This window comes from Arvicola amphibius, chromosome 3 (genome assembly GCF_903992535.2).
Source record: "Arvicola amphibius chromosome 3, mArvAmp1.2, whole genome shotgun sequence".
Classification (NCBI taxonomy): Eukaryota; Metazoa; Chordata; class Mammalia; order Rodentia; family Cricetidae; genus Arvicola; species Arvicola amphibius.
This window is the reverse complement of record NC_052049.1, coordinates 162,090,977-162,148,578: the sequence shown is the minus strand read 5'-3', so window position 1 is coordinate 162,148,578 and position 57,602 is coordinate 162,090,977. Positions and strand designations below refer to the sequence as shown.

General features: G+C 37.6%; 1 protein-coding gene across 2 annotated transcripts; it reads left to right on the top strand.

Moving 5' to 3' along the window:
• Window positions 1-316: 316 nt before the first annotated feature.
• Window positions 317-48,361, top strand: Trpc1 (transient receptor potential cation channel subfamily C member 1). 2 transcript variants are annotated; one of them, XM_038323183.1, is made up of 13 exons: window positions 332-503; window positions 9,902-10,056; window positions 17,099-17,200; window positions 22,229-22,431; window positions 29,383-29,514; window positions 31,369-31,564; window positions 34,402-34,738; window positions 36,643-36,782; window positions 38,287-38,430; window positions 43,573-43,748; window positions 45,229-45,430; window positions 45,671-45,865; window positions 47,590-48,361. In XM_038323183.1, the coding sequence occupies exons 1-13, from the start codon at window positions 332-334 to the stop codon at window positions 47,815-47,817; spliced, it is 2,382 nt and encodes a 793-aa protein (XP_038179111.1). In that variant the 3' UTR covers window positions 47,818-48,361. The 2 variants fall into 2 exon arrangements, with proteins under 2 accessions (XP_038179112.1, XP_038179111.1); XM_038323184.1 differs by lacking the exon at window positions 17,099-17,200 and having other exon boundaries at window positions 317-503.
• Window positions 48,362-57,602: the final 9,241 nt, after the last annotated feature.

The window sequence follows — 57,602 nt, the reverse complement described above, 5'->3', positions numbered from 1 at the left end:
TGGCACGGCCCCGCGCTCCGCTGCCGCCCTGGCGCGCTCCACTCTGTCGTCCCCGGACGGGCGCGGACCAGCTCGACCGGGGCGTCGGCGGCTGGGCAGAGGGCGCTGGCCCCGGGGTCGCGCTGGCGCGGCCACCAACCTGGGGCTGTCCGTGGACGGCGAGTGCTGGTTCCGGGGCGAGGCGACGCCCTTCGGGGCCAACGGGCCGCATGCAGATGTGGTCGTGGGAACGACTCACCCGTTTTCCAGCTCTGGGGCGGGGCTGGGGTTGGGGTCGGCGCCCATGGGGGCCCAACCTCCGTCTCCTGGCCTACCCCCGTCGTGGGCCGCGATGATGGCGGCCCTGTACCCGAGCACGGACCTCTCGGGCGTCTCCTCCTCCTCCCTGCCTTCCTCCCCATCCTCCTCGTCGCCCAACGAAGTGATGGCGCTGAAGGATGTGCGGGAGGTGAAGGAGGAGAACACCCTGAATGAGAAGCTTTTCTTGCTGGCGTGCGACAAGGGTGAGAGCTAGGCCCCTTTCTCCGCCTCTGGACACCCTAAGACTCACTCCCTGGGTCCTGCCGGTGCCTCAACTTACTCCCGGCACTCCCGCTTTTTCTTGCGCCCAGCGGCTATTCCCTACCTGGGAGGCCGGCAGGACTTCTGCCTGGTTGAGCAGGAGCCAGCAGGCAGGTAGGGCGGGGGCGGTGGACTCCTGCAGGTGGGATGCTAGGTGACTAGTTGGGAGCCTTGATCCCAAAGTTGCCCCACTGCTGCCTCTGACAAACTCCAGGCTGGAGTCCTTTCTTTGGGAGCCAGAGTCTAGTTTTGGACCCTCTAACTCGAAAATTCTGTTTATTTCCCTTACGATTTCTCCAGTTCATGGGCTGTCACCTTGCATTTTTGTTTTGTTTTTTTTTTTAGTCTAAAGACTTCTGTTTTAGCATCAGGCACGGCTGCAGTTGAATGGAATTAGGTATTCCATTATCCTAAGCAGAAATAATAAGAAATCAGGACGAGACAGGAAAAATCCTACCCTAGTTTCCAAAACTTTCCCTAAACTTATGGAACCCCCTTTGAGTTTTGGTATTTAAAAAAAAAATTAGGGAGAAAGGTTTATTGCTTCAGAGAGTTGGTGGAAGGCAAAGGAAATGAAAAATAAGTATAGGCAAAATATGTGCAGTATACTGTTTTTGAATCTAGAAACTGATCACCTTATGGCCACATGAAGAGATAAGCGTGCTTTTCGAGTGATGCGTTGTAATGGAGGAGTGGGAACTTGATCGCTCTCAGACTGCATTTGGCTAACTGGAAAAAAAAGTCCTAAAACATTGTCATCCCTCAATTCAGCAGTTTGTTTGCAAAGGCTGTGTTCGTTTAGGAAAACCTTGTTAGAACCATGTAGACTTCCAAAACCTAATTCTAGAGGCCGCCTTACACTGTGGAAAGTTAGTTACAGAAGTTTTTGGTTTTGTTTACATATGTTTGCTCAAGTCAACAACAGTCTCCCTCGCCTTTTAAAGCTTTTGAAATAGTTTTTCGTTCTTTACACAACTACACTTGATCTTAGCAAGGCAAAAGGCAATTATTTATGCTTTTTTGAAAGCACATTGACATGTAAACAAAGTCCCCTTATATCTGTTGCCAACTCACTTTTATGTTTTACATGGTAATATTAAATAGATAAGCATTTTGTTAAAGTCTACCATAGGCATCTTTGACTACTCTTAGAAATATAAAGAAATACAAAAGTATGTCTGTAATGTCACAAAACTGTGATCTGTAGATTATATAAATTACTTAATTTTCTCCCAAGTGCTTTGCCTGAGTTATTTCCCTCAAAAATTATCTAAAAGGAGAAAGGAAATGATCATGTTGTATTACAGCAGTCAAGATCCACTGTTTTTATTCTAGTGAACAGTGTGATTATTTAACATATGTTAGGAAAAGGAATTTGATATTCTTGTCAAACCGAGAACAGAAAAGTGTTGTAATGGAATATGATTGGAGCAGGTACTTTTGTGATAAATATATTTAGAATGGTTGCGTGAGAATTCTCAAAAGGAGTTTTAATTATAAAAGTTTTATAAACTGCCCATAGTATTTGTTGAAACAGTTTGAGATATCTATATCTGTCTATCTATCTACGGAAACTGGCATCTGATACATACATATATGTTTATAACATAATTAAAAGCCTTGGAGATATGCAGAAGTAGAACAGGGGTTAATGTGCTATGATGAAGAAACTGCATATTTCTTGCATAAAGTTTTAATTTGCATTTGTTTTAAAAACAAGTTGAAGTTAGAGGAACACGTATTTTTGTTTATGTTCATAATCACTAATATTGTTAAAACATTTTAACATCCAAATCAAATATAAAAATGGAAAAATTCTTGAAATAGCTCTAGCTCCCACTTTTACAGTGAAATCTTCATTAGCCCAAATGGCAAACATTTACAAAAGTAGCTTTGGAGTGGAGTGCTCATGCGTTTTGTAAAACATTTCATCTAATGCTCAGAGGGACTGGGGATATAGCTCTGCTATGGTAAAGCACTTGCCTAACATAAACAAGGCTCTAGGTTCAAGCACCAATACTGCTACTTTAAAATAAATATATATTACATATATAATATATATGTATATTCCATGTAATTTAATTCTCACAACTCCATGTATCAGATCTGTTGTTTGTATATGTATATATACACATATATACATGTATGTATGTATACGTGTCAAGTCACTAGTATGTTTTATTGATATGATTATAGTTGAATGTGGATGTACTAGTTGGAAATTAACTCTTATCTGTATGGATAGTTTATAAACTTTGTTTTTTGTGTAAATGTACAAAACAAGCATGAGATCCTTAATAGGGTCAGAAAAATCAACTAGTTACATTTAATAATCCTTTCTATATGAATGAACTATTTGTAGTATAGTCTTCTAAAATAAAGGCTAGAGATTCTTAAAAGAAAATTTGCAAAAATGTGGTGGTTGTATTTTTTAGTGAATGAATGGCGGTTTAAAATAAACAGTGTACAGAGTAAGGAGTAAACAAAAATAGGGAAGAGAGAGATTTTATGGTTTGGAATAGCTAGCTTTTATGTAAATTAGTTCTGTCAATCTATGCAATTGCATATCTAAGTATTAATCAATTAGTAATGGTTCTTGTCATCATCAAAATAGATCAGAATAATCTCAAAGCTAACTCTTGGTTCTTTTTTGTATTAAAAATAATAAGGAAAATTGGATTGAAATTTTCTGTACTATTGATGTACAGCAGGGTTTTATATAAACCTACCAAATTTATGTAAACCTACCAAGTTCTTTTTTTTAGCACCAATTTACATCTTCACCTGTGTTCTATGAGATGTATTCTTGCCAGTATTCAATATAAGAGTGCTTCTAAGCTTCACCAATGTCTATATTGAAGAAGGGTATTTTTATTGTTTTCATTGAACTATACATTTTTCTCTGCTTCCCTCCCTTCCTCCCCCTCTCCATCTACCCTCTTCTGTGACCCCCAAACTCCCAATTTACTCAAAAGATCTTGTCTTTGTCTCCTTTCTATGTAGATCCATGTATGTCTCTCTTAGGGTCCTCTTTGTTGTCTAGGTTGTCTGGGGTTATGGACTGTAGGTTGGGTTTTTTATGTCTAGAAGCCACTTATGAGTGAGTACATATTATATTTGTCTTTCTGGGTCTGGGTTACCTCACTCAATATGTTTTTTTTCTAGATTCATCCATTTGCATACAAATTTCAAGATGTCATTTTTTTTTTTACCACTGAGCAGTAGTACTTCATTGTGTAAATCTACCACATTTTCTTTATCCATTCTTTGGTTGAGGGGCATCTAGGTTGTTTCCAGGTTCTGACTGTTACAAATAATGCTGTTATGAACATAGTCGAGCACATGTCCTTGTGGTATGACTGGGCATCCTTTGGGTATATACCCAACAGTGGTATTGCTGGGTCTTGAGGTACAGCCACTTTGGAAATAAGTATGGCATTTTCTCAGAAAATTAGGAAACTATCTACCTCAAGACCCAAATAAAATTCTTACAAAGTATATGTGAATTTTTTGTAGACAGAGAGGCTTTAATTCAGACAAAAAGCTAACTGAACAAGAGCTGCCAATAAATGTTTTGTGTCATTGATATTAAGTAGACCACCATGTTTTTCTTATTGAGAGTTAGTGTGGTAATTAGCCTGCTTGTTTGTGGGAGCCTCTGGTCTCCCTAAGGCCTCTTGCCTGCTGAAAGGATAAGTAAAGTTTTAGGAAGCACCTAAACTTAAGTGTGTCTTTATTTTTTCTCATTTAAAGTGTTAAGTAGATGGTGTTTTAAAACATATGTGTGAATGTCAGCCTTTTGTTTGTTGATATCATTAATTAGTGCTTATGCTGAGTAGGGAAGAATGAATATTTACTCTCTGCCAGTGCTGCATGTGGAGTATTAGCAGAAAATTTGTATTTTCATTAGTAGTCCCTTCTGAACATTTCACAGTGCAGTTAGAGAAGGCAGGGGGAGGGCAGACTTTCACATGTACCGCTGGAGGCATCCTGGTTTGTGTGCTGTCACCATTGTGGGAGGCTTGCTACACTATAAGGAAAGATACTTTAAGTTTCTATAGAAGCTCTGTGTACCTCGGGGCTCAGGATGCTTTCCTCGAGAATAGTGCCACTGTTGTGTTAACACTTACTTAATGTGTACTTTCTGTTTTTGCTGTTTTGGAAGAGATTTGAAGGGTGTAAGGTTAGAGAGGAGAATGGTTTGGATGATTTAAATGCAGATTCCTGAGTATTGCTGAGAAGTTTTGTGTTGTTAGGCAGCACCTAATAAAAAGATATGTACACTGGAACTGGAGAGATGGCCCAACTGTTAAGAGACTCTTAGCTGTTAGACTGCTCTTCTAGAGGTTCTGAGTTCAATTCCCAGCAACCACACAACCATCTTTAATGGGATCTGGTGCCCTCTTGTGGCCTGAAGGCAGACATTCAGGTAGAATACTGTATACATAATAAATGAAATCTTTTTAAAAAAATGATATGTACAACGAGGAAAATAATTTTCAGAAAGGAGGGATGATAAGAGTATAATTAGCATCAGGAATATTGCGGTTGCTATAGGTATCACTAGTTCCAGATCATATGCATTCTGTACAGGGAATCTTTGTAAATCAACAAAGCTGAGTAATATACTAGTTGAGAAGTGTAGCCATAGGGAGTGGTTCTCAGTGACTTTAATGATCGGTGCCTGAGCAGCTAGCTGCCTTACTGGCCTGTGTAGTGATCTCATGGTACGCTTCTTTTTCCTAATTTTAATTTTCTGCTCATTGCCATGCTATCAAAATATACACATGAAGTTCTTAATTGTGTTAAGGAATTGGACAAAAAGCTGTTATTAATGAGTTACTGACTACGTCAATATTCTTTAGGAATTTTTCTATTATAAAGATGTTTTCTTATGCAGAAGTAAAGAACAGTAGGGTAAAAAAATGTTATAATTGTGTATATAGTAAGTCTCTCTGAGCAAATGTTCAATTTATCTTAAATGGCCCATATGACATTTGGAAGATAGGCTATTCCTAGTACAGAGCACTCTCTCCTGGGAAGTTCAAAACAAACTATCCAAGTGAAACCTCAGTGCATTGTGAGGCTGAAAATTAAATTTGAATGCACCAGCTCTGTTGTAATCTGAGATTCTCTTGCCCCATTAGAGTATTATAAATGTCTTCTTCAGACTAATTCCATCAAAGTTAATGATGTTAAGAAGTCTAAGACTAGGAATAATAGTTTAATATAGGTAATGAAAAATTCAAATACTATTTAGAAGCAATAAATGATAACATTAAAATCCAGAGTGAATAATTTAGACTAAAAGATTCCAATGCCATATCAATTATTTATGAGTTCAGTAAAATTTCTTAGGATTCCAAAGCTTTTTCCTCTTAGTCTGTTTTAAATATTAATTGGGATTTTTTTCTTTTGAGACAGAGTTTCTCTGTGTAGCCCTGGCTGCCTTGAAACTTGCTCTGTAGACCAGATTGGCCTCAAATTCAGAGATCTTCTTGCCTTTGCCTCCGTCTGCTGAGATTAAAGGCATGTACCACCACTGCCTGCCTTAATTAGGAATATTTTAAGTAAATTGTTATAATTTCAGGTCCAAAGGTTTTTGTAGAAAGTTTGGTTTGAAAAGATTTGTAAATTTTTGACACAAAAGTTCCCCACACTTTACAACTAGCTTCAAGTTCTGTTTGGTTAATATAAAGTTTAAAAACTGGTCAACATTTTTGGTGGAGTTGGGGGAGCTGGGATTTTTTAGACAGAATCTTAGTGTCTAGCCCAGTTTGTCCTGGAATTTGCTGTGTTAAGTAGCCTAGGCTGGCCTCAGACTTGCACCAGTCCTACTTCTGTCTTCTGGTTCTGCAGTGGTAGACGTGAGCCCCCACATGTGATAAAACTGCCCAGCGTTAATGCTGCCATCAGTAAGGATGACATTTATCTTCATATATTGGAAAGTCATATGAGAAGCCAGTGAGAAAATAGAGAATCATTTTTATAAAGAATATTGTACATTTCTCTACTCTACTTCTCTCAGCATATATAAGAGTTGGGCAGAGTAAATTTATTGCTGAGGGTCTATGGGATCATCTTGAATTTTTTTATACTATTCATTTGCTGGCCCAGTTTCCAGTGGGCTTCCTAGAATTCAGTAAACACTGTGTCCTTTGAGGATGTTAGAAAAATCGTAAGATTGATATGCTTTGAATTTTACAGAACGGACTGACGAGGTAGGGCTAGACCATGGGTGACCAACTGATTCATAAACTAAGTCCAACTATTTTTCTAAAGTCTGTGAGTTCAGACTGGCTTTTACATTTTATATTTCAAATACTTAAAAATATTTCTAATTAAAAGAATGGTATTTTAAAACATAAAAATTCTGTAAAATTCAAAAAGCCGTATTGGGGCTCATCCTCGGTTGTTTTACGTGGTCCGTGCCTGCTTCAGTGCAGACGGGTCTGGGTAATTGTGACTGAGATGTCATGTCCACAAAACCTAGCATATTTTACTGCTTGGCCCCTTTTCAGAACAATTTTGTTGACCCCCGTGACAAAATGTAAAGCACTGTATGAGTGATGATACAGGAAGAGCCCATTGTGAGCTGAATCCACGTTCAATTTGTACAGAGGCAGTTAGTTTAGAGGGCTAGAGAAGAGCAAGTGGGGGTTCCATAGAGTCAGGGGATGGAAAAATTATGAAACAGCAAGGGAAAATGTATAAAAAGTGGATGGTTTTGAAAAAGTGGGTGGATTTATGTGAAACCAGTGTGTATTTGTTACCTGGCACTAAAGTTAACAGATGGCTGTCTTTTCACGTGGACCAGGAAATGGGTTCTGTCTTCAATGTTTAAATGAACCAACAGCCATGAGTTTCCTCAGGTGTGTATTTGCAGAGGATCATGCTAGCGATGCATCGTGGAGCTATTAGTAAGTAGGCTAAAGGAAGTCTTATGGGCTATGGAAGCTTCATATGGGAAAAAGGACCATTAGCTTGCTTAGGATTTAGTCCAAGAGAACATCTTCAGTGGTTCTATCAGTTAGGAGGCTGTTTCACTGTCCAAAAGGATTGATAATAGTTTGGATGCGGTTAGCTGTGTTCACAGGGACAGGTGAATGAGTGTGGGAGGTGCTTAGAGGTCGCACTGAGGTGACTTGCTGTTGCATTGGTGCACCACCTATGGAGTACACTGAAAAATACTTTGTTTTCTTTGTCGAACAAAGACAACTAGGGACTGGAGGTGGCAGATAAAGTGTGCCTGCTCTGCAGACATGAAGACTGAGTTTGGATCTCCAGCCTTCATGTAAAAAGCAGAGTGTATTGATGTTAAGTCTGTAGCCCTGAGCAAATCTATCCCTGGAGCTTGGTGGCAGCCAGTCTAAGCCAGTCAGTGAACTCTGAACTCGGGGAGAGATCCTGTCTGGGGCTGAGGGTGGGGATAGAGAGCAGTAGAGGAAGATACTCAATCCTCTAGCTTCCACATTCAATACGCACACACGCACACATACACACACACACACGCACACATACACACACACACACCAGACACACAATTAAAAATAAATTTAAAAAAGCTAACTATACCATCAAAAGAGTAAGCAAATTGTATTGCTTTTCCAAAGGCAAGAGATATGACTTGCAAGCACCTTCACTATGAAAGGAAAACATCATCTGGTATAGCAGGCATTTTGAGTGTCTGGGCTGTTAGCCTGCTTCCTTGTTAAGTTTTCTAACCTCTTTTCATATATGCATTCATCCTCAAAGTTAATAACTGCTCTAGTCTTTATGGCATATCACTTGCAGATATAAACTTTAGTAGCCAAAGTGACATTTAAGAAGTAGTGGCTGAAAATATTGCAAGATTAATGAAGCACAATGACCTTAGGTGTGGAAAGTCTATTGAGTTCCAAGAAGGTGAATTTAAATGAGTGACCTCACCTAGATGTACCAGGATAGCAAAGCGGAGTTTTATGGGTAGTGTTTTCTTAACCCTATGCTTAAAAACTGATTTGTCTGAAATAGTTTTAAATGTTATTTTTTAGCAATAGTGATGTTATTTGGCACAGCTCAAGACTAAGAACATTGCTTCTTCAGTGGAATTTAAATGTTAATTAGTGCTATGGGGAAATTATTTCATGACTAGTTTTTTATTTTTGAGACCTAAGGAGACGTATTATTAAGAAAACTATTATTCCGTTTCTTTTTTAAAATATAAGCAGGTATTTAAAATATTAGGAAGTCTGAATTTTTCACAAATAAAATCTGTTACCTTAGCTGCAATATTGTTTTTCTTATTCATTTAGTCTAATGTTTTCTCTCTGTGTACCATGAAAGTATTTCTTTTCTCTTTCCAGTTTCCACTCTGATTATTCTTTCCCTGTTTCTTACTCACAGACATCTAAGGAATAACTATGTAAAATCGTTTATTCATTTTGTATTTAAAAAGTAAAATGAAACAAGTATCCCCTTGCTTTCTATCCTCTAATGAACATTTCCCTTTGGATTTTTATTTCTCTTTTTTTCCTGCACAGTCTCAGCAGGCAAATAAACTGCGCCTTTGGTGACAGTATTTCCCATTGTCCTCATATGGACTGACAGTTCTGTGGTCACCTCAGTCAGGGAGAAGATAGCCTGCGTGCTCCTGATAGGCCAAGCGTCATTCTAGCCCCAACTTAGCCTTTTGTGAGCTGGATGGTCCCTGTTTATTAACAGTACACCTCACCTTCCTTAACAAGATGGGATGTGCACGCACATGCGTGTGTGTGTGTGTGTGTGTGTATGTGTGTGTGTATGAGAGAGAGGGGGGAGGGAGTAAGAATAAGAATTTAGGTGCCCTGTCTATATATACTGTCAAATTCATGCTACTTTTTAAATGTATGCTTTTCCCCTGTTTCTAATATCCTCTCTCCTGGTCTTCATTTAACCAATATGATGCATAAGTAAATGTGTGTATGAGATCCAAAACTAATTCCAAGTTTCATTTTATTTTTTATAAGAGCTGTCTGACTGTATTTTGGGTTATTCTTTATGAAACTGTCCTACATATCTTCTATAAGTTTTTCTCCTTATAACATCAGGTTAAGAATTTTAAGCAAGAAATTTTTATAACATGATACACATTTATTTTTTTCTGCTAGTGTTTTATATTTGCTGCTTATATGTGTATTATTTTATCAAGATATACTTTTTTTCCAGGAAATGTTCACATTTTCTGTGCACATGTCCACATGCAAAGCAAAATTGAGTTTAGGTATTTTTAATCTTTTAATTCAGCAGGATAAAAATTTTCTTATACTCATTCTTGTTTAATGTCTTAAATATTAAAGTATGTTTGTATATTGTTATTTAGGTGACTATTATATGGTTAAAAAGATTTTGGAGGAGAACAGTTCAGGTGACTTGAACATAAATTGCGTAGATGTGCTTGGGAGAAATGCTGTTACCATAACTATTGAAAACGAAAGCTTGGATATACTACAGCTGCTTTTGGACTACGGTTGTCAGGTACAAGGCTAGATGATTTTATCCAGTAGCGTCTAAGAAATGTTAGCTATGCCTGCTTTCCTCTTTCCTCCTAGCTTACTTTCTTCTTCTTTCCTTTGTTTACTCTCTCTTCCTTTGCCTTCCACCTTCTATTTGGTTTTAAGCCACTAAAGAATTTACAAAACAACCCCAAATAAGCTATTTTAAAATGTAATATTTTACATTTATTTGTGTTTTTCTTCCTGTTTCCTTTCCCTACATCAGGCAAAAGTAAACGATCATGAATTATTAAAGATTACATTATTTTTATTACTGATAGGATAACTATTTGTATTAATACTAAAAATAGTGCAAGTGTTATAGAAGTGCCAAGGGACAGGGTTTTCTGTGGCCCGTGTTATTTATAGACACATGAACAAAATGTTCCTCACAAAACAACTTACAGTTTGATTTAGTTTCTCCGGTTTTATTATGTTTTCTCTTTGTTTGAAATGTAGAGTTTGCTTTCATCTAAAGATGAATGATAGAACCTGCCCTTTGTCTTCATGTCCCTTAAGGTAGAGCAGGCGTGTGTGCACACCTTGAAGGATAAGTTAATAGCATTACGTCCTCTCCCTTTGGGTCACTCATGGTGAACAGAGCACAGAGCTCTGGCTCGTCTTCTGCAGCTGTAATGAGGCGTGGTGTTTGCACTGACATCAGGAAGTGCAGCAATTGCTCTTCGTGTGAGAGGCAGGTTTAGCTACATCTCTATGATGTATCATAATGTGAACTTGTGAGTGATTTATATGTATATATGTCTATATTTAAGTCTACAAACACACACACACACACACACACACACACACACACACACACACACACACTTGGGTAGAAAGGGAAATTGGGTACCTAGCCACTTTAGCTACCTAGAGTACAACAAGAAACTAAGTAAGAAGGGTCTCTGAGCTGCCGTTGTAATTTTCCTGAGGTTTCTGGATTTCGTTCAGGTATAGAGCACTTCTCCTTTCTCTTTCACAGCCTGCTTTTTCTCATTTTAGATTTCATTTTAACAAACTTAAAATTTTAGATTTCTGATCTGAAGAGAATCAAGAAAGGCCATAAAAGGGAGCATAGAGCTGCAACTGAGCAAAATAAAGCATGGGACCACTCACATTGTTTAATTAGAGATTTTTAGCACTGAGTGTCTGCCTGGTGGTTAAACTTTATAACAGTGGTTTAGCATCAATAAGGAAAAGTTAAATTATATTCACTACCTAAAACCTTAGATGGAAGAACATATATGTTTATGTATGTATATATGTATATGTATCTTTTAAAAGCAGAAAACTTTCATCAAAATTATTTAAAATTTAATTTAAACACTTAAAGGCATAAGCTTCAGTTACCTAGAAAATAAAGTTATAAAGAAATTCAGTCCTTGATGATTTTTGGATAAGAAATGTTATAGTAACTGCATTTACACATATGGTTTTATATACATATTAATTTTCCAGTAACATGATTCTTTTACATTCTTGATTATATTTGAACATCACAACCAGACTATCCAGTTGCTGTATCTTAGAGATCGTAAAACTGAGGCTCACAGACTTTAATGGATTGCCCAGAGTTGTAAAATTAGTAAAGGCAAGCTAATATTTGAATTTAACCTTTTGGCTGCAAACCCCATGCTCTTTCCAGTTCTCTGTATTCTGTCCAAGTAACCTGTGCCTCATTCTGTCAGCCAGCAAATGTCCAAGACCTTAGCTGGGTGTGATGGTGGAAATGAATACGGAAAATATGACTTATTCACCAGTGGTATTAAAATGAATTGGCAGCTAAAGCACCTCTGGATTACAAGGGAATTTAAATGTAAGACTGTATTTAATAAGTGCTGAGTGGTAAGAATGCTTGATGATTGTATATTGTGTTACAGTTACAAAATACTTCTTGTTTTATCTTGGGTTACAGCAGTGGTCCTCAAAAAAAACAACTTTGTCTGTACCAAAGGATATTTGGCAATATCTGGAGACATTTTAGCTTCATAGTTGATGAACAGATTACTATTGGTGTCTAGTGTGTAGATGCTGTAGATGTTACTAAACACACAGGAAAGGTACTGCAATAACACCAAAACCCATATGGTTTTGACCCACTTATTGACCCAAATGTCAATAGAGCTGCTTTTGAGAAGCCCTATTTTATACTTAAACTTTTTGCAATTCAAACATAAATATTTTAGCAATATAATAAGACCATTATGGTTTGGAGCTATCAAGAAAACTAGGTTTCTTCCTAGCATGTGTAAGTCTCTGTCTTTGATCCCTAGCACTGAAGAGGTGGAGGGGACTTTTTTTTTAATGTATTGAAACTGGAGAGATGATTAAATGGTAAAGAGTACTTGCTGCTCTTGCAGAAGACTCCAATTCTGTTCTTAGTACCTACATCAAATAACTCATAACTCCAGCTGCAGGAGGCACTGATACCTTTGGCTTCCACAGGCACCTGCATTCATATGCAAATATTGCTCACCATTCATATAATTAAAATGTGTCTTGTTTGTTTACTTTGAGACAGGGTTTCTCTGTGTAGCCCTGGCTGTCCTGGAACTTGTCCTATAGACCAGACTGGCTTCCTGCCTCTGCCTCCCAAGTGCTGGGATTAAAAGGATGCACCACCACCACCCAGCCTAAAAATATATCTTTTAAAAGTTTTAAGAGAGATTTCACTGAAGAGTGTATTGAGCTCGGCCTTGAAATATTAATATTCGGCTGGAGAGATGGCTCAGTGGTTAGGGGCACCTGTTGCTCTTGCAGAGGACTTTGGTTCAATTCCTGACGCCCACATGGTGACTCACAACCATCTGTGTGCAACTCTAGTTCCAGGGGACCCAACACCCCTTTCTGGCCTCTTCAGGCACAAGACACACTTGTGGTGCACAGACATATGTGCAGACAAAACACTCATATACATAAAATAAAATTTAAAAATCAAAAAAGAAGAAATATTACCATTGCTAACATTTATATTGCCCTGCTTTGTGCCAGTGGACTTGACTTCCTGATCTTCAGAAAGATTAAATAACTTGCCTGTAAATGGCAAACTTGGGGTCTGCGCTTAGGTTCTGGCTCTCGAGTCCATGTTTTTCCTGTTATCCAAGACTACCCAAGAACTTAGAAGTAGTTAAGGGACAGGGGATGCAGGAAAGAATGTAAGGCAGATATATGAAGTGTGTTTTTTGAGACAGTGAGTTCACAGCCTTTAGAATAAAGCACTGGGCTTGTGATGTAATGGAAATACTCAGGAAAAACAACTAAAACAAAACTGGTGAAAAAGGCCTTGAATGGGAGGCTGAGGATCTGTGTTTTATATAATAGATAGTTAGGTATCATTCAATACATTTTGATAGAAAATATGATATGTGTCTTGTGTTATTTTAGATAGATGAATATGGTGTTCAAGTTTAGGCAAGACTGGGAAGGAAGGGAAGGTTATAGTCTATGTGGGCAGTTTTTGTAGTAGTTCAGGTATGAATATTAAGGCCTGAACTGAAGACTGCCTATAAGAGCGACAGTGGCTGTAAGAAGAGGGGAGGAGGCCAGGCGGTGGTGGCGCACGCCTTTAATCCCAGCACTCGGGAGGCAGAGGCAGGCGGATCTCTGTGAGTTCGAGGCCAGCCTGGTCTACAAGAGCTAGTTCCAGGACAGGCTCCAAAGCCACAGAGAAACCCTGTCTCGAAAAATAAAAAAATAAAAAAAAAAAAAGAAGAGGGGAGGAGCTGGGGTGTAGCTTCTGATAAAACCCTTAAACCCTTGTCTTGCACGCCTGAGGCCCTGTGTGCGAGGAGTATGAGGAGATACAAAGCTGTCAAGAAAGGGAACTGAGTCCTAGGGTTTTATCAATCTTAAATATGAGTGACTAGGAGAGAGGGGCGAAAATTAGCAAGCTCAGAGAAGTTAGACTTAAATAAGAAAGCAATGCAATTTCCAGGTTTTAGCTTCATTAATTTGGGGATTGTCTGATAATGACCAAGATAATTTAGGTATCATAAGCAAGAAGATGACCCTATATATCTTCACAAGGGCAGAAATCACAGAGCATAGAGCTAGCACAGATTTTTTTCTTAGGGAGTTTTTATATTTAATAAAGGGCGCTGGGAGGAAAGAGTTGCATTTTAAAAGATCAAATGCATTATTTGCAATTTTTGGTTCAGTTAGAATGGTGGTGTGAAAGCCAAAGGGGAATTTTAGTTTAATTTCTGCTTAGAAGTAAAGGTACAAGAGGAGAGAGGAAAAGCCATTGGATTTTGAAATTATGGTGCTGAAATATTTAGGGAACATGATATACCTTAATTTGAGAATTTTAACCGTGAAATAAAAAAGAAAACATTTAGTGACAATAGAAAGATAAGATCAAGTAAAATCAACAAAGGGAGAACAATTTCAAGTTGTGGGATGTGGGACTAATATTCTTCTGGATGAAGGACTAAGCTCTTATAGAATACTCCAGAGCATTAATATATACGATCAGTGTAAATCAGGTATAGAAAGGAAATATAAGTCTTCTCACACTGAGGGTAGACGGTTCAGGAGTTGTTGGACAAGTTCTGAGGTGAGAAGGAAAGAGTGGCTTCAAATACAGTGAGTTTATGCACTGAATATGTTTTAGTGGGAATGGTCAGTTTGCTTAGAAACTGGGAAGTAAAAATGAGTGAGAATGTTTTGTATGCTTGCAAGTATTTAAGAATACTTTAAACTGAGCATGGTGGCACACACCTGTGATCCCAGTGCTTTGGAGGCTGGGGCAAGAGGAACACAAGTTCAAGGCCAGTCTGGTTTTAAGGCTGTGTCTCAAATAAATTTATTTTTTTTAAATTAAAGTATTTTTCTTCAGAACTGTCATTTAGTTATCAGGTAACATACTATTTGTATAGAATGAATCAATGGCCACTCTTAAATTACGTTTTTAATATAAGTACTTTTCATAGCTGAAGCTTATCCTTTTAAGCATTGAATATTAGCATACCTCTTTACCCTTTACTGAGTAGTGTGCCTGAATATAATTTAACTTTGCCATCATTAGTTGGAGTTGAGAATGTAATCATTTTACATTGCTTCATGAGGTCCAAAATTATTTTTTAATTGTTTTTATTGAGCTATACATTTTTCTCCACTCTCCTCCCTTCTTCCCTTCTCCCCTTCTACCCTTTCCTGTAGAGGTCTAAAAATTATTAATAATTTGTTCTAGCATTAAAGTCTGCAGACTTCTGTGTTCTGACAGTGATTTTGTTCTACTGGTATTTTATTCTTTCTGTGGTCAACTTTTAGTTTTTCTATTCCCCATTTTTGTTGGTTTTATTCTAGCTCTTCTGAGGAATGCTTGGGAAAAGCATTATCCATCACTTATGGACAAATCTTGAGTCAAAGTGCTTAGGCCTATCTCTTTCAGGAAATAATATCTATGATGTTACTCTGTGACTTGGGTTGTTGTTAGTTTTTTTTTTTTTTTGGTGATGTTGTTTTGAGTTGTAAATAAATTCATGGCTATATTTTAGATTATTGGAATTGCATGGTGTTTGAGAGCAGTGGCATTACTATAGTTAGCTTTATTGATTAAATTTAAAACTGTAGGTACTATATCTAGTAATAATGGATCCTGGGTCCTTGCTTTTAAAAGTTTGTTTGCTTCAACTGATTTAATATGCTAAAACTGAAGGGAAACATGAAGCTGAAAAAAGAGAAAAACAGTCCTTGCACTTTTTAGGACTATATCTGACGAACTCTAAAATTCCCAAGGGATTAAATTTCTCATCTGTCAAGGAAACTTTCCCTACAGGAAAGCATTAGTGATCCCTAGAGTTTAAAAAGAACTCCAGCCCCTGTTTTGGGGTTGTCAAATGCTATTTTTAAACATCCCACTAAAGCTTGCCATTTTTAGTCTTATTTTTGACATTCAAATAAGACAGTGAAAGCTTTATTTTATGCAGCTCTAGAGAATGTTACAGATCCGCCATAGTTTCACTCCAGGGCAAGAGTGCTGACGTTATGGCATTTCTAAGATTAAATCATTATTCATTACCTCATTTTTCCTTCTGCTATTATAGTTTTTCTTAAAAAAGACAAAAAGCGGGGCTGGAGAGATAGCTCGGAGGTTAAGAGCATTGCTGCTCTAATAAAGGTCCTGAGTTCAAATCCCAGCAACCATGATGACTCACAACCATCTGTAATGGGGTCTGGTGCCCAATACTGGCCTGCAGGCATACACACAGACAGAAAATTGTATACATAATAAATAAATAAATATTTGAAAAAAAACGCCCTCATTTAAAAAAAAAAAGACAAAAAGCAAGGGATCCAAAACTTGGTGTTATGGTTGCCAGTAGCACATCGGCTTTGTTAGAGGGAAGCGCAGAGCCCCTGAGTCCTGAGTCTAATATTAGGTTCACCTCTTCTCAGAAGTAGGTCTCCACAGTAGGCTGGGACTGGAACTGTAAACTCTTTCATGACTCTAACAACTTTGGTAACTGGATTCTTTGTGGTTTCTACTTGATGAGTGCTGACAATGTCAAATTGTACCGTTTCCATCGGCCGTGTATGTTTTGAAGATGAGACTAGAGGGCTTTTGTATATTTTCGTATTCTCCCCTCTTCTCAGAATTGCACTGATGATGTTATCCAACATATTTCTTTACTTAATAGTTCCTGGTAATTTCTTTAATAAATTTAGAATCCTAGGAAATTTTTGGTCCATAGTTCAAGATAAAACATCTTGAAGGGTTTTTGTTTTTGTTTTTGTTTTTAGCTTTAAACATTGCATGGAATAGCACTGTTCCATACAGAGTCCCTTATAGTCATTATTTTATCAGATTGTGCATTGGAACCGGAACAAAAATGGTACGTTGTGGTACATAGAAGTACTACTGATTTGGAAAGCAAATGTACTATGTGGACAATATAAATTTTTTAAAATCCAATATTGCTGTATATAATACAGTGTGAAGAATTTTAAAATGACCATGAATTAGTTAAAGTACTTTTACATTTTTATCTTCCATTTTCATTTTAACTTTCATTTTTTTAAAGTCCGCAGATGCACTTTTGGTGGCCATCGACTCTGAAGTAGTGGGAGCTGTCGATATACTACTTAATCACCGACCAAAACGATCACCAAGACCAACTATAGTAGTCAGTACTCTTAAATACTTATTAATTTGGATTTTTAAGCCAAAGTAGATCTCCTGCCCCATTGCCATCTTTTCTCCCCCTCCCCAGTTTATTTTGTTTTTAAAAGTATTGATATTTTTACTTTGTAAAATATTACTTTGAAGTAAGTAGAGACAATAATCATTAATTTTGCTTTCTGGAAACCTTTTTAAAATTAGTTAATATTATGTCAGTGTGAACCAGTATTTCATTGAAAATACAGATTAGTTTCTAGATAGATTTAAGATGTACAAGTGGTGAAACCATAAAAAAGGAAGACAAAGTAGATAGTATTTAAGTAGTTGGTGTGGAAGAACTGCTTTAGCTTAAAAACAGTAGGTGAAAATTGCATTGGCACACATTCTCATTGTTACAGAAGTTACGTCTCAGTTTCGGGCATTGGGCAAATATAGAACTATGGATACTGGGAAACAGGCTTCCAGTAAGTATCTCAAATTAATAATAGATCTGGGCCTGGCAGTACACACTTAATGCCAGCACTTGGGAGGCAGAGTAAAGAGGATCTCTGTATGTTTGAGGCCAGGCTGGTCTATATAGCAAGTGTCCAGGCCAGCTAGGGCTACATAGAGAAACCCTATCTTAATGAATAAATACTTACATACATTATTATTATTATTAGTAGTAGTAGTAGTAGAAGAAGAAGAAGAAAGTGATAGAAAGCACCAAAATCTATTAGGAAAGAACATTTAGAAATTTTCATAAAATAAAGCATAAAAATTTAAAGTATAATTGCTAATCAAGTAAGTTACCGAATTTTGCTTATTTTTGACCAAATTAAGAAAAGTGGCCATGGTTGTGTACTATTGCAGAATCAGGTGTTTTGGAAAATATTTTACAAGGTATATCATAAGCAAGAAAGATACTTGTGTTCTTTAGCCTAGTGCTGTCTCCTCTGTTGTAGGAGAGAGCAGGTCTGCTTTTCATCCTGCCCAGCTAGCTTACACCTGAAACAATCACACAGAAACTGTATTCATTTAAACACTGCCCGGCCCATTATCTCTAGCCTCTTATTGGCTAACTCTCACATATTAGTTTAACCCATCTCCATTAATGTGTATCGCCACTTGACTGTGGCTTACGGCGTGAGTCTAACCAGCGTCTGTCTTGGGCAAGAGAACCATGGCGTCTGCCACTCTGCCCATCTTCCCAGAATTCTGTTCTGTCTTTCCCGCCTACCCGAGTTCCGCCCTATCAACTAGGCAAAGGCAGTTTCTTTAATGACCAATGAAAGCAACACAAATACAGAAGGACCTCCTACACCACTCCTCTAGAAATCTGAGAAGGAAATAAGCAAATCATTGATTTTTATTTTATTTGTAGCAGTTTGAACACTGTTTGGCATATCCTAAATGTCCAAATGGTATCTCAGTGGTAGAGCACTTACCTAGCATGCCCTTGACTACCTTCCTAGTACAAGAGGAAAAAAATGATAAATATTCTAAAAGACAAGACAGGAAATATAAATAGTTGTGTATATAAACTTTGGAATATAAGACAATAATTAAAATGACTTTCAAATATTTTGAGTTAGGCTTTCATGTATCCCAGACTGCCCTAAACTCCCTAAATAACCTAGGACGATCTTGAACTCCTGAACCTCCTACCCTACCTAAATCCCTGTCATTAAAGTGCTGGGGTTATAAGTGTTAGCCACCACACCCAGCTAAAGATAATAATCTTAAATTAAGTTTTAGGAATAAAAAATATTAAATGAGATAAAATGAGGATACTGAACTATACTTATAATTAACTGATGGTTAAAAGTATACATAGAAAAGGGACTGGAGAGATGCGCAGTGGTTCAGAGCACTTGCTATTATTGCAAAAGACCTGGGTTCCATTCCCAGCACCCACATGGTAGCTCACAACCATCTACAACTCCAATTCTAGGGTACCTATCACCTTCATCTGGCCTCTGGGTACTTACTGCATGGACATTGTTTCCAGACATATGTACTTGTGAAATAATCATACACATAAAATAAATAATATTTTTTAAATCCTTAAAAATGCACACAGAAAAAAGCTATATAAATATAACCAAATGCCACTTTATAGTAGTCATTTCTTATTGATTGACCTAATTAGGGATTTAAAAAATATTTCATTGGTTTTCTCAGTAGCAAGATAGTCATTGATAATGTTACTTTAAAATGAGATTTTTTGTACATTGAATTTAAAAAGTTTTAACATTTATTGTTGTTGAAGTTATATTAATCAGTTAATATTTTTAAATAGTTTCTGGGATTATCATCTAACTGTAATCAGAATAAAAATATTTTTAAGAACTAAACAAATTTTACTTTCATTTGGACCACTAAAAAAGACTGATGTTATAAATAGTATAAGGTGTTTGTCTATCATGCAGCCTTTAGTAACACACATAGACACACACACACACATACAATTTAAAAACTAGCAACAACAGGCCAGGTGGTGGTGGCACACGCCTTTAATTCCAGCACTTGGGAGGCAGAAGCAGGTGATCTCTGTGAGATCAAAGCTAGCCTGGTCTACAGAACAAGTTCCAGGCTAGGCCCCCAAACTACAGAGAAACCCTGTCTCGAAAAACAAACAAACAAACAAAAATCTAGCAACATCAACAACAAAATGTGACTCTCCTAGAATACTGTTTAGTTCAGAAGTTGGAAAGAAACCAATAAGAATGACATAAAAGGGGGTAGCTAAAAGGAGGTCCTTTCACTAACAGACCAAAGACAATAGCTCCATTCAATGTCTGGCATTCATCCTGCAGTTTCTGCTATATTTTTATATTCCTGCTCCACCTTCTAGCCTGGGAACACATTTCTGTCTTTGGAGCAAGGTGGAGTGCTCTTTGCCTTTAGAACAGTGGCAAGTATTAGCTCATCGCCACTGTTCTCAGCAGCTGAGAGCTGGTTGGTGAAGAAAGCATTTGCTGCTCTGTCTCTGACAAGGTCATTTGTTCAGTCTTTATCTGAATACTTACAACAGCTCTAAAATCACCTTTTAACAACTTTTTTGTTTCTAATGAGACACAAATATTTTAATATATTTTTCTTTTACTACTTCAGTGAATTCATCCTATAGCCTTGATGTATTGAATTATCTTTTCACTATTAACTCTAAAATATGGGCTATTTACTTGAAAATATGTAGGTTATACTATCAGCAGTGAAATTATAAGCTTTAATCTTTTAACATCTCATAGTGGTTTTCCAGGTATAAAATGCTTCATAGGAAACACAGGACCTCTTTTCAGTTAGGACCTTAAGCCTGGGAGTAAATATAACTCTTTTCAACCAATACAATGAGAAAAAAGTGCCAATTTTAGGCTTTTATGTAACTGTTACATAAATTCATGAATATGAATCTCCAAGAAATAATTGAAAATTATACGAACAAACTTCATAAAAGAAGAAAAGCATATCAGAAAATATCAAAACTTATCAGTATTTAAAAGAAAATAAATTAAAATTTTGTTTTTCACCCATATTAATAGTGCCAGTCCCCTTTTCTGTGAGTAGAACAATAGTATGGAATGGATGCATCCCTATGTCGAGACTATAAACCATTGAAAAGACTTTCACATTATGTATCAAGAACTTCTAATTTTTCCTGGCCTTTTGGCCTATACGTCTACTTTTGGGGGAGGATCTATGCTAATGAGGTAGTCCTAAATTTCTAAGAGGCTATTTTCATAGCCTTTCATAATGTCATTTACATTGCAGAGTATCTTGAACACAGAGTCTGAGTTTCCTTAAAGTGCATGCAAATTTCTGTGCATGATTTTGTCCCTTGAAGATCCTGGGCTCTAGAGCAATGAGATTTTTTTCTTTTGATCTTTGAACTATTAAGAACTATTGCTTTTATCAAGAACTATTGTTTTTAATCACTGGTGCTTAGCACACTAGGATTTATGCAAAGTGTATCCTTCAAAGGGGGTGAAGTAAAGAAAGGACTAGAAGGAAATATTGTACTGTAAAATGTTATTTGAGTAGAAGGAATATGGGTATTTTTATTCTTCTTTCTGCTTTTCTGTATTTTTCAGATATTTTATAATGAGTGTACACTACTTTTACAGTGTTAATAAAGGTTACCAAAATGTGAACTTGATGAGCTTACCCTGGACTCAAACAGCTCTCAGGGGAACCTCTGCAAAAAAGTGAGAAGCATTAGAAAGAATATGCAATAGTCATAAAATAGTCAACCTTGTTCTTTAATCTTGATTCTTGGATTACTAATGTTTTTGGTTTTTTTTTTTCTCATTTCATACCATTGTAGGCAAAAGGGTTGTTGTAGTGGGAGGAGCTCAGGGTCCTGAGTAACACAGACCTGGATGTGATTGGCACCTGTGTTAGTGATGGTTCAGGCACATTAACTTCTCTGAGCCTCAGTTCTTCATGGTCACTAATTATACTCAGCCTAATAGTTCACCGTGGGAATGAAATTGGAGGACAGATGACTAACAGTTGCAGTTCTCATTAGTTATTGACTGTGATTGGAGTGATCTGCACATTTGTGATGGGTTGTAGACTATACAGGGATTGGACTGTATAAAAAAGTAGCTTCATTACCAAGGCTGGCCACACAGGTAGAAATTTTAGTTTTTCTCATGCATTTATACTATTGCTGTTTTTAACATTCTATTTTTCCATTTTATTCTTTTCCTAAAATTCTTGTTCTTTCTCCTTATCATGCATGTTCCTATTAGTTTTTTTAAAAATTAATAATTTTTCTTAAAGTATTTCTTTATATACCCTTGCTTTTTTAGGAAAATGTAACTGTACTTTAGGAATGTTGCCTATTGAAGATTATGTTATATTATATAGCATTTGTTAATTAGAATTGAAATTTTAAAATTTCAAAAAATGAGTTGAAATAAAATATATTATTCTTAAAACAATTCTAAAGTTCCTTATATGATATTATTTTTATTCCATCCTTTAGATAAGTATATTTTTAGGTCACAGATAATAACCTTAGGACATTTATATGAATATTTTTCAGAAACTTATGGAACGAATTCAGAATCCTGAGTATTCAACAACGATGGATGTTGCCCCTGTCATTTTAGCTGCTCATCGTAACAACTATGAAATCCTTACCATGCTTTTAAAACAGGACGTGTCTTTGCCCAAGCCCCATGCAGTTGGCTGTGAATGCACGCTGTGTTCTGCAAAAAACAAAAAGGACAGCCTCAGACATTCCAGGTTAGAAAATGAGGGTTTGATAAGTAGAAGAGTGATGTGCCAAGGTACATGTCAATGATGATATTCTCTCAAATATTCTCTCAGTACAATTTCTGAGAAATGTGCTTGGGAGCCTTAGGAAAGTCAGATTTCTAGCTCCTTTGCTCATGAGGTGAATTCTGAAATTTTCAGAAATGTTTACCAAATGCTAAATAGGAAAATCCTTCAAGTTGTATATGAAGTTCATCTCATACTCTTTCTGGTGAAGCTTTTTAGAGGAATAGTTTATTAGTTCAAGAGTAGTTCCAGGTAGCAAAATTAGAAGGGCACCACATGCTACCTTATAAAGAAAACAAAACTACTACTATATCATCATCACCACCACATCACCACCACCACCACCACCATGATGATGATGACCATCATGTTAGCTTTTTGAGACAGTCCTGTCGTATAGCACTAGCTAGTGGAACTCATCTTGTAGACTGTAAAGCTAACCTTCAAGATGCCTCTCTGTTTCTTGAGTACTTGTGGATTGTAGGTGTGTACCACTATTCCTGGTAGAAATCAACTTTAAAACATTTATTTAAATATTTTTAGTTTATGGATATGAGTGTTTTGCATGCATATATATATATGTGTGTGTATATATATATATATATATATATATATGTATGTATGTATGTATTTGTTTACAGTGAAGGCCAGGTCTTCTGGAACTTGAGTTACAGTCACTTGTATAGGGAGCCTAGGAAACACTGAGTGAGTGAAGTCCTGAATGAATGTGTATTGTTGACATGAGGATAGCCATGTTGAGAACTTCAATGGCGTCACCCTCCAGGTGGTAAAGCCTTACCCAGGTGAGGCTCAAGAGGGGTGACACATATCTTACCAGGTGCTCATGTATGAGTGTTTATGAAAGATTTTTTAACATATGCTATACATATTAATGTGCTGAGAGGTTCCAGAGGTAGTAAAACCCCACCTGATCCCAGATTTACTGCGTGTGTGTGTGTGTGTGTGTGTGTGTGTCTGTGTCTATGTAGTTTGTCCTTTCCTTATTCCTTCTTCCTTCTCACAGTTAGTTAAGGCTCCAGAACCCAAGCTTCACAGGTCGTGTTATACTTGTTTCCCATTGTGTGGATGCCAGTAATTGAACCTAGATCCTCTGCAGAACAAGAAGTGGTCTTAACCACTGAAATATCTTTCCAGTCCACAGACTTAATTTCTCACTAAATATTTTAGCTACTCATGCCTCTTGTTTTCCCTCTTAGACCATATTTATCCTTACTTCTTTACTATTTATCATCTTTTCCCATCCCCCAGTTGAAATGTTAAGATCAAGAAAGCACCTGCTTTCTATAGGTCTAACAAGATCACCCCATGGACAATTTTATTACTGTGGTAGTCGGCTGATTGAGAAGTCAGTCTGAAGAGAATAAGCCTTTTCTCTGCTTTAATATGGTTTTGATTCTCATGTGGCCGTGTTGTGATATGGCCAGTCTTAGACATGGTAGCACACATCTATAACCTCATCACCTAGAGTACTGAGGCAGGAGAATCATAAATTTGAGGCCAGCAGAGGGTATTTAGAGAAGTAAAATTACTTGGTCTTAGGTATTATTATACATAGTATCAAAAGATGTTTGTATTGTAATGAAGCAACCTCTTTGGTCATTGATTTCCTTGTCTGTAAAATAGAGCTAAGTATTTAATAAATATTTACGTAATAAATACTAACTAGAAAAAGTGTGATGTTCAGTTTTTATTGGATTTATATAACTTTTAGCACTTTCAAAGTAGGAAAGCTTAGAAATAGTTGTAAGTTGAACCTTCCAAGTTGAGGAGCATCAGTATAGTGTTTGTCCCTCTTGATGGCTCAGGCATCAACATGGGTAAGGAGGGATATTATATTTTCTCTTACTGTAAACAGGTGAAGCTTTCATATCCTGATCACACAGTCCCAAATAATTACAAACTGATTGGCCTATTCAGGCTTATTACTAACTGGCTCTTAACATTTAAATTTATCTATTTCTGTTAATTTATGTATTGTCCTTTGGCCGTGGCTTTTACTGGTCACTGGCATTTTGTTCCTTGGTGCTTGTGTCTCTCTCAACTCTGCCCTTCCTCATCTGAGTCCTCAGTTTGGCTGTTCTGCCCAGCCCTATCCTGCCTGGCTATTGGTCAAACAGCTTTTATTATTAGCCAATGGAAACAATACATATTTTTAGTGTACAGAAGCATTCCGTAGCATTTCCCCTTTCCTATAAAAAGGAAGATTTTAACTTTAATATAATAAAATTACATATAATAAAATAGTTATTAAGAATTACAATAGCTAGTCTGTATTTGACAAAATTAGAAAAATATTCTATTATCTATCTTATCTTGGTGAGTCTAAAGTTTTATATATAATTTATCTTTTTATCATAACTAAGAAAATCTATAATTATAACTGTCTATCCTTCAACTCCATCAAAGACCTGAGTAGGAAGTAATATTGCTTGAGTAAGTAGGAAGTACAAGTGACTTCCAAAAATGTAAGAAATGACAGAAGCAGCTGGCTGCCTGAACAGTCACCCAAGTTTCCTCTCTAATGTTGGGGCATCTAACTTTGGCCTACAGGCCTAGCATATCTGACAGACTTTCCTATGAAGCAGGGAACTTTGAAGGACTGTCTTACCTTGCCTTGGCAAAACTTGGCAGTCACCTTTCTTAGTGTCCTGCTGGTCCAGTTTGAACAGTAACTGTTAGCAATTGAGACAAGGACATTTCTTTGCCCTCATGGCTAGCTTTTCCCACAAAGAGAACAAACTTCACACAGAGTTTATTTGATGCCCACCATCTTCTCTGGAGTGCATTGTTGCTGCCAGGAGTAGATGTGTCTCACTGTCATGAAAAGTCTAAATTATTAAAACATTTTAAATGCCATATACTGTAGGTCTTTGAAATATTTGAAGAATATCTATCTGAAATATATCTTTGTATATCTAGAAAACCTAACTAACATGACTATAGGTTTGACTGTTATAGATGAATAACACTATTTTTATAAATCCGTATTTCTTAATTATGTACTGCATTTTTAATTAAGCCGTATAAACACAATATCTTAAGCAAGAGTAGAAATATACATACAGTATAACAAAATTAAGCTTAAATTTATATCAATAACTAAAATCTATACCAATGTAAAATATTTTGAGATTAGTGTTTCTTTTTTGGATTATAGTAGATTCAATAATCTATCTTTTTCTCCATCATTTCTATATCATATCCCCCTTTCTTCTTTTAGAAAGAGATTAACTATGACCAATGACAGTTTATAACCAACCCTCCTTAAATGAAAACAAACATTCATAAGCAATATTTTGAGAATTTGGGCATAGTTCTCTAGACAACTTCCTGCTGATTGCTGGATGCTGGTAATCTTTGAGGAACCCTGAGAAAATAGAGAATTATGGTTACATCTTGCCTGTAGTAGTCTGTGAGACTACATCTTCTCAGCCAGTTACCTTGAAGCTGTTCTGGATGTTGAATCGCCTGGGTTATTGTTCCCATCAGAGACCTTCCTAGATCTAACCATATTAGCCTGGAAGGAATCCACAGCTTCTCATCTTCTGTGGAAACAAAAGCAGAACCTCTTTTCCAAAGCAACATATCCTTTAACCCAAATTTCGAAGTTAAGATATTTTTAAAATATAAAATTTATGATTTAAAATATATGTTGGTTTAACTTAGCAGTCCCCACAGTTAGCTCATTAACAACCAAAAAAATCCAAAGAAAACACAATAATATATATAATCCAGACTCTGTGTATTTTCCATCTTTATGTAGCTTAATTATATATTTTTAATTTCTCTATTACTTATTAATTATGGAAAGATTATTTCTCCTACAACTAAGATATTCAGAAGTAAAGGAATATTCAGTTTAAAATAGTGAATTTTTGTTTCCTTGAAGCATGGTGCTTTTCAGCCTTAATATAGTTAAGCAACGGAAAAATTTAACAGGAAATATTTATCTGATTATCCTCTCTTTCTCAAGCCTATGTACATTTGAAACATACTGTGACCCATTTAGAGGCTTTTTTTTTTGTCTGAATCTGTCTTTATTGTGTTTTTCTGACCTTTTTTATTTATATGAGTAAAGTGGCCTGGCACTCATAGCTCAAGTTCAAATAGCTCAGTTAGTAGAGCATGAGACTTTAATTGCATGGTCATCGATTCAAGCCCCACATTGGGTGCCAGATAAAGAGGAATGGATCTCTGGGAGTAAGTCAGATTTGTGCAGGTGCAGAATATAAAGTACACTCATAATACAGAATGAGGCTCTAACACTGCTGATGTTTTAGCTGCTGATCCTCATTCCCAAGGGCGATTTGGGAGTTACAGGAAGGTCACCAAGCTGCTGGAGAGTGCCTGACCGTCACCCTCCATTTTTACCCAGTTGTGTATTCCCAGAAAAGACTATGCCCATATGGTCTGACAGACCAAATTCCCACAACATCTTAGTGTGTGACTTGTCCACTCATTCTCTTGACCTGTGAATTATTTTTAAATGTGTTGTGTTTTATATACATTTATACAAACGATTCCCAGATTTCTTTCTATTGGTAACTTCTCCCTTAATTCTGAGGGATTAGAGAGTATAATTCTTTTCTAATATACTATTAAGTAACAAACTAAGTTCACTCTTTTAAAATGTAAAATTCCGATAATGTAAGTGTAAAATTTAGGCTATGTGGTGGTTTGAAAGAAAATGGCCACCCGGTGGTGGTGGCACACACCTTTAATCCCAGCACTCGGTGGCAGCGGCAGATGGATCTCTGTGAGTTCGAGGCCAGCCTGGACTACAAAGCAATTGCCAGGACAGGTTCCAAAGCTACAGAGAAACCCTGTCTCGAAAAACCAAAAAAGTAGCAGTCATTTCAATGTAGGTTTTAAATTAGACCACTAAAGTATTTATGTTCACATTTTCCAGACTAACTAAAATATTAGGTGATAGAAATTATGGACAGATTATTTCTCCTACAACTAAGATATTCAGAAGTAAAGGAATATTCAGTTTAAAATAGTGAATTTTTGTTTCCTTGAAGCATGGTGCTTTCCAGTCTTAATATAGTTAAGCAACAGAAAAATTTAACAGGAAATATTTATCTGAAGAGAAACAAAAATAGTGTTCTAAACAGTCATAAATACAATTAAATTATGGGTTCTTTTTTCTTTTTCTTTTCCTTTTTTTTGAGAACTTCCTTCGTGTGCTCTATCTGTATACTCCCACACCTCCCTTCCCCCTTGAGCCCTTGCTGTGCTCCCCCTCCCAAAGCCATGGTCTCTTAATTATTATCGTTGCCTATATGTGATATGACTCTGCAAGAGGGACCTTGGTGGTTAGCATCCAGGCGTATCTGGCCCTGCCCCTTGAGGACCTAACAGTGTCACCTCTACATTCATGGAAGACAGTATTCTGTCTCTCCTCTCTGCTATTCCTTTTCCCAGAAACCAGTCTTCCCCTTCCCTTCCCCCCTTTCTCTTAGTAAAACTTACCCCATAAGCTCTGTCTGCCTGGTCTGTCTCTCACCTGTGCCAGGGGGACCTTGGTGAGTGAGAGCCCAGGCAGTGGTGAGAGACAGACAGGTCATGCAGACAGAGCTTGAGTGGGGAGTTTTATTGAGATAAAGGGAGGGGGAAAGAGGGTGACAGAGAAGCAAAGACCTACTTGCAGGAATGGGCAGAACTTGTCTTTTAAAGGGACCTTTTGAACCTGTGTACAAACTTTGTAGTGAAGCAGCCATAGGACCCTGGGCTGTCCAGGGTACTGCCTGAGTGCATCCTGCCAGGTGACAGGCCAGCATAATGACTGAATCCTAGCAATATATGCAATCTACTGAGTCCATTTAATTCTGCTTATATGTACATGTGTCCAGGACTGACCATTTGGGATTGGACATCCTATACAGAATGTACTCCTGGAGGAAATTAATTCTCTCAACAGGCATTGACCACCTGCAGCTTTTTATCTATGAATGGGACCATATGATATTTCTACTCTCTATATTGGCACATGAGCTTGTGTTGCTGTTATGCTGGTTTTGTTCAGGCAGCCATATTGTTGAGCTAGTGGTGGTGCACACTTTTAATCCAGGATTTGGGAGGCAGAGGCAGAGGCAGAGGCAGAGGCAGACAGATCTTTGTGAGTTCTAAGACAGCCTTGTTTACAGAGTGAGTTCCAGGACAATCAAGGCTACACACAGAGGAACCCTGTCTCAAACCAAAGAAGAAAAAAATATTGAGATTTCATGGGGCATTTTTACTGTCATGCCTAGAGGACAGTCTGTAGCCATGGAGTCTGGGCCTCTGACTCTTAGTCTTTCTGCCCACCTTGTCCTGTGTTTTTCCTCCAAACCTGAGGTATAGTGATTGCCTTGTAGATATATAAAAATTGAACACCCAACAGCTCCTGATCTGCATTTTGATCAGTTGTGGGTTTCTGAAAGAGTTTAGTCTTTTGGAAAAAGAAGCTTCTCTAATGAGACGCACGAGATGCACTCATCTGTAGGTATGAAGGCAAGTATTTCTAAATGATTTTGGTTCAGGAAATGACAGCAGTACTTCTCTTGGTCTATGACCCCTCCAGGTATGAGTAGCTCTTGCTGTGTATCCTATGTTGACCTGAAACCTACTTTGTAACCTTCAAGCTTCCAATCCTATCTCAGCTGCTTGAGAGCTGAAATTACAGCTATATCAAGGCAGCCAAAATTCTGAATATTTGAAAAGAGATGGTAACTTAGAGCAGTGGACAACATTTTCCAGTATTTGTTTTTCAAAATATTTAAGTTTTAGGTGTTATGGAAATTATCTTGAAATAAGCATATTTTAATGTTTTGTACTTTATAAGTTTATAAACATTGCATATTAAAACTAACAAGGGCATTTTTTATGTTGTGTAATCTAATTTTATCACAGGTTTCGTCTTGATATCTATAGATGTCTGGCCAGCCCAGCTCTAATAATGTTAACAGAGGAGGATCCAATCCTGAGAGCATTTGAACTTAGTGCTGACTTAAAAGAACTCAGCCTTGTGGAGGTGGAATTCAGGTGAGGAAGAATGGATGTTGTTATGTCTTTTGTTGTAGAATCTTCTGCTTCAATCTGTTTATAGGCTGCATGATAATTTGCATTTATTTACAGTTAACCTAAGATGAGTAATGTTGTTGCCATTTGGAATTTTCTTTCTCTGTCAAAGTAACATGTTGGTGCTGATTAGTTGACTCCTCCTCTGTGCTTTGCCCTTCTGTAACCACATAGTCCCCAGCCAAACCTTGCAGTCCTCCTATGGTGAGTATTTCTAGTACCCTCTTACCAGCTCCCATTTTCAAAGTGCCAACAGGAACTGTACACGAACTCACTTTCCTGTCACAGTTGCCTATGTTGCCCCATCTTGAAAGTCAACAAAGTTCATTCACACTTGCAGAGCAGGATCAGAAAGTACAGGGTTTTTTTTTAGCCTTAATACAAGCATTCATAGTGTGTTACTGAAAGTTCTGAGTCCAGAGACTTACGAAAGACTACATGTAAGTTTTCAAGTTTAGAACTACTATTCTTTAAGTACATTGCATTAAAAAAAAAACTCAATATGACATCTATATACTTTGGTGAACTCATAAAACGAGGATAGGGTGTGGCGGCACACACCTTGAATCCCAGCTCTTGGGAGGCAGATCTTGTGAGTTCCGAGGCCAGCCTTGTCTACCTAGTTATTCCAGGCAGCCAGAGCTACAAAGTGAGACCCTGTCTTTAAAAACAAAAACAAAACAAAACAAAATGGGACAAAATCCTCATGAAGTTATATTTAAGGAACAATATCTTTGTTCATCACTATACAGCCACTTAATTGTCCTGTAATCTATTAGAGATTAAACAGTTTAATAAATTATATATTTTGTTCTAGCAGTCTATTAAATATTCATTTAAAAATGAGATGTCTTTGCAATAACACCTTTGATGCATGTTTCCATCTGCATTTATATTCCTAAACCAAAAGGCATGTAATATAATAAATACTTCATTTGCTGAAGAACTAATTGTTGAACAACTAATTGTTCACAGGTTATGGAGTAATGCAAAGAATGAGAAAAATGTTGCCTCTAAGGAAAAGTTGTGAGTTTTAAATCTAGCTACAATAGCCAGTTCACAGGAATTTTTGCCATGTGCAAAGACTAAGCACCCTTCCTGTTCTCCTGGCTTTTTACATGAGGGGAAAAGCTAAATAAAATTATTTTCTAAAGTCCAGCCTCTGATTCATGACTCATAGTTGTTTGTAATATACTTATTTTTGTTTAGCTGAGTTATAAATTTAATGTAATTGATATTTAATAAATAACTATGTACTAAAACGTCTTCATTTCTCATAAATTATGTTAAGTACAGTTTTTATAAGTAAGTCAAAGACAGCGGTAGGGTTTGGAAACTAGGACTTCTGAAGAGAGTTCCTTGGGATATGCCATTGTGAATGTCACTCAAGTGAACACTTTACATGAGTTTTAGAAGTAGTGTGTACATTGTGGATTATTGAAGTTACCATAGGTAAAAATCATCTAATAATATCAAAAATACTGTTTATATGAATAATGTCAAGGGAAATTTTAGCCATCTTACAGAGAACGAGAGAAGTGAGTTAGGTGAAAAATTGACCAAGTTTTATAAGCATTTCTCAGGGTATCAATATAGTAAGTATACTGTGTTCATCTGAAACCGTCAAAGTGGGCACAGGAAGCATAATTCTCCACAGCTGTGGAGAATTTCTGCCCTGATAAGCTCCTGTGACTGTCGCAGGAAACAAGCAGACCTGTGGCCCTGTCAGAATTTAAAGATTACTGAGTAATTTCTAGTGGTGTAATCTCACTGGGAAGAGGGAATGACATTCCTAATAGCAGACTATGCATTTTATAGGAATGATTATGAAGAGCTAGCCCGTCAGTGCAAAATGTTTGCTAAAGATTTGCTTGCACAAGCCCGGAATTCACGTGAACTGGAAGTTATCTTAAACCATACATCTAGTGATGAGCCTCTTGACAAACGGGGACTACTAGAAGAAAGAATGAATTTAAGTCGTCTAAAACTTGCTATCAAATATAACCAAAAGGAGGTATGAAGCTTTCTGTGATATATCTAAATTATTTTCTTTACCTTTATTTTATTTATTGTTTGGTTCTCAAATAAAATAAAAAGTTGTAATAATATAGAACGCATTCATAACTCAACAGTGTATATACAACTTGAAGGAAGGGCCATGCTAGCATCTGGTCCCTCAGAACTCTGGGGTCTGACCATTAGCCGGGACCATGAATAGCGTGGTCTCAGATGGGTGCTCAGATGGATGAGTCCACAGAAAGTGGAGCTTCTGAGAACTCAAAACTGAAACCTGGGAAGAGCACGGTAATTACAGCAGGCAGTGAGGCCATGGGCCAAGAAGCAGCTTAGGGCTGACTGGTGTGTTTTCGTGTGTCTGTGTTTCTTGAGCTTTTTACAACTTGGTGGCTTTGGGGTGGAGGACCTTTTTACAGGGCAACTCCTAACTCTAAAAGTCAGGGTTGTTGTTTTTGTTTTTTGTTTTTTTTTGTAAAGATTTTTTGTTTTGTTTTTCTTTTCCTTCTTTCCTTTCTTTTTTTTTTTTTTAAAAAAAAGATTTATTTATTTATTTATTATGTATACAGTGTTCTGTCTGCATGCCTGCCTGCAGGTCAGAAGGGGGCACCAGATCTTATTACAGATAGTTACGAGCCACCATGTGATTTCTGGGAATTGAACTCAGGACCTCTGCAAAAACAGCCAGTGCTCTTAACCTCTAAGCTCCTAAAAGTCAGTATTTATATGAAGAAGGTGAAAGAAGGCTTTCAGAGGTCATATTATGTCCCTTCTGCTAGAATGTAGTCTCTTCTGCTGACTATAGTAATCACAGGTTACTGAATTAGACAGATGGCAACAGTGATTTCCTCCTCTCTCCACCTCTTGATGACAGGAATATTAGAGAATCTGTGTCCATGCCTCACACCACTGTAGACTTAGCACATTTGTAGTTGAAATTTTGTTATTCTAGATACTACTTAATATAATTCCTAATTAAGGGTTGTCAAGTATAGTGTTAGGGTTGAGTTTTCTTTGATATTTATGGAAAGGTGACATCCCCTACGTTCTGGTTGCTGCTAAAAGTGGTTTGGGAAGAAAAATTTTCATTCCCAGGTATCTCACTGGTATCAAACAGAAAAATGGGGAATAAAGGAAGGGGCTGCAGGGATGGCTGAGTGGTTAGGAACATAGCCTAGCGGACCTAGGTTCATCTTCCAGCACCCAAAAGGCTTCTCACAACTGTCTATAACTCCAGTTTCAGGGTGTCCAATGCTCTCTTCTGGTCTCTGTGGGCACCAAGCACACACTGGTACATAGACATATGTGCAAACAAAGTGTTTATAGACATAAAAAGTTGAAGAATGACATAAATCATTGCTAAAATGAGTATAGTTATATTAGAAAAATTTTTGATAAGCATGATAGGATACTGTGCAGTTGTTTTTTTTTTTATTGCAGGCTAAAATACTGTGAATTAGATTCCTGAACTATCAAGATAAATCTTTTTTTTTGTTTGTTTTTGCTTTTCAAGACAGGGTTTCTCTGTATATCTCTTACTGTCCTGGAACTTGTTCTGTAGACCAAGCTGACCTTGAAATTCAGAGATTCACCTGCCTCTGTCTCCTGAGTGCTAGAATTAAAGGCGTGTGCCACCAAAATCTTTTAAAAATATAATATTCACAAAATGCTGTTTTACATTACTTGAATAATACAATTATACTTTAGTAATATGAACTCTGATTACATTATATTAGAAAATATTGCCATTTAAATTTGTAAGCTAAGAAACTCTGTGTAACTTGTACAAATTAACTTCTGTACTTGAACTAGAATTTTGCTATTATTTGAGATTTTCTTCTCATGTGAAATTCACCATTAGCCAAGTTTAAGAGTATCTTATTTTTAAGGGGCTGGAGTAGTGGCTCAGTGATTTAGAGCACTTGTTGCTGAGGACCCTGGTTCAATTCCCAGCTCACAAACATTTGATGCATTGTTCTTACCTCTGTGAATACCATGTATATAATGGTGCACATACATATGTGTAGGTAAAACATACATACACATAAATAAAGCTTAAAAATAATTTTCAAGAGAATATTTTTAATGGCTCAGGCCTGTAATCCCAACTGCTGAGGCAGGAAGATCACAAGTCAAGAGCCAGCCTGGTCTGAGGACACAGCTGCAGCTGAGTGGTAGAGCACTTGTCTACCATGTGCAAGGCCTAGCACTACAGTCAGAGACACTGATGTAGTTTAAGTTCCTCCCAGGACTTCATGAAGTGTGCAGAGATCTAATACATGGACCACTTCTTGTCATGCCATCTGAGTTTCTCACAACCCAGAAGCTAAAGCCAGCACTTTCTCAAAGATTAGTTAGTGCTGTCTCTATGGAATGCATATTAACATATACATACTCTTTGTCTTTGTATTGGTTTATAAAGGCTCTTGATAGTCTTTAAATGTGATCAGCTCAGTGCAGTAGGCTGCTAATATTTTTGATCCCTAAAATGGCATTGCGCTGTGAATAAGGTGGTATACTAAGAATTTGATGCTTAATCTTTACTAGTTTATGAGGAGTTACTATTGCTATTCAGATATTAGAGATGAGGACTGGGAAGCTTAGAGAGGTTGAAAATTATTCATAGTTATCTAGTCTGTGCTAGAGTCTGGATTCGAACTGTGTAATCGGGCTCCATAGTCTATGCTCTGAGCCTCTACACTCTCAGTTATAAAAGCAAAAAGATTTTATAGTATGTAAGGTATTTTCATCTAATGTTAAGACTGAATATCATCCAGTTACTATTTAAAGGTTTTATTTCCCTTTTTTGTTTTTTATGTTTCTGTATGTCCTTTTCAGTTTGTCTCCCAGTCAAATTGCCAGCAGTTCCTGAACACCGTTTGGTTTGGACAGATGTCGGGTTACCGCCGTAAGCCCACCTGTAAGAAGATAATGACTGTTTTGACAGTTGGCATCTTCTGGCCAGTTTTGTCTCTATGTTATTTAATAGCTCCCAAATCTCAATTTGGCAGAATCATTCACACACCTTTTATGAAATTTATTATTCATGGAGCATCATATTTCACATTCTTGCTGTTACTAAATCTGTACTCACTTGTCTACAATGAAGACAAGAAAAATACAATGGGGCCAGCCCTTGAGAGAATAGACTACCTTCTCATACTGTGGATTATTGGTAAGTGTCAAGTGACTTTGAAAGATTTGCCTTTGTTATTTAATATTCCTTGCTTGGTGACATTATGAACATGGAGTACAATTTGCAATTTTGTCTTTGTCACGGCTAAAATATGAACATTTATTTATTTCATGATCATTTATGTAATACTTTTTCTTTTTCAAGACAGGGTTTCTCTGTAGCTTTGGAGCCTGTCCTGGAACTAGCTCTTGTAGACAAGGCTGGCCTTGAACTCACAGAGATCCACCTGCCTCTGCCTCCCGAGTGCTGGGATTAAAGGTGTGTGCCACCACCGCCCAGTTTATCTCATACTTTTATAAAGGTTAATGTATCTGATTTTATAACTTTGTATTACTTAAGTGCATGAAATTTAAAACTATTTGGATTTGTTTACTTTCCTGCTTAAGAAGCTTCTTTACTGGATGGAATTTTTCAATTTCCTCTTACACAGTAGTGTACATGTGTAAATAGAGGCTAGCAATAAACCTCGGGTGTTATTCCTTAGGAATATCCACCTTATTTCTCACTGAGGGGTGGGACTTGGTGATTAGACCGTGCTGGCTGGTCAGCAGGCTCTTGTGATCCTCCTGTTTCTGCTGTTGGTATTACATGTGTATGCTGTCATGTGTGTGTGCGTGTGTATGAGTGCTAGGACTCTAACTCAAATCCTCATGCTTACACATAACTGAGCTTTGCAGCTTGTAGGTTAAAAGTTTATTTTTAAAAATTGTATTTATGTTTACATGTGTGCATGTACATGCACAGGTGCCAAAAGTCAAAGTTGGATGAATGTGTTGCTCAGTTGTTCTCCACCTTGTTTTTTGAGATAGGCCGCTTACAGAACCTGGATTTCACCAATGTGGACAGGCTGGCTGGCTCTAGGGATCTGCCTGTCTTGGCCTCCACAGCACTAGGGTTACTGATGTACGCTGATGCACTTGGCTTTTTATGTCCATACTGGCGATCTGAACTCACTTCCTCAATCTTGCATGGCTAGCAATTTGCCAACTGATCCATCTCCTTAGCCCTAAAAATCATTTATTATTGGACTATGTTTTTAATGATTATTAAGCAGAAAGTATAATTTTTAATGAATAAATGCTCTTTTGTATATGGCATTTTTTTTAGGTATCTTAAAACTTAAATTTCAGACTTTCAGACATCTTAACAACTATTTTGTTTCATTTTATCAGTGGTTTTATTACTAAGAATTTACCAAGTTTTGTAGTTATAACTCACTTTATATTATAAAGATGTTATTTGCATTGAGATTTAAAGAGCTCCCCTGTGACTCAGTCTGTAGGTCAGTTCTTTGTCATGGAAATATAAGCTCTGAAGAAATGATAAGAGTTAGCCTGGTGTGGTGCATGGCCTTTAATCCCATCACTCGGGAGGCAGAGGCAGGCAGATCCCATGAGTTTGAGGCCAGCCTGGTCTACAAAGTGAGTTGCAGAGCAATCTCTAAAAGCGGCAGAGAAAGCCTGTCTTGAAAAACAAACAAACAAACAAAAAAAACCAACAAAAAAGGAAATGATAAGAGTTTGAAATAATAAAATGTTTTTATTTTCTAAAAAACATTTTATGAGTCTTACATGGATAATAAATGTTTACATGACATTCTTCAGGGATTAACTGTCCTGGACCTTGTTGTTTTGGTGGAAAAGGAAGGGATTGTGTAGAATCTCATTGCTTATTTATGGTCTTTTAGAGAATTCCTTTATTTTCTCTTTTTCTTTCAAATTTTAAAAGCTTTTCACTAAAAGGCTCTTCTTTCCCCTCCTGCTCTCCAGCCCAAATGCCTTTGTAATACAACTATAGTTAACCTAAGTGCTATAAACACTGTCTCTTCAAGTATTATTTAGTTTATTATTGAATTAACGAATCTGCTATTTTGACTGTTTTAGGGATGATCTGGTCGGACATTAAGAGACTCTGGTATGAAGGGCTGGAAGACTTTTTAGAAGAGTCGCGTAATCAGCTCAGCTTTGTCATGAATTCACTCTACTTGGCAACCTTTGCTCTCAAAGTGGTGGCTCACAACAAGGTGACTGTTCACTGTCAAAGATACAGACATTTATTTAAAGGACTAATATACTTAGCTATGTAACTCAGAGTTACTGGAAACCCAAATCTGTGTCTGGTGTGTTTTTATTTTAAAGTAATCTGTGTGGATCTAGTTGCTCACTTTCTCAGTAGTTTGAGTGGTTTACCTTTTCAGTGATGGTTACCTGCCATATGTTGGGTCCCATGATGGTGTTAGATGTACTGCATTTAATTTAATCCTCACAATTGATTGATGGTTACCGACTATATGCTAGATTCTGTGGTCAATATTAGATATACTGTATCTAATTACATTCTCACAGGAATTCTTTAAGATTCTCCTTATCCTCATTTTGCAAATAAGAAAATGACTTAGAGATATTAGGCAGCATACCTAAGATTATGGTGTTTTTTAAAAGGTGATTTAAATACAGATGCCAGGTGTTTGCTTACTACCAAGTGTCTTATTTCTTCATTTAGCTCATTTACCATATATACTTAAGACCTCTTCTAATTTTACACTCATTAATATTTATGGTATCTCAGAGCCAGAAAATGTAATAAGCTCTGTGTTAGCTATGGGTTGTCACATTTAAGGGACTAAGATATATAAAATTACATGATTTTTTGTGGCTATTTATAGATTATAGAAAGAGCAAGGTGATTCTTATCGGTTTATTTATCATCTGTTTCCTAACATGTTGGTCAGAGAGAGAGTCGATGACTGAAGTGAGAAGTTACTAAAAAAATCAAAGTTGGTCATATGTAGATGAATGGCCTGGTAGTTGGGTCACATTGATTTTCCAGACTAAGTTCTTTAGTTCTAGAAGTAGTTTTCTAATCCAAACAGGACACATCGAGAGTGGAAGGATGTGTGGCTAACAGTCCCACAGAGCAGCTGGGACAGGGAGATGCCCCATGTCTAGCTACAAAAATGCATTTTTCTACTTGAAAAAGGGGCAACTTTTGTGGTTTGCTCTAAATTCCTGGGTCAAATGTCTAGGTTTAGTATGGCATGTGATTAACTGACAGCATCCTTTCTCACAATTTGTGTTATAGAATTTAAGGAAACCCGCCAATACTTCACTAATAAAAAGTATAATAATAAGTGTTTTTTGTTTTGCTTTTTAAAAAGATTTTTTATGTGCTTTATCTGCAGTGTGCCTTTTTGCCAGAAGAGGGCATTAGATTCCACTATAGATGATTGTGTTGTTGCTGGAAATTGAATTCAGGACTCTGGAAGAGCAGCCAGTGCTCTTAACCACTGAGCTATATATCTCTAGCCCCTAATGATAAGTTTTATAACTTGTTTTTTTTTAAACCAAAGAATTTCTGGTAAATTTCTGCATATAAAGTGCTATTTCCTAGTATACATGGAAAGCTTTTGTTTGGCTAAAACATTATTTAAGTCTCCCACAAGAAGACAATTATGATAGTTTTCTTTCAGACATTTCATAAGTCTCTTCATTTTCCTGATTGACTTTGGCTTCTCTTTCTGCCTCCAGTTTCATGACTTTGCTGACCGGAAGGACTGGGATGCATTCCACCCTACACTTATAGCAGAAGGCCTTTTTGCATTTGCAAACGTTTTGAGTTACCTTCGGCTCTTTTTTATGTATACAACCAGCTCGATTTTGGGTCCACTGCAGGTAAATAAAGGTCTTAAACAATGTTTGTTACATGTCACTACTATTGTATCTGATTATTCACTTCAACACTGTTCTCATGATGTTAAAACTACACTTGGGATTTGAAAATGACTAGCAAGTACTTTGCTTTTGGCTCATAAGTAATTTTCTTTCAAGAATTGAAACTTTTATCAAGCTGTGGTCCAATGGCCTTTGGTTCAATCAAGCTGTGGTCCTTCCTTCATTTTCTGGCCATAGATATGCTTAAAATAATTGCATGCTTTCCAGAAAGGAGTAACAAGTTGGGTGATGATGGCATATGCCTTTAATCTCAGCAGTCACAGAGGCAAAGGTGGGCAGATTTCTGTGAGTTCAAGGTTCCAGGACAGCTTGGGCTGTTACACAAAGAAACCCTGTCTCAACCCACAACCCCCCCAAAAAAGGAGTATCAAAAAAGTCTGTTTTTTTTTTTTTACCAAAATAAAGTTCATATTTTAACTTTGAAAGATAGTTAACTTTTAATAAAAATACTATCTATATGATTTTAACACGTAGATATGTACATGTGAAATTAATGACAATATGAACATAAAGACCAGGCTGGGAAAAATGGAAATCCACTATTGTAAGGCTTTCTTTCAACTGTATACAAAGTGATATGATATCACTTAAAACTAAGCTGTGGTAAGATGGGTGTCATAAACCCTAAGGCAGTCTATGAAATAAAGCAGTTATAGTTAATAAACCAACAGAGGACATGAAGTGACATTTAAAATCATCAAAATAAGACTGTAACAGAGAAAAAGGCAGATGAACTGAAGAGGAAGAGATAACATGATAGGTGTAAATAGTTCAGCTGCTGCCGCAGTCAGGTGAGTCACAGCTGTGCCCATGCCGAGTACCAATTTCTGTCTTAGTGAAGGTTTGTTGTTCTTTGGGGTTTTTTCTTTCTCTCTCTCTGATAAACACCATGACCAAAAGGAACTTGTAAAGGAAAGGGAATATTTAAGCTTAAAGTTCTACATCAAGGTCCATCATTGAAGAAAGTCAAAGCAGGAAGTCAAGGCAGAAACTTCAGAGCAGGAACTGAAGCAGAAGCCATTGGGAGTGTTAGTTCCTGATTTGTTCCTCATGGCTCGCTCAGCTTTGATGTTTTTCTGTCAGTTAAGTGGCTTCACATGAATCTACTGATATTTTAATTACCGTCTGCCACCCCATAGCCCCTCAGTCAGGGCCCTGCTGGCCACATTGGCCAAGGCCTGGTGGGGCCCTGATATGTAGGTTTAAATTAAGTCTCTATTGTTCTAGTTATTAATAAGACTCAGAAGTCAAAGGTTGGGATGAAAACCTGCTAACTCAGAGAGGCTGAGTAGCAACTAGCTGACCTTGCTCTTTGGCCAGAGACGTAGCAAGAGACATGTCTCTTTCCTCATTCCAGAACCAAGAGAGCTCAAACTCTAGTCCTTGCCCCTTTCTTCCTTTGTGTCTTGTTATTATCCATATTGCTGATAGATTTATAACCATTGTAAAAATTGAATCAATAATAAAAATCTCTTAACAAGGATCAGATGACTTCAGTGAAAAACTATGAAATGTTTTCTAAAATTTAATACAAATCCATTGTGAAGGATTTGGAAAATGTTTCAATTCATTTTATGAGGCCAACGATAAAAATATCATTTATATCACCCTAATGCCAACTGCAGACAAAGACTATAAGAAAAGAATGCTATAGCCTTAAATATCCCTGCAATGAACATATAAAATGCTTTACCAAAATAAGGGCCAGTAAGATGGCTCAGCAGATAAAGGCACGTGCTGCCTGGTCAGACAACTAGAGTTAGGTCTGTAGAACTCACATGCAATGGAACATGCATATATATGGTGACCTGAATAAAAATAGCACCCATAGTCTTATATATTTGAATTCTTAGCCACTGCGAGTGGAACTGCTTGAATGGATTAGAAAGTATGGCCTTGTTGGAGGTTTATCACTGGGAGTGGGCTTTGAGCCCACTGTCTCTCTGTCTCTGTCTCTGTCTCTGTGCCTTGTCTTTCTCCCTCTCCACCTCCTCAAAGCCTTCTCCCTCCCTGTCCCTACTGCCTGTAGATCAAAATGTAAAGCTCTCAGCTCCAGGGTCATGTCTACTTGTGTGTTGTCATGTTCCCCACTATGTTGATAATGGGCTAATCCTCTGAAACTGTAAGCAAGCCCCTAATTAAATGTTTTCTTTGTTGCCTTGGTCATGGTGTCTCTTTACAACAATAAACATTGACTAAGACAGTACACATACACCAAAATATTAAAAAAAACAAATGTAATAAAGTTATAAAAGAAAAAAGTCTTTACCCAAATACTATCAAAACAAACTCAATAGTACACGAAAAAAGCACATACATGTCCCAACTAGGATTGTATCTTTGAGATACAAAAAAATAATTTAATCATTACATCATCAAATTAATAAAAAGAAGAAAATAGTTATATAATTGGGTCAATAAACCCAGAAAAAGCATATGACAAATTTCAATTCCCTTTTTATGACAAAAAAGCCCATTCTCAACAAAAACAGAAGGAAATTACCAGAACACAATAAATGCCATATATGAAAGCCCATAGCTAACATAATCGGTAGTGGGAAACCTGCCTTCTTTATTCACATCAGGATCAGTCAAAGACTTCTCTTTACATGTCTGTCTACACAGTACTGAAAGCTACACTCAAAATAATTAACAAGGGGGAAAAGTATCCACATTGGAAAAAGTGAAACTGTCCCTCTTTGAATATGACATGATCCTCTGTGAAGAGAAAGTGACAAACACCCCACAACTGTTAGAACTAAGAACCAGAAATTAATCTGGAAACATTTCAGCATGCAAGATGAACAGGCAACAGTTGCGTTTTTATGTACTAGTAACACAATATCTGAAAAGGGTTAAATATTATGATAGCAAATCTCTATAACAACATGAAAAAAAATGAGGCAGGATGGACCTAACCCTGAAGTAGAAGACCTACACACTGAAAACTCTGAAATACTGACAAAGAGACAGAAGAAGACACAGACAGATGTTCATGACTGGGAGGATAATTCTATTAAAATTTCCCATGTTACCAAAATACTTGCAGATTTGGTACAAAATCAAAATCCCAATAATATGCTTATATATATATACATACAGACATTATAAAATTTGCATGACATCAAAAAAGACAATCTTGAGAACAAAGCTAAACATAGCATACTTTCCAATTTCAACATATATTATACAACTAAAGTAATTAAAGTGGTATTGAACTATAGTAAAGACTGGTGTTTAGACCAATGGTAAAAATAAAGACCTTAAAAATAAATGTAAAAATAAATAAACTTCTCTTCAATAACAGTACCAGGAAAACACAATAAGGAAATGTTAGTCTCTTCAACAATGTTGGAAAAAAATACAGCAAAATTGAACCTTTATCTTACATCATACAAATCTTACACCACATACACACACACAAATCAACTCAATTGAACCTTTATCTTACATCATACAAATCTTACACCACACACACACACAGAGAGAGAGAGAGAGAGAGAGAGAGAGAGAGAGAGAGAGAGAGAGAGAGAGGGAGAGGGAGAGGGAGAGAGAGAGAAGAGGAGAGAGAGGGAGAGGGAGAGGGAGAGAGGAGAGAGAGAGAGAGAGAGAGAGAGAGAGAGAGAGAGAGAGAGAGAAATCAACTCAAAGTGGAAAAGATAATTTAAAAATAAGGCCTGAAACTATAAATCTTAGAATAAAAATTACATGTTCAGGGCTGTACTGGGCTAGTTTTCTGTCAAGTTGACACAAGATAGAGTCATCTGGGAAGAAGGAAACTCATCCGAGGAAATGCCCCCCAACAAAATGGCATGTGGGGTATTTTCTTAATTCATGATTGATGTATAAATGTCAAGCTTACTGTGGGTGGTGCCTCTCTTGGGCTTGTGGTCTTGGATGCTATAAGAAAGCAGGCTGTGTTGTGGGATATTTTGATCAGATTCTTAACACTCCCGAGACTGCCCAATAAAGTTATCCCTTGAATCGGGGCAGAGTCAGTGACTAGATGCCTGGAATTGGCCATAGAGAAGTCAGCAATATGGATAATAACAAGACACACAGGAAGAAAGGAGCAAGGACTAGAGTTTGAGCTCTCTTGGTTCTGGAATGAGGAAAGAGACATGTCTCTTGCTACGTCTCTGGCCAAAGAGCAAGGTCAGCTAGTTGCTACTCAGCCTCTCTGAGTTAGCAGGTTTTCATCCCAACCTTTGACTTCTGAGTCTTATTAATAACTAGAACAATAGAGACTTAATTTAAACCTACATATCAGGGCCCCACCAGGTCTTGGCCAATGTGGCCAGCAGGGCCCTGACTGAGGGGCTATGGGGTGGCAGACGGTAATTAAAATATCAGTAGATTCATGTGAAGCCACTTAACTGACAGAAAAACATCAAAGCTGAGCGAGCCATGAGGAACAAATCAGGAACTAACACTCCCAATGGCTTCTGCTTCAGTTCCTGCTCTGAAGTTTCTGCCTTGACTTCCTGCTTTGACTTTCTTCAATGATGCACAGCCTTTGCCAGACAAGGTCTTCAAAGGTTATTATTGCTGTGGAGGGAGGCACAGAGATCTTCACTTACTTGTATTATTATTGCTGAGACACAGACTACCCCATGATCGGTCTTGCCATAGGACTCACAAACCTCCTGCCTCAGTTCCCCACATGCTAGGATCATGCAAGCATCACCATTGCTGGTAATACAGAGATTGTTTAAAAGTCAGTTGGTAGGGGTTAAAAAAAAAACCCTGAAAAATCTCAAGGAAAATCAGTGCTTATATTTTTGTGAGTCCCAATAATAATCTTTGAAGACCTCGGCTTCAAAGGGCTGTGCATCTAACACTCACAGTGCCGGTCTGGTTCGAATGGCCTTTTGGTAGATAGCTGGGTTTGTTGGTTTTGTTTTGTTTTGTTTTCCTATAGTTGGAGTTTTGATGTTCTTAACATACTAAAATATTTCATCCAGGTGAAATAATGGATATGACTTGTGGCTCGTGTGTTAGTCTTCCTTTTGATCCTGGGTAATTTTATATTAAATAAAGTTTCCCAACAGTTTTAATGTGCACCTTGTGATGTGTCTACAGATTTCGATGGGACAGATGTTACAAGATTTTGGGAAATTTCTGGGGATGTTCCTTCTTGTTCTATTTTCCTTCACAATTGGACTGACACAACTCTATGACAAGGGGTACACTCCCAAAGAGCAGAAGGACTGTGTTGGCATCTTCTGTGAACAACAAAGCAACGACACCTTTCACTCGTGAGTAGCTTCAGATCTTACTGGATGGACTAGTAAGATTTCTGCTGCTGAGTTCTGTCTGGGTTAGTCATTACATGAATAGAGCTTAAATTGATCTTTTTTTTTTCCTTTCTTCTGAGACAGGATTTCTTTGTAGCTTTGGAGCCTGTCCTGGAACTAGGTTTTGTAGACCAGACTGGACTCGAACTCACAGATCTGCCTGCTTCTGTCTCCTGAGTGCTGGGATTAAAGGCATGCGCCACCAATGCCTGGCTACTTAAATTGATCTTTAAAAAAATCCTTTTTAAATGTCTGTAACTATTTAACAAATGCTCATTTTTCATCATCTTTACCTATAGGACCTTCAGTAGTAAATCCAAGTCATTGCATGTGTCTTCTCTACTGAAGTTTGTCTGAGCAGAACTCTTGACAAATTTATACTCTTAGCACTTTGAGAAATTTCTTTTATTCATCTCATATATTAGAATGCTCAGCATCTCCACCCCGAAACTATTAAATACCTGTAGAAGCTGTTGGTTGCTGTTACAGCCCAGAGCATTCATGTTTTCAACACTTCATGAGAGGTCACTAGAATTCAGAATCCTTAGAACTTAAGGGCCAGTTCCCCAGTTGATCATAAAGAATGGTACAGCCACTATAAAGTAAACAGAATACTTCCCCTCAGGTTCCTTTTCCAGTACTGGGGATCCAAGCCAGGGTTCTGTATGTGCTAAGCAGGTGCTAACCACCAGAGAGCTACATCCCCAGTCTTACTCTCCTCAGCATTAAATAAAACACGGATGAGCATGTACTGCATATCTATTGTGTTCTTATTATGTGCCACAGTTCTTTAGGTACTTTGTATGTCCTCTCATTTGAAGAAAAACATTTCTGGGCTAACCAGGATAAACAGGTAATAAGGATGATCATATAGGACCTTACTGTCTGATTTGGGGCTATTGTGATAGAGTCATCTGAAGGTTGAAGCAAAGGACTGGCAGAATCTAACTAGATAACCTATGAACTGCTGTGTTGAGACTAGAAAGACAGCATAAATAAACAAACAAACAAATAAACAAATAAAATAGAAATAATATTTTTGAGTGTTTTCTCATTTAAAATAAGACTTTAGGGGCTGGAAAGATGACTCAGTGGTTAAGAGCACTTACTATTGTTGCAGAGGACCTGGGCTTTGTTTCCAGCACCTACCTGATGGCTCACAACTGTAACTTCAGTTCCAGGGGATCTGGTGCCTCTTCTGCCCTCTGTGACATCATGCATGCATGTGATGCACATACATGCACTCAGGCACACACACACAACAGAAATAACATTTAAAATATGACTATATGTATTGTGGAAGTAAAAATAACACAATAAAATTATTTTATAATGCATTATGCAAAATTATTAATGGTTCATATGTATAATTTTGATATAAATGCATTATCTGCTCTTGCTAATTCATTCCTTTTTAAACAGACTGTACCTGCCCTTACAGGTTCATTGGCACCTGCTTTGCTTTGTTCTGGTACATTTTCTCCTTAGCACATGTGGCCATCTTTGTCACGAGGTTTAGCTATGGAGAAGAACTGCAGTCTTTCGTTGGAGCTGTGATTGTTGGAACTTACAACGTCGTGGTTGTGATTGTGCTCACGAAGCTGCTGGTGGCCATGCTTCATAAGAGCTTTCAGTTGATAGCAGTAAGTGCTCTCTCCAGACCTCATGAGCTGCATGAGATCAAATCACTGAAGATTATAGAACTAAGGAATTAAATATAGATTTTAAAATATAATGTCTAATAATTGCACACCTTTGGCCATTTTCTAATCTGTAAGGTGTGGTGACATTTAGACAGTTTTAATCAGTATTTTCCTCACCTGTCCATATGGCTCATGTCTGTGTTTGTGTCTTTTTCTGTCCTGCTCTTTCCTGCCTCACAGAATCATGAGGATAAAGAATGGAAGTTTGCTCGAGCAAAGCTATGGCTTAGCTACTTTGATGACAAATGTACACTTCCGCCACCTTTCAACATTATTCCTTCACCAAAGACTATCTGCTATATGATCAGTAACCTCAGTAAGTGGGTTTGCTCGCACACATCCAAAGGCAGGGTCAAGCGGCAAAACAGTTTAAAGGTGAGAAATAGAAGCTTGAATTGCACCACAGTTTTACAACTGCTAAGTTCACTTTTATTTTTTCTTTGTTTTGTTTTTTTGAGATGTAGTCTTACTGGCTATATAGCCATGCTGACAGGGAACTTGCTATGTAAATCAGGCTGGCTCCAGATTTGCAGCAGTCCTCCTGTCTGCCCACTATAGGCTTGGATAATGGGTATGTGCCACCATGCCCAGTTCAGGTGTTTGTTACAGGATACTTCATCACACCGTGACCCCGAGAAATTGCCTTATTTACTGGAAAAACCTATTTCTAATTGTGGTATGGCTCAGACCTGGCACAAACCTTTAATCCAAGAGCGTTTTGTTTAAATATTGTAAACAGGATTAAATAGTTAACTATAGATCAAGAGGCTGAGCCCGTTGACAAGAAGTGAACATAGGATTATTAAAAAAAGACTATAGAGAGTAAAGAGGAAGTCAGGATGATAGATAGACAGACACACAGGAAGTAGAAGGGAGGAACATCCAGTTTGAGAAATCTTGTTTGAGACAGAGGAGGAGAAGGTAGGAAGCCTTCTGGGATGTCAGCTGAGAAGGAAGGAAGGTCATCTGAGTACTTTCTCTGCCTCTCTGAGCTAGCAGGTTTTCACCCCAGCATCTGGCTCCTGAGTCTTCTTTCTTTGGTAAAATCAAACAATTGATATTTTGTTGAAAAACAACTAAAACACAAATATGAAAGTTTGATAAGGGTTATCCTCACGTGTTTTCCACTGTATCCCTAATGGATGCTGTGTCTAATATAGAGATTCAATAAATAATTGAGAATAAGAAATAAAACTAAAGATTTTTGGGTTGGTTTGGTTCTTTTCTTAGTTTTCAAATTTCCCTAACACATGAACTCTTATCCCATGGTCTTTCACTATGGATTTAAAGAATAACTATTGGTTCATACCATTTTTAGGTCTTGAAAGTTACTCAGTGTATTTCTTATCTAATGCATGCTGCTTGTAAACCAAGGGTTGGTAAGTTTCCTAAAGGACCAGAGAGTAAATATTTCACACTTTGCAAGCCAAGCAAAACAAAAACACCATCTAAGAAGTTATGTAAGAGAATTTTTTCCAAAAAACCTACAGATGAAATAAAAATATAACAGCTAAGTAGCAGTCGCTGGAATAAGTTACTAGGGAAAACAGATTTCTCTGTGGTAGGGATAAACTTTTGCTTATTTCAAGTTAAAAATTGAGTTGTCCACTATAAAATCGATTGCAGAATTCATCTTTAAAACCGTTCTTGGCTCAGAAGGAAAGAAAGACAGGAAGTGGGCTATTGACTTAGGGTGGTAGTTTGTGAATCTCTGTTGTAGGCTGAGCATTACTGAGACTAAATTCTTTTCAATGAAATTGGACTAAAGGAGAGTGAATGGGACCGATACATAGGCTATATTGTTTTAAATGTGCACTAATTATGATTTTTACCAAAGTAAAATATCTTCTAAATGTGTTGAAAATGTGTATCTGTGAATATATTTAAAGTTTATCTCATTTAAATATTGTCTCTGGGGCTGGAGAATGGCTTGATTGTAGACATTTGCCTAGCATGCGTGTAGCCCTGAACTCAGTCCTCAATTCTGCAAATACATATGTATATATGAATGTGTATACATATTTTCTTACATATATATGAATGTACTTACACATACTTTGTTATGCAGTCATTGTACCATGTGATTACTTGTTTTGAAGGAGTGGAGAAACTTGAAGCAAAAGAGAGATGAGAACTACCAGAAAGTGATGTGCTGCCTAGTGCATCGTTACCTGACATCTATGCGACAGAAGATGCAGAGCACAGACCAGGCCACTGTGGAGAACCTCAATGAACTGCGCCAAGATCTGTCAAAATTCCGAAATGAAATAAGGGATTTGCTTGGCTTTCGGACTTCTAAATATGCTATGTTTTATCCAAGAAATTAATCATTTTCTAAATCTTGTAGAAATAATTTTCAATAACAAATCTGAAAGACTGTATTTGCATACCTTACAACTAAACTAATAAGCTATATATGGACATAAACAATTACACAAAAGCCATTCTTTAAATATTTATAGCATAAATATATGTCATGTAAAATATGTATATAGAGTTAGTTTTTTAAAACCTGTCTGTGGCTTTTTGTAGAAGCAAAACACAGTAAGTAAATGGTTTTGTTAGCATGCTATTGGATTTTCTTAGTTTGTCAGTGCTTAAAATTTGTAATGTCTGAGGGGCAGCTATCAGTGTACACATTGCCCACTTCCTTTTATAAAATGAATATCAGCAAATGCAGCTACCTTAAGAGACACTTGAAATGTAGAGTTCACAATGTTTAAAATCTCCTGTTTTAGGAGTTCACACAGAATTCAGTATTTATTGTTTAAGAGTATAGTTTTGTCTAAAATACCACATTTTTTCTTTCGCTATAACCTTAAGCAACAAAGAAAAGTCTCTAATGAATATCTGAATTTAAGTCGGGTATGGTGGCGCACACCTTTAATCCCAGCACTCGGGAGGCAGAAGTAGGCAGATCTTGGAGTTCAAGGCCAGCCTGGTCTACAGAGTAAGTTCCAGGACAACTGGGGCTGTACAGAAAAAATCCTGTCTCAAAAAACAAACAAAAAATTAATTTTTTTAGTTCAATCAATCTAAATTCACCTTGTTTTTTATTGTTTTGTTGTATGTTTACTTTTACATGGTTACAATAATTTTATATTTTTAATTTTGTTTCTTGACTTAATATTTTATATATAGTTCTCTGTATTGAGGTAGTTCATATATTTAAATATTTATAGAATTCTGTGATTTTTGAAAAATAGTAGACATCTTTTAGCCATAGAATATTTGTTCATATTTATGCATTTGCAAAGTTACTTCTCTAGGCATTTGGTTAGTTTTAACTTTTCCTTCAAACGGCTTGAGTAAGTTACAAAGTATAAGCTGCTTGTCTTCATGTGTGGTCACAATGGGCATGATTGGAGAGCATCTGGGCCTTGAAAAAAGCTGCTTCAAGTTCAGATGAAGGTTCTTGGGCTCTCTTCCGAAGTGTTGACCACAGAGTTTAACACAGCTTTTAGAAAAGTGACTTCATGCTTGCTGCTTGAGCTGTAAAGTATTGTTTTTTCAATTTGAAAATAAAAAGTGTATCTGACCTCTTTTCAGTGTTCATATGAGGGTGTGGCTGGAGGGTCTCCCAGCTGTTGCACAGACACTCCCTCAGCACGGCCAGTGAGGAATGCGCCTTTGCTTTCTTAGCTGAGGGTGCACAGGTGCATGCAGCCCTTGGCCTACCAGGGGGCGTCTGAGTAATCTAGTGTTTGGGTTCATCTTGCTTTACATTTGTTTTTAATGTTCAAGTTTAAGTGTTCCCTCTTTTGGGCAAATTCTTATAAAAATGTTTATTGTAAAATTATATATTTTGTCTACAATGGAATTATGCACTTCCCTATTGGGATTTTATATCAGGATTTTTAGTCATTCTAAAAAAGTACCTAATTATTAAAAAATTTATAGAGTGCCTACTGTGTGCATGAATTACTGATGAGGTATATTTTGAATGACGGCATATTGTAAGAAAAAAGGTGAATAAAATTTGACATTAGATTATAAATTGATAGAGCATTAGCATTTTACTTATTATTGCTTGCTTTTTATTTTTTAGTTACTCTATTTTAAATATGTGAATATTTTGCCTGTGTTTGTATATTTGTTTACCATGCATGTGCTTGGTATTTACAGAAACCAGAAGAAAGTGTTGGATCCCTTGTAACTAGAGTAACAGACAGTTGTGAGTTGCCATGTGGCTGCTGGGAACTGAACTTAGGTCCTTTGGAAGAATGGCCAGTGCTCTTAACCAATGAGACATCTCTCTAACCTCTCATCTGCTTTTTAAGTTTGAGATATAGGGATAGCAAGTCAGCTCAGTGGGGAAAGATGCTTACCTGATGCTTGCCTGATGACCGAGTTCAACCCCCGCCCCCCACATAGAGGAGAGGCTCCTACAAGTTGTCTCCTTACATCCACATGCGTCTGTGTCACACAGCATACACACTCATACATACACATAAGAAAAATCTTTAATTGAGATATAATTTATATATATATCTATAAAATTTAGTACTTTTTAAACTTATGGCCACAAAGGTCTAAAATGCAAAATACCAATATTAGACACTTGGCAACACTTCCCACTTCCATAGCTATTACACTTAACTGTTAGCTTCTTAGTCCTTTCCTAGTATAGCATATTTTAAATTAATATATCCACATCACAAAAATCTGCATGTGACCTCATTCAAGAGAACTTTCTTCATTGTTCCAAACTGAAAACAACTAAAAGCCTTTCAACTAGTGAATGGGTAACTAAAGTGTATATTTACATAGTATAAATCTAGAATTAAAAGAATGTTCAGGCAGAGAAACAAAGCTGCTAGGATAGTTACAAGCATGTATGTCGTGTGTATGCACACACACATATTTGCGTATCTGGGTCTGACATTGCACTCGTTGGATTGCTGGCCAGGTTCTGTTGTCTTTGTGTCCTGTGTTGAAGGCCCTGAGGTAGCAGCTCAGAAGGAAAGGCAGACACAAAGAGAGCAAAGACACGCTGGCACCCATGAAGATGCCTGCAGCCGCATGCTGTCATATCCTGTGGCAGTGCCCTTGCCTTTTGTCACTTGCCTTTGGAAGTGTGTTGATAACACATATTTGACTCAGGAATTATAGATGGCTGAAGGAGGAGCAAAGAAAGGTGCTGCTGCCTCACATCATGGCGATGAATGAATCCGCACACCACGTGAGTTAGAAAAGTCCTGGCAGAAAGAACAAAAGAACTGCTGGGTCACTCTTAGGGGAATTCTGGAAAAGGAAATCAGTCCTAGGCAAGTTAACACATAAAGCCATCACAGATAGACTCGGGATACTTGGAATAACATGGCTGAATCTTAAAAAGTGAACAAAGCTAGTTGAAAAGACTGTAGACAGCACACTCCACCATGGAGCATCAGACAAGAGAAAACGTTAGAAACTGACATCAAAGCAGTGGCTCCCAGGAGCTGCAAAAGAAAATCGACCGCACAACTCAGCAAAGTACACTTTCACTTAAAATGGTAAATTCTAAGCTGTACCTGGTGGCACAGACCTATAATCCTAATGGTCAGGATGATGAGGCAGGAGGATTTTAGGGTTCTAAGCCAGCCTTGACAGCAGAGCGTACAGCAGACTAGCCACAACAGCATGGAGAACCCCTGCTTTGCACTGTCAATTGTAGTGTGTTAGGATTATCCTTGTGTCCACCTGATGAAAAATAAATAATGCTGTAGTGGATTAAAAGAGTTAAGAAAACAGCAGAATCTTACAGTTGGCTTCTGCAGGAGAACTAATCTGCTGTGGAGCAGGAAAGACTTGCTGTTTGGATCCAGCGGCACAGCGGCGAAGAGCACACAGATAATCGCCACATGCGCAGTACTGTTCAAAACGAATTTTACTATTAGGTGCTCTGCCTTTTCACAAAAGCTGGAATGGTCAATTTCTGAACAAAAACCAAGGTGACGTTCTGATTGGAATTACCTTAAATCTAGACTAACTTGGAAAAAGTTTGCATCTTAGCAGTCTTTCAGGCCACACACCTGTGTATTTATTCAGGTCTTCTTAGCGATAGTTAGTGATTTCTAGCATTAGAATCCAGTGGGATTGCATTTTAATAGCCATGAAGATCTATTGTCCATGTATTTGGGGGAATTGTGTCTCTTGGGGAGCACTAAGCAGGGCCTCCTGTCCTACAGTTCCAACGACAAACCAGTTTGGCTCCTTCAAGTTCACCCTGGGAAAACTGAGTTTATTAGGCTTACTGACAGAACAATGGATGGGGGTTACAGGCAGGAACATGAATGACCTCAAAGCATCCTTACTGGAAACTCTGCACTCAACATGGATGATGACTTCCCTATGATTGTATAGATGGAGCCCTTTTCCCTAGTCTTCCCAGCCTGTATACCCTAGCCCTTCCCAGAGATCCTGAGGCCAAATGCTGTAAGGGTAGAAGTGCATGAATCTGATTAGGAGTGGCTGGACCCTCAGATGAGAGTGGCCCTCTCCAGCCCCTCCTATGAGGGAATGTCAACAAACCCAGTGTCTGTAACAGTGCTGCTCCCATGAAGATCTGTGCCTTGATCATAATTAGTAATTGGTTCAAATTTCTCTCAGGTTACTATTATTCCTAAAAGTAAAGGTTGTAATTATTGATCAGTAGAGGACACATATAACCAATTACTAATTATTGTTAGTCTGATAAAAAGGTAAAACTGGAATTTTTTTTGTCTCATCTCTAATGGATACATACTATCTCTTCCTAGTCATGGGAATTTTTGAGTCCTAAGACTTTTGTGTGTTTGTTTGTTTTGAGATGGATTTTCTCTGTGTAGTCCTATCCCTTCTGGAACTCACTTTGTAGACCTCTGCCTCATGCGTGCTGGGATTAAAGGTACGCACCACAATGCCTGGGGATTCCTAAGACTTACAAATTTTTGTTTTCCCCAGTATATTTTTAAAATTCAAAATAGAGATCATGAGTCTTGAGAAGTAAACCCACTAGGCCTAATTCAGAATTAAACTAACAAGGGCCGAGGAAATGGCTCAGTTGGTGAAGTGCTTGCTGCGTAAGCCTGAGGTCCTGAGTTCAATCCTCAGCATCCACCCATGGTTCAGTGATAGGCATAGACAGGCGTAGACATAGGCTTGCTGCCCAACTAGTCTTGTTGAATGAGTGAGGATCATGTTCAGGTTTCTCAAGTTAGAGGACTTGGAAGATGGTTCAGTGGGTACAGAGCTTGCTATGTACCCACTGAACTTGGGTACAGAGCTTGCTATGCAAACAGGAGGACCTGACTTCAGATCCCCAGCACCCAGATAAAAACCAGACATGGTAGTGTAAACCTGTAACCCCAGCATGTAGGGATTGAAGAATGTGGATCTCAGGGGTTCACTGGCCAGTCAGTCTGGCTAAAGTAGCAGGCCAGGCTCAATAAGAGAGCCTGTCTCAGAAAATAAGGTAGAGAGTAATAGAGGAAGGTACCATGCGTTGACTTCTGTCTGCCTTCCACGCATGCATGATCAGGAAAATGAGACAACAACACACACACACACACGTGTTGATACACATATACACACATATACACTATATACTAATATGTATACATATATGCATATAATATGCATATTGTAATATATTATATGTGTGTTGGTATATATTGTTATATATGCTAACGTATGCTATTAATTTATATCTATATATTAGTGTATATATACTAATATACACACACATATATAATATATATGTATTAGCAAGTGAATACACCTAATGTCAACCTCTGGCCTCTATATACATATGCAAACATGAACACATACACAAAGAGAAAAATTACACTAAAAATATTAGGGAGCACGGTTGCTCTGAATTTCTCGCTGGTAAGTCAATGCTTGCTCTCTGGCATCACACTCTCCCACCATGTGTAAACATGCTGTTTCTAGAGGACATTCTTAGAAAGTTTTCTCTTTCATTTGATAATTTCACATTATTTATTCTGTTTTTAATCTGTATTTGAAGATGAACACCAATCACACCAAACAAAAATTGGGAAATGTTTTCTGTTCTCTTTGTATACTTTAAAATTGTCATTTTCAGGAGACATGGTTTCCAATGCATATTAAATTATAGGAACACAGGAAGTAAAACAGCAGGCTTATTTATAAGGATGTAAACATTCTTTTATAAAAAGTGTCCTAGGCAATCAAAATTATGGACAAGCTCCATTCTCTTCATCCTGCAATTAGCAAACAATTCATTCTCTGCCTTCCTCCATCAGGAGTGTTTTTTAAAGGACCCATGAGATGGCTCAGCAGGCAAAAACACTTGCTGACTTGTTGACTTGAGTCAGATCCCAGAATCCACATAAAAGCTGGACCCAGCCGCAGTGGTCTGTGTCTGTAATCCCAGCATTCTTATGGTAAAATGGGAGAGGAGAGACAGGGGACTTCCCCAGAAGCACGCTCAGGCTGGTTAGAGAAGAGGGACCCCGCTTCATCAGCGTTTCTTTCCTGTACTGGGCTCTGCAAGCTACAATGACGATCTGCCAGGAAAGATCTAACAAAGGCAAGACTATGGAGTAACCTTGGTCACCAGCTGCAGTGGGTAGTGATTAATGCAGAGATGCAGTACTATTTAAAGTTGAGTGTAAGCAACTGCATGCTCAGCCATAAATGCGACATTATCAGTTCCCAGCCCCCCATACAGGGCTCAGAGAATATTGTGGAAAGGAAGGCAGAAAGAATGTAAGATCCTAAGGACGGGGAAGCGTTCTGGAAATGCTCTCCTCTGGACATGACACGGCTGTTCACACGTGAACGCCGTTCACATGTGAACGCAAAGCAGCTGTGGGTACCTACATGAGGACCTGCACAAGATCAAGACAGTTGAAAATTCCAGCATGGAGTGGGAATGGCTCATGGGGTCCCACCCTACCTGAGGAACTATTGGACTGACGGCAGCCGGAGCTGGAAGCTCCCGCTACACCAGTGGGTGGCCCCACGACTGCGCATATAAACAGCACCACGCAGACTCACTGGGCTAAGAATACACACAAATTATAAAAGGAGGATGTGAAGTTGGGAGGGAGGTGTGAGGAGAGTTTCTTGCTTGATGTGGATGTAATAATATGGACACATTTCAAGACCATAAAGGATGTCAGAAAGGATTCTCCTTGCTTTTCTCATTCTACATACACTGCAGTTCTGGCCATACGCTGTGCATGGGAATCCAAGTAATTTCCCTTCTCATCTAGGAGGCTCTTCCTTGCATTATGTTACCACTGACATTATTTTTTTTAGATGAGTCAGATGTATAAAGCCTTATCTTGTAAATGATCCTAATAGGTTTTTATTCCTAAAAGCTCTGTCTCCGAAATCTAATTAAGTCTCACTATCAGGATACCATAGACATCCTTCAAGCAAAAGACATTATTTCTAGTTTATATTTAATCAATCAAATGTTAGCCTTTTAAAGTTACTTTGCTTTTGAAAGGAAAAATAAACAACAAAGGAAAAAACTCAAGAATTTTAGTTATAGCATTAAAATGTCTCTGTAAACATTTCTGCACTGGATCTCAGGCAAAAGACATACAAGGGATTAATTTCTGTGTCTGATCCGGAACTCCTCTGACTACAACACAGGCTGACTACAGCTCTGAATACCTGTGAATGCATCCATGCGGATGCAGTTGTAGGTTCCACCGACAAGGCATGGTGACATGTGCATGCAGTCTCGGCACCGAGAAGGCCGAAGTCAAAGATCTGGGGTTTAAGTCCAACCTAAGCTACCTAGCAAGTTGCAGGCCAGCCTGGGCTACATAGTCAGACCCGATGTTAAAACAGAACAAGAAGTTTTAAGTGTGAATGCTACTTAATTCAAAACTTTTAATGATAAAAAGTACAATATATTCAGTATTTTGTCCTGAAGTTAGAGCCTATTTTTTATATCTAAGACAAACCTGTAAAACTCTTATTTTAAACTGCATTTTAAAATTATTTAGTTTAGACACATGTACACATGTGTGTTTGTGTATGATAGGCGTACATGCTGCAGTATGCGTGTAGAGGCCGGAGGACAATTTGCAGGAGTCAGTTCTCTCTTTCCATTGTGCGAGTTTTAGAGATCAGACTCTTGTGGCTCATTTGGTGGTGTCTTTTCCTGCTGAGCCATCTCGCCAGCTCTCCCTTTTATGATAAAACAACTCCTTATTTTCCCGCAAGTTTCTTCAGCAGAGTTTTTTATTTGGATAACATATCATTTTTGTGTTACACTGACCTTATTCCTTCCTTTCCAATTGTTGCACCTTACCTTCCATTTCTTCCCTCCCTACACAGTCTAGATCCTCCAGTAAATTTTTAATAGAAATGGTCATTTTATACAAAAGTGTATAAAATAATCATTTGATCATTAATTTTAAATGCTTTTAGTAGTTAGTCATGAAGTTTGCCAAAGGGTTCCCTGTGACATTAATGACATTTTCTTCTATTCACAGGTTACTCAAGGTTTATTTCTGACATGAAAAAAATTGTGGAATCATATTGATCCTTTTCTGCGTTATTAACAGGAGCTGGGATTGCAGCTGTGCACCACACGCAGCTGGTTTATGCTGGAGACACACGCCGAGGCTTTGTGCCAGTCAACCTCTTGACCAGTGGTACTACATCCCCAGTTGCTAGGCAACCCCTCGACCAGTGGCACTGCATTCCCAGTTTCATCTAATTTGTTACCTAGCAATTTGATAATGTGGCATGTCAACTCTGTTGCTAGGCAAATTTGCTTATGGTTAAAAGCCTAAGCTCTGATTGGCAAACTACATCTGGACTAGGAGGGCCCATAGCAAACTGGGAATATCTAGCAAAGAACCAGAGCTCTGGGCTTACTCAAGCATCTAAGGGCCTGGCATCCGTGAACCGTCTGGAGGCTGTGCCCCTTGCACTGTGGGATGGAACTTTTCTGAAGATAAATCTTTTGAGTGATATTTCTACACCACCCACCTGATGTGATTGCTGTCTCCTTGTACCTGACACATCAGCTAGGAAAACCAAAGAAAGATAGCAGAGGATAGCTATAGAAACTTGTATTTTAGGACTATGTAGGTATTATATAGAATCATATATATTATATATAATATAAGTAAACTATATATATTTTATATATATATATATATAATGATCTTGGTATATATATCTCATCTGAGAAGAATGGTACCAAAAGAAGCCTGTAGAGCTCTTAAGATTCTGAGTGTTTAGTTGCACCAAACTCTTAGTGCACTGGAGTATACCCACTGACTTTTCACCTGTTGAATGCATTCCTAGGCTACGCCCTACTTGATCTCCATCTATTTGTTCGATGGATTTTGTTTGGTAAGTTTTTTTTTTTTTTTGAGCTTTTGCACCTATGTTCCTAAATGAAATGAGACTGGATATTTCCCTGGCACCTACTGTCTGCTAAACTTCTAGAATTAAGGTTATTAACCTTGCAGAAAGTACCCCGGGTCCTATCCTTGCATACACTCTGGGATATCTTGTGTTAGGTGCACATTTCTTGTCCCTTAGATGCCTGATAAACTTTACAAATAAATCTAATTGAGTTTGGAGTTTCTTTGAAGGACAATCGATCTTAAAATACTTACCGGATGTCTTTTTCTACTTAAGTCTGTGTTGCTAGGCGCCCCTCCCTGCATCTCAGGAATTACATTTCTCCTTACTTCATACTTGTTTCCCAGCCTGTGGCATACAGAGCTCATAATGCCATCTAAGTATGAGCACTTTGCTGGGGGGGGGGAGGGGATAGAGAGAGACAGGTAGTGAGGAAGTGTGTCAGTTTTACTATTTGGCCTCTCTTTCTTGGCTGAAGTGATGCTCCTTGCTTCAGCCTTTATGGGTACTGACATTACAGGTGAGCACCACTGTGCCCAGAACTCTAAATACTACTAAATCTATCAAACCTGAGAAAAGGTCCTCTTTTATTCATAAAATTGGTTTTACCTGGTTCTCTTTTCTAGAAACTTTATTTTATTTTATTTTATTTTAGAATCTTATTTTATTTTAGAATCTTCATTTTATTTTACATGTATGGGTAATTTACGGCATGCACATCTATGCACCATATGCATGCAGTGCCCAAAAACACCAGAAGAGG

Excerpts from the sequence above, each read along its gene's own strand:
- Trpc1 (XM_038323183.1), top strand. The coding sequence starts at position 332 with ATGATGGCGGCCCTGTACCCGAGCACGGACCTCTCGGGCGTCTCCTCC. Across the intron at positions 10,057-17,098 it reads TTTTGGACTACGGTTGTCAG|TCCGCAGATGCACTTTTGGT; the intron begins GTACAAGGCTAG and ends ATTTTTTTAAAG. Across the intron at positions 43,749-45,228 it reads AGCAACGACACCTTTCACTC|GTTCATTGGCACCTGCTTTG; the intron begins GTGAGTAGCTTC and ends CTGCCCTTACAG.